The sequence below is a fragment of the Gymnodraco acuticeps genome, unplaced genomic scaffold, assembly GCF_902827175.1.
Source record: "Gymnodraco acuticeps unplaced genomic scaffold, fGymAcu1.1, whole genome shotgun sequence".
Taxonomy (NCBI): Eukaryota; Metazoa; Chordata; class Actinopteri; order Perciformes; family Bathydraconidae; genus Gymnodraco; species Gymnodraco acuticeps.
This window is the reverse complement of record NW_022989843.1, coordinates 717,163-787,191: the sequence shown is the minus strand read 5'-3', so window position 1 is coordinate 787,191 and position 70,029 is coordinate 717,163. Positions and strand designations below refer to the sequence as shown.

General features: G+C 40.2%; 1 protein-coding gene across 1 annotated transcript; it reads left to right on the top strand.

The window, feature by feature from the left end:
- Positions 1–9,456: 9,456 nt before the first annotated feature.
- Positions 9,457–64,361, top strand: aacs (acetoacetyl-CoA synthetase). Its single transcript, XM_034238185.1, has 18 exons — positions 9,457–9,780; positions 11,196–11,299; positions 12,105–12,225; positions 13,017–13,130; positions 37,610–37,707; positions 40,632–40,746; positions 40,928–41,009; positions 41,176–41,332; positions 45,050–45,130; positions 46,554–46,678; positions 52,983–53,047; positions 55,362–55,484; positions 60,825–60,938; positions 61,990–62,115; positions 62,254–62,323; positions 62,414–62,472; positions 62,787–62,989; positions 63,109–64,361. Exons 1-18 carry the CDS (start codon positions 9,642–9,644, stop codon positions 63,244–63,246), a joined length of 2,034 nt encoding a protein of 677 aa, XP_034094076.1. The 5' UTR covers positions 9,457–9,641; the 3' UTR covers positions 63,247–64,361.
- The last annotated feature ends 5,668 nt before the right edge of the window (positions 64,362–70,029 follow it).

The following is a 70,029-nucleotide window of genomic DNA, read 5'->3' as shown; positions in this document are numbered from 1 at the left end:
GAGCAGCATTGGGAAACGAACAAAATCACTGATAGCATGTTACAACATTTTAAATTTGGCTGGACCTTTTGAAATATGGCCTAATGTGGAGATGGAGCCAAAAAGATAAAACAGAAACTTATTTTGGAGATCAGCCAGGGTCTACTTAGGTCAATTTCATCTCAGAATCATTCAAATACAAAAAGGTTTGGCTCAGTGAGACTGGGTCATAGAGGATACAGTCATTATAAACTATATGTTATCTAAAAGCCCTAGTCACATACATTTACAATCAATTTATTTTATGAAAATATAACATCCAAAGCAATGTTTGCTTTTTGAAAACTATCATGTCTATGCACCGTTGAGCTCATTGAATCAAACATGTACAGCCACTTTTAAATACACCCATTACCTCAATGTACAGAGATAAAGTAAAAAATATGCGGTAGGGTTGTTTAAATAAACATCATGCATTAACCTTTTTTGGTAAGTCCAAAAAAAATAAAATACTAGTGGCTGAGCCAGCATTTGTGGCAAGCAGGGAACCCATCAGAAATATTTCCTTCAGTTTTTGAACAATAATTTAAGTGCCTCAGCCATGTCAGATTCACCTCTTTTTTATGTTTTTTGTTATTAAAGTTTTTATTTATGAACATACATGGTACATAGCTCATATGGTGTAGCATACAGAAAGAGGAAGGTCAGGCTACAAAACGTGTTAGTTAAGTGTTCCTGGTTAAAAAAAAACTGAAAAATGCAAAGGTGTAAGATTACCAATCAGACACTACAGTGATCATAAAATAAAATAATAACAACAAATGATGCTTGATTAGAATAATTGTACAAAGGCCCTTTTGTGAGAGTCCTACAGTCAGGCTATAGTTAGAGCTCAGGTATTCCACAAAGCGATCCCAACTTCCTAGAACCACAGGTCCTCTACCCCTCATTCTTGCCAACATAACCTCATATGATGCTGTTTCACTCATCAGAGCCTTCCATTCGTTAAGGGTTGGGATTGTGGGTGCTTTCCAGTGTCTCGATATAATTCTGGCAGCTGAGGTTATCCCAACCAGTAAAACTGAATGAGCACTTTTTGTCAGTTTTGGAATTTTAGTTTTATCGCCCAATAGGCATAACGGGGATAATGGCAAGGATATTCCTACCCATGCCTCTAAGAATTCCAACACTCTTTGCCAAAACGGGTTGACCATAGAACATTCCCTTATGAGATGTACAAATGTGCCTATCTAAATAAAGGGTTAACCCACACAAGGCTCCTGGACCTGATGGCATCCCTGGCCGTGTTCTCAGGGTGTGTGCAGTTCAGCTGGCAGAGGTGTTCACAGACATCTTCAACAGGTCCCTGCTGCAGTCTGTAGTCCCCACATGCTTCAAACACTCCACCATCGTTCCTATCCCCAAAAAGACAAAAATCGCCAGCCTCAATGACTACCGCCCAGTAGCACTCACTTCCATCATAATGAAGTGCTTTGAGCGGTTAGTCAAATCATTCATCACCTCCTCCCTCCCTGACTCTCTGGACACCCTGCAGTTTGCCTACAGAGCAAACAGGTTCACAGACGACGCCATAACCCACACCATCCACACTACCCTCTCACACCTGGACCAGAGGAACACTATGTGAGAATGCTGTTCATTGATTACAGTTCAGCATTCAATACCATTGTGCCCTCCAAGCTGGTCATCAAGCTCAGAGACCTCGGGCTCAACAGCACCCTCTGTGACTGGATCCTGAACTTCCTGACGGGCAGACCCCAGGCAGTGCGGGTGGGAAACATCACATCCTCCACCCTGATCCTCAACACCGGAGCCCCTCAAGGCTGCGTGCTCAGCCCTCTCCTCTACTCCCTGTTCACTCACGACTGCGTGGCCATACACAGCTCCAAAACCATCGTGAAGTTTGCTGACGACACGACCGTCATCGGCCGGATCACAGACGGCGACGAGACGGCGTACAGAGAGAAGGTCGAAAATAACCAGGATAACAACCTCCATCTCAACGTCAGCAAAACAAAGGAGCTGATTGTGGATTACAGGAAGCAGCAGGGAGAGGGACACGCCCCCATCGCCATCAATGGGACTACGGTGGAGAGAGTCAGCAGCTTCAGGTTCCTCGGGGTCCATATCACTGAGGACCTAACATGGACTTTTCACACCACCACCATCACCAAAAAAGATTGACAGCGGATCTTCTTCCTCCGCAGGTTGAGGAAGTTCAACATGGACTCCAGGATACTCTGCTACTTCTACAGGTGCAACATAGAGAGGATCCTGACTGGCTGCATCACGGCCTGGTACGGCAGCTGCACCGCCCTCAATCGTAAGGCTTTACAGAGGGTGGTGAAAACTACACAGAACATCACCAGGACGGAGCTGCCATCCATGGAGGACCTATACTCCCAGCGGCTCAGGAAGAAATCCCTCCGGATTATAAAAGACCCCCATCACCCCAGCCACAAACTGTTCAGTCTGCTGCCGTCTGGCAGGCATTACCGCAGCATCCGGACAAAAACCACCAGATTCAGAGACAGTTTCATCCCACAGGCAATAAGACTGTTAAACACCTGAACTGTTGTAACAACATCCATAACATTCATCTGCTACTTAGTAATTATTTATCTATTTATCTAATATATCATTCCAATAGCTTGCATATAGACTCTTATTGCACTATTTCACTATTTCACTTTTTTAAAACTATTTTTATTTTTGTATTTACTTGCACTATATTTTTCTGTTTTTCTGTATTATTGTGTTGCACTGTTGGAGAAGCCTGTGACCTAAGATTTTCATCGACATAATCGTATGCCAAATAAAGAACCTTGAACCTTGATCTCTTTCTTGCATTTCTAGCATGTGTTGGTATTTATTAGCCCTATTTTGAAAAGCCTAGATGGTGTCCAGTAGGCTTTAGTACCGGTGTAGAGAATTTTATACTGAATGAATTTACCTCTAGTTTCTTTAATATATTTACCATTATCAGTTTAACAGAATAACTTCCCCCATTTTCCTATTTTTTTTTTTGTTTTTTTAAGGAGTGGATCAAAATTGAGTGTGGTCTGTTCCGTCTGATAAATGCTAAAGACCTGGAAGACATTATTCAACATCTGAAATCCTCCTCCTGTAGCCTCGATATTATTCCGACAGGATTTTTCAAAACAGTTTTTCCCTGTATGGCCTCAGATATACTACACATAGTAAACAACTCTCTTCAATCAGGTATATTTCCACAGGCCCTGAAAACTGCAGTAATTAAACCGCTCCTAAAAAAGCATAACTTGGACACAACCGTAATGAATAATTACAGGCCAATATCAAACCTTCCTTTTTTAAGCAAATTGATTGAAAAAGTTGTTTTTCAACAGTTGAGTCATTTCATGTTTTTAAATGACGGTTTTGATGTGTTTCAGTCAGGCTTTAGACCTAACCACAGCACTGAAACTGCTCTTGTTAAGGTCTTAAATGACATTCATTTAAACACAGACATATCAGTTTTAGTATTATTAGATCTCAGCGCTGCCTTTGACACTGTTGACCACAACATATTGCTAGACCGTCTAGAAAACTGGGTGGGAGTTTCAGGAACAGCTCTAAATTGGTTTAGCCTACTTAAAGGACAGAAAAAACGTTGTCTCAATAGGCAACTACACATCAACTTTGACAAATATGTCATGCAGGGTTCCTCAAGGCTCCATCTTAGGACCTTTGCTTTTTAATATTTATATGCTACCTCTGGCTGAAATTATTAAAAAGAGCAATCTAAGTTATCACATCAACGCAGACGACACCCAGATTTATTTTAAAATCACACCAGGAGACTGTTCTCCGATTAGAACACTGAGAACGTGCATTGAGCACATCACTGACTGGATGACTCAGAACTTTCTCCAACTGAACAAACAAAAAACTGAGAACATTGTTTTTGGAGCAAAGAAGGACCGATTAAAAGTAATCGCAGAGCTTCAGTCAGCAAACCACAAAACCACTAATAAAGCCAGAAATCTAGGTGTAGTGATGGACTCAGACCTGAATTTCAACAGCCACATTACAACAGTCATTAGGTCTGCTTATTATCACCTGTGCCCAAGAGTTCAAAGCTTTTAATCTCAATCAGATCCGATCAGATTTTGAAATCCCATTTTTTGTGATCCAGGATCAGACAAATCGGCCAGATTTTGTCCCTGGAGTTCAAAGCAATTCAGTATAGGATCAGCCTGATCCAGATTACGATTTTTCAAGATGACTAGATCCTGAATATCAGTGCTTTAATCCTACTGAGCGCCATCTAGTGGACATGAAAAATAATACAAGGAAGACAAGAGACCACGTTGCAGACATCTATTGTCCGCAATTACTTTTGAAAGGTGATGACAGATGATGGACTTTTTTTTTGTTGAAGATATTTTTTCTTTAATCTAAATTACATTTGTGATTGACAATCTTTGTTGTGATACTTTCATGAGCATAAACATTTATGTCAACATTTGGTTGAAAACAAAATAGGCCACCACAAACGTGAGCAAAAAATGAAAAATAAAATTGATTTGCCATGAAGGCTAAAAATGGTGTATTATTTCAGTTAACAAACTTTGCCATCTTATTTATATTGAAACATATTTTTAAATAAATGGTACAGTACATTTTGCTCTGGTAATCCACTGGAAATCCACCCCTCTGGTCGGATCAGGATAATCCAGTTTTTTCGGATCAAATTGATCCCAATCCTGTGTTGTCGGTTTGAACTACCCGTTTTGAAGATTTGATCCAGATTAAAGTTTGGATTGGATTTCCTGATTTGATCGGATATCAAAGTGATCCTAATCCTGTTTTTTGGTTTTGAACTCCCCAAAATCCAAATCTGATTTGATCAGATAGGGATTAAAAGTGTTGAACTCCTGGGCCGACTTTCCGGACAGCCAATAGCTACTTTCCTTACTATGGAGTTGGCAACACTGATTGGAGATATTGAAGCTGTTATAACCGACCCGTGTTACAACTGTCCCTGGTCTCCCCTACTTTAAAATCAATTATTTGGCCGACTGGAAGCCAAAGTAGAGATTTCAGAACCGTACTGATGTGATCCACTCTTTTAGTGTTAGTGAGGACACGTGCAGCAGCGTTCTGGATCAGCTGCAGTTTTCTGATGGATTTTTTTGTCAGCCCTGTGAATACACTATTGCAGTAGTCGAGTCTACTGTAAATAAAAGCATGGACAAGCTTTTCTAAATCCTCTTGTGACATTAGTTTTTTAATCCTCGATATTTTAAGGGCCCAGGGGCCAAGAGTTCAACACTTTTAATCCCTATCTGATCAGCAAAAGTGTGTTTCTGAGGTAAATTATTAACTACAATTATATGATGTATTTTTTGGATACTGTCTTGAGTTCAAATGTCTAGGAATCCAAACTAGTATTATTAGAATCACTGTTTTGTAAGCAACAAATATAACTAGCTAAATATGGGTCAAGCTAGCAATCAGGCAGGTTCACAGGGGGTGGAAGCAAGACTGGTGGTCCTGGGACGGTTGTAACGGGACGGTTGTAACATGGCACATTTACAATGATGGCTCATTTGCTTGAATGATCAATTGTTCATTCAAGCATACAGTTGTATTGTTGATTGGTGTGCATTGTCCCTGTAAAAATAAACTGAATATAATACTGTGCAGTAGGCAGGGTTGGGAGGGTTACTTTGTAAATGTAATCAGTTACTGATTACTGAATACATGGCTCTGAAAGTAATCCGAATACAGTTACGTGTCTTAAAAAAGTAACGTAATCAGATTACTTTTGGATTACTTTCTTTTTCCATTACAGATGGGTATGTTTTGGTGAACAGGAGACACAAAAAGCAAAAGGAAACTGAACGTGTTTTTACTGTTTTAATGGTTTATCAAGAGCACAACTGAAACATAACATCTGAAACGATGCAACAACATAATACACTTTTTGGGGATGCAGCTTGGGATGTGAGGAGTGAGGGGCTTAGAACGGGCGTGTCGCATTCTGTCCTGCCAGTGTTGGCAGGACATTAATTACAATGTCGAACTCGGACTTCATTTTAAGGACATGTCGGCCAGGGGTGTAGAGCTATATTTGTTTAAGCACCGGATCGGCAAAACAGGAGACTCACCAGTCTGCCTTGATCTATGAATTCATGTCCGTGACACTCACAGCAGCTCTGCTGCCCACAGCTGTTTTATAGAAGGAACACCTCCTTCACTTCATGAAATCTCTGCAGCACCATGAAGCAGCGGGAGGGTTAACTCAGAAGACGAGCGTGCAGTGCCTTTCACGCACCGCCTTCGCTGTGTTTACCTTCAGAATCATAAGGCTAAAGAGCGACCGCAGGCTGATGTGTTTTAACCACACACACGACTTAAACACAGACTTTTGTTCCTCCATGTTTCGTTGTTATTGTTTCACTGAGCGGCCCCGCCCCTTTTTTTCCGCTCCCTTTTTTGGTCCATCTGCGGCGGTAAAAGTGTTTGTGCGCTGTGATGATTCGGCTGTACCTTTAATAATGAATATTAAATGTTGTGAGGAAATATTTCCATCAATAATTCCAATAAGTAATCCAAAATGTATTCACTTCAGGTTTACGAAAGTAACTGTAATCAGATTACTCGTTTTTCAAATGTAACGCGAGCTGAATACAGTTACTTGATTTTTGTATTCTGATTACGTAACGCCGTTACATGTATTCCGTTACAACCCAACCCTGGCAGTAGGCCTAAAGTGTGTGTGTGTGTTTACAGTATGCCAAATGTCAGAAAGAGGAAGACAGACAGGGGAGTGCCACTTGCTCTGCTGCAGAGGGCCTCAGATGAAGTTGAGAAGGGCAAATCATTCAGGGAAGTGGCAAAGTCCCTGGATATATGCCATGTCACCCTGTACCGGTTCCATAAAAAGAGGCTGAGGTTGGAGAGTCAGGGATCACAAACACCCCCAAGAGTAGGCTACTGCACACCAAAGAAGGTGTTCTCAACAGAGCAGGAGATGCTTTTGAGAGACTACCTGATGGAGGCAGCTGATTTATATTATGGTCTCAGCTCAAAGGAGGTAGGTCTACATAATTAAGGTAGAAGCACCTCTCAGAGAACAGTTTAATCCTTCACAGAGGATGATGCTGTGTGTGTTATCTGTTATCCTGTTCATTGTTTGTTGGAGGATGTGTGAAACCCCATTCAAATCTTGTTGCCTTAGAATTTGACAGCTTTCCCTATTTGTTGTCATGTACAGTAGTGTGAAAAAGGTAACCTACTATTGCTAGTTTTTAAATCATTACATGGTTTAGGACCAAAGTATATTGTTGAACTCCTGCATAATTACGAGCCATCAAGGTGCCTCAGGTCTTCTGGGACGGGTCTGCTATCGGCTCCGAGAGTAAAAACAAAACATGGAGAGGCAGCATTTAGCTATTATGCCCCGACACTCTGGAACAAACTACCCAAATCATGCACGTCCGCAGAAACGCTTACTATTTTTAAATCGAGACTAAAAACATATCTCTTTGCCGCTGCTTTTAATTGAGATAACTACAGTATGCCTTTTAAACATGTATTGTTTACCTGTGGTGTTTATTTTTTATTATTTTATTATCTTTGCTTTGTAATGTCTGTTGTAAAATTGTATAATGTGTTTTTAATGTATTTATTCCTAAAAAGTATTTTAATTTGTTTTGTAAAGAAACTTTGAATTGTCGCGTACAGAAAAGTGCTATATAAATAAACTTGAGATACAAGACCTCCATATTGGCAATTTGGACTCTAGGTCCTTGGAAACTTTTAAGGACACAGATACCACATTACAACATGTAATCACACAAGTTACAGCATTCAGGTTAGCTTAGTCATTCTCTTCCCTGTGAGCCATCACAAAGTCAGCACTGCACTAAGACTAAAGACAAAGCTTTGTTCACAGCAAATACATGCCCATCCAATGCAGTTCATTTTGGAGGGAATCGGATGTATTGGCAACCTTCTCTTTAAGTTGTTCTTTGTGAAACCCCACACTTTTGCAGGTGGTTTTAAGGAAATCTGTAATGTTGATTTCAATCAATCAATCAATGTTTATTTATATAGCCCAATATCACAAATGTTACATTTGTCTCAGTGGACTTTACAGTTTGTACAAAATATCAGTATGACAATACGACACCCTCTGTCCTTAGACCCTCACATCATACAAGGAAAAACTTCCGAAGAAAACCCACAGTTTAAAGGGAAAAATGGGAGAAACCTCAGGGAGAGCAACAGAGGAGGGATCTCTCTCCCAGGACGGACAGACGTGCAATAGATGCCGTGTGTAAATTGAAAAGATAATACATTTGCAACATAGGTAGGATAGGATTTCAATGTGTACTTGATGACTGTTAAAAGTTCAAGGGCAATGTGATTGGCAATGGGCTCTGGTTTAAAAGAACATCTAGGCCTACATCCAAGTTGAGATGGTGCCATCAAAAAGTTAGGACGGTGGTTCTTTACGCTCACTGATTGGGCACACCTCTAAAACGTTCATACCTCCTACTCTCTGATTGGCTCATGAAGACCCAATGCCAGCTTGCCATTGATCAAACAACACGCCAGTCGAACGTCTTTGGTACGCCTCCTGCATAGACCGATCAGTCGGCTGATGTGGAACCAGAGTCCTGAGAACCAATCAAAGACCTTGGTTTCGACAGGCAAGCTTCCCGCGTGCACAACAGACAAGTCTATTCAATTTGAATGCACGTTCACGTGTGGGATATGTTCAAGACTTCTACTGGATAAAGCGTCCGTTTTAGATGTATACACATACAATAAAGTTAAGCAAATTAGAAGAAAAATAACAATTGCCCTGAAATGTAGGCACACGTAATTGTAATAATTCACAATACCTACATTTCCCCCCTAAATCTTTTCATATTTTGATTGATACTGTGGAAATGTGAAGCTGAAGTTCAACAATTTATCAGTATACTTTGGTTGGATACACATTGTTTTATATTAAACATCTGGATACATACAAGTATAGTTAGCTTTCAAGTGACACTTTTCATATGCTGGGTATCTTATAGGCTTCTTGAAATAGTCGACATGTGGAAATATAAATACAAAATATATATAATATATAAGGAAATTATGATAATGAATTGGTTTTCGCAAGCTTTTAATTGACCAAACTCATCTTTTCAGTTTAGCATTTTTTTATTTAAAAATGGTCAATAGTAAAGGTGGATATATATCTTTCTGGAACATACTTACATTAATGTGCTCGGAACCCTCTTAAAGCTCCATTAAACACTATTTTTTCCCCTGTTTCAGAATATGAGCTTTTCAGAACACTGTTGTACAGACATTTGTTTTTTCCATATGTACATAATGAACGTTTTGAACACTGCTTTCTTGAACGCAGCTCGTTCTCCTACGTCATGACGCAGGGGCGTGGTCTGTTGGGTTTCCTCGGCCGCCTCACGCTTGCCTTTGACAGAGAGCCCTGCTAGCTGTCGCGCACGGTAATTCCCCAGCATTTCAAACTAAGCAGCTAGCCGGTGATCTTATTTAACACAAGCGCTCTCCTCAGGGACAGTTTAGCTTCAGCAAGGAGCTCGCACCTACCAGTGGTTCTCATCTGACAAAGGGACGTGACAAAGTAAAAGATGTCTCAAGACACGGAAGGGAAGAGCGAGAAGATTATGGACATGGAGAGCAAGGTGCTGTGGTACCCGGAATCCAAGAAGAACACACAGATGGACACATTTAGGATACAGGTCAACAAGGACTACGGGCTTAATCTGGGTGAGTAGAGAGGAGGGGAGGAGGCAGACAACGACCCAGACAGACAGAGAGACACAGTGTGTTATACATGTCGGCTCGTATTGAGCGTCTGAAGCTGGATATCTGAGTCAAATATAAAATTAGAAACAGTGTCCTCCTCCTGCTATCTAATAACCTTACCTACAATTGGCTTACAATACCTCTAAATTGCCACTGTCTAAAGCGGATTTACAGTGCTTTTTCAAGCTAGCTTTGGTTTGCAACCATGTAAAGGGGGTGCTCAGTTGTAGAGATATTGCACCGGTATACACACTCTGCAGGTGTAATGGTATTATTAATAATTATGTGACTCAGCATTCCCTTTTTGATCAAACCAGCTGTTAAAATACGCACAGCAGCTCACTCCAAGTTCCTGATGAAAGAGATCAGCATTTTTAATTTGCTACTTTGAAGCGTGTTAATTTAGGTGGAATTCTGAAGGAATTATAAATAACCTGCTCTGCTGGGTACTGAAAAGAGAGGGAGAGACATATTTAGATACTTTTTTTGAAGTAAACCTTATTTGCCACTCTGTCTTTGCACAGTGTACAAAAACACAATACGTCACATAAAAAAGCACTTCCCCCAAATGAGTTACGTAAGAACCTTTCCCCATTATTAGTGTTGTTCTCTGAAGAGCAGAGCACTTCCTCGAAACCCCAGACCTGCTGGAATGTGTCCAGATCTCCAGTACTTTTATAAAAAAATAAAAATCAACCATCAATCTGAACTTCATCATGTTAATACTGACAGTGACAGGTTCAAAGTCAACACTTTCTTCCACCATCTTGGCCTGCGCTAAAACAAAGCTGTCACTTGTGTTTTTGTATATTTTAAACCCAGGATAAAAACCTGCTTGATAAAAACCTCTCTACATTTTGTAAAACAGCTTTAAGAAACAGAAACAAGAGATAGTAAACTGCAGGCGTAAACACTAATGCTATTATTAATATGTATAGCATGTGAGTCAGCCCTCCCTTATTCATGAAAGAGCTGTTACAATACACACAGCCGCTCACTCTCAGTTCCTGATGAAAGAGATTGGCATAATTAATTTGCATCTTTGAAACGTGTACATGTCAAATAGGTGGACATTTTGAAGGAATACAGAAGAGGCCGGCCTCTGCTGGGTACTGAAGGCATTCAGCATCAAGGCTATTAGTAGAGTTTGTATTTGGGTTAGTAATCAAAGCCGATAGAAGCTGATAGAGGGAACTACTTTTCCTTTAAATCAGTGAATTACAATCTGGTACTCTGCCTTTTTGGCCTTGTACTAACTTGTTCTTATATCTGATTTGAAAACTGTACAAACTTCACGTTTGAGAGGATGGTCATACCTGTGTATTAATATATTTGTGTTATGAATCTGTAGTAATTGCTGTTTTTCTGTCCATTAGCCAACTACAATGACCTGTACCAGTGGTCTGTGGACAGCTACCCAGATTTCTGGTCAGAAGTGTGGCGCTTCTGTGGGGTAGTGAGCTCCAAACCTTATGAAGAGGTGAGTCCAACCTCTGCTGGAGCATTGGATGAGAGAGGGGTCTCAGCCATACATCCAACAGCCACTTTCAGTATTACATGAAGAACTCAAATCTAAAAATACAATTAAAATAAATTATCATAATTTCCAGTAGTTTTCAAAAAATATATATTTTTGAATCAAGGGCTGCTAGAAAAATAAATATATAGAAATATAATGGCATTTGTTCCCATTAGCATTGCACCTACCTTATCAAGGCTACATGAAAAGTCTGTTTGGTAAAGTAGGTTTCACTGACTATTTTTAAATGACCTTATCTTTATCAAATATTATCTTTAAATTATTTCATTTACTGTCTAGCCTCCTTATGCTGTTTAGAAACAGGATAAAGCCACTCTGGTGGGCGTGTTATGTAATAAAGGTTGACACCTCATTTGCACACATGGATAATTCCACGTCACATATTCTTTTTTTTCAAGCATTCATTTTGTCAGCCACTTAACCCTTTGTTAGGTTTGCTGTCCCAGCAGATAAGTGATCTGCTTGTTTTTAACATGAATGCACAGTGGGCTGGGCTATTCAATTCCATGATGAATTGTCATATCGCTTACTGATTTTGTCCAGTAAAAAGATCAGCTGTTGCAATGACTTGATACTTGTGTAGAGTAGTTAGTTTATGATTTGAGTGCTTTTATCTCACAATCCCATTTGTTTACTCAAATTCTGTGATAGCAAGGTCACCAACGCTTAACATACATGGCCTTGATTGACTACAGTGCTGATTCTCTCCTGTGTGTGTGTGTGTTTGTTTATGTGTGTGTACAAGGTGGTGGATGTATCCAAACGGGTCTCAGATGTGCCAGAGTGGTTTAAAGGAGCTCGGCTCAACTACGCTGAGAACTTGCTCAAACATGCAGACCAGGACAAAGTAGCTCTCTATGCTGCAAGTAAGTATTGAAAGAAATTGATGCAGATTCAAATGAATCTTATACAGTGCTGCATGCTGACTTTATTGATCAGTGTTAATTCCATGCATCAAAAAAACATTTCACACAACACAGCGCTCATTTTTTGTTATTTTCCTGCAAAAAACACATTCACACATTCAAATCATACAGGGAGAGATGACGTTTCTACTTTGTCATCTTTACAATTAGTATTTGCAAATAAAATCAACAGAAAGAAGTCAAGAACATATAACAGAATTGAGCATTTGAGCACAGAATCTAAATGGCACAAGGCTGCATATGTCACTTTGTCAATATATGAACCACTGCTCCCTCTATCTCTCAGGGCTGTCACAGATTATAATGGACAGGCTCTTCTTTATTGCCCTATCTGTGTGTATATACACATGCACACAACCTTCTGCAGGAGCCGTAATGTAATTATGGGATGGCTCATTTGTATCAATGCTGTGGAGCCTCGGTGAATGTCAGGAAACTATTACTTAGAGAGACAAGGAGGACTGCGCCTGTCTCTGTCCTGGCACACTATCAATCTCTATTACTGTCTCCATCTCGGTCTACCTGTTTTTATTTGTCAGTGTTTTGGATTTGAGTTTTAACTGTATTATTAGAATTTAAATCAAATGTTACACAGATCCTAATACATCTAAACCAATCAGAATATATATATATATATAAAAGTCTCCTCCGCTTCCACAATCATTTTTAGAAATGTATATGTTTGTATCTGTTCCTGTGCATTTGTCTCACTTACTCCTTGTTTCTACCAGCGGAGGCAAATGATGAGATTGTGAAGGTGACGTATGGTGAGATGAGGCGCGATGTGGCGTTGTTTGCTGCAGCCATGAGGAAGATGGGGATCCAGACTGGAGACCGGGTCGTAGGTGAGTCTCAGATGAATAAATAATAACGATAATAATACATTTGATTTGTAAAGCACCTTTCTTTGCTAAAAGCAATCCCAAAGTGCTACAATGGGCATACAATGCTTACTTAAAAACACAAGTTTAATAAAAGGCTTTTTTAAAGAGAAAGGTTTTTACGCCCTTCTTAAAGTTATTCTAAATTGCTCTCTGACGTAACGGAGGGAAACGAGAGAGTATGGAGGAATAGCATCAGCCATTTCTACATCACTTTTTCTATTAGCCAAGTGATAGTTAATAACCAACAGAATTAGCAGAAAGAGAGGTTAAGGGCTCTCCTTTGTTCTCCTTTGTATCAAATCTTTTTTTAATCTTCTCCTTCCTTTTTGCCTCTTTATTTGAAACGTGTTGCAACACGACCTAAACTTTGGCTCTTTCGGGTTTGAATCTGTGTGTCTTGGCACATGCCGCTGCTCTTTCTCAAAGTCTCCATTTATTTTTTCAAAGTCTATATTTGTACAAGGAGGAATGGCTGAGGATGCATGTTTGTCTGCAACACCCCAATGTACAGTACATTCATCCTAAGCTACACATACCTGCAAACTAAACAGTATAAACTGCCATGGAGCAGCACTACGCAGCAACTGGAGCTTATGCAAGTTATTGAAATGTGTAAGTTTTGAAGAGCTTATCTCTTTCACTTTCGTAGTATTTTGCCATATCGCCGGGTGTGGAAATGCATAATGAGCTGTTCGAACTGCCCAGCGATCTAGAGTTAAGTTACTAAAAGATGGCCAACATACTGTGGTCAAAATAATGCCTGTCAGAAGCATCAACAGCTAGCTAGTTTGGTAAATAAGCTCAATTCAAGTTTAGATCTAACTTTTTATGAATGTATACTGCACCTATCTAAGAGTGAATGTGGCTGCGAGGGAGTGTGTTCTTCTTTCAACAAGAAGGTTGTGGGTTTGATCCCAGCCCTTGCAGTTAACATGTCGATCCTTGGGAAATATACTTAACCCTGAGTTGCTCCTGATGGCATGGCCAAAAGTGTGAATGTTAGCTTCCCTAGAGCAAGTGGTACTGCTTGAATGAGGTGTGAAAGGGTGAATTACTTGTAGTAAGCGCTTTGAGGGGTTGAAAAGACCTGATAAAGCGCTATATAAGTACACTCCATTTACCATCTATTCCACTTGTAGTACTGCCAACAATATTTATTTTGATAGTAGTCATTTACAAGAACCAAATTATTATATTGTAACAACAATGTCTCCCACACGCTTAACATTTAAAAAGGTTAGCAGTTTGTCACAAGAAAGTATTAAACGCATTAAAGTAGTCTTCAGCTATTCATTTGTACATTGTCTGTATGAAGCCAGTATGAATGTCTAACTTCACCGAGTCCTATCGATCACTGTCTCGTTTTCATTTTTTGTCCTGTGACGCATTTCCAGCCAAGACAACTCGCTGTGTATCGAGCTGTTTGTGCTGTGTCAGTATCTGGGGCCTTCAGTATCACTGAGGTTGTCAAATAGTAGCATCTAAGATGTCTGAACCTTTCTATCTTTGAAGCAACTTTTGTTTTTGCTCAAGTTGAATTGACCCTGTCCTATATCAAGCCTTTGTTACAAACAGTTTGTGTGGATGAAGATGACCGAACAGGCTCAATAGTTCAGAGGTTATCTTACGGGTAAAAATGCTGGGCTGGAGAAAATGTAAGAGTTAAAGGAAATGGGAAATGTCAACTACTACACCTGGGATGACTATGTGATTATTAATTTATTTTCATAAAAGGGGTAGTTGAAGCCCAAATTTAGGGCTGAACAATTAATAGAAATGTTATAGACATCACTATGTATGGACTAGTGCAATATCCAAATCCCTGGAGGCTCCATATTTGTAAAATATGTGTCAAAATAGCATTCTGAATTAAGTATTGTGGTCATGCAGAAATGTCAAAGCCTACAAATCGTATTATGCAAACTTAAGACACAATCTTTGTTTGGAAAATATCCTTAATTTTCAATGAGAAAGAGGATAGTGATGCAAAAGTGAACATACCCTCCAATAGCGTGAGTCGTATCAAAACATGAAATAGCAGTTAAAAAATAAAGATGTTTTCCTCTCTTTCCTAAATTCCCAGGGCCTTACATGTTCTTGCTTTTACATTGAAGCAGCAAAGTCACGAAAGTATATGGTTGCGGTTCAATAGCTCATATTGCCTTACAGTGCCCAGAAACAACGTGTGTGTGTGTGTGTGTGTGTGTGTGTGTGTGTGTGTGTGTTGGATATTGCGGAAGGGAAATCCATTAGCTAAATGACTCAAGCTCTGTGGGAATCTCATTAGAAAGATTGAAGGGAGCGAGGGAGGGTCAAAAGGAAAAGATAGACAGAGAGAAAGGTACTTCATGCCTCCTTCCCCCCCATCTCCCCTCCAATCTGTGTGTGTTTTGAATGTGTTTGTGCGTACTAGTGTGTGTTATAGACACACACACACACACACACACACACACACACACACACACACACACACACACACACACACACACACACACACACACACACACACACACACACACACACACACCAACACGTTCTCACTCCCATCCCGTCACATATTGACGGATGGTCAGGGCCCCTCCCCGTCGCTATATTACGTACAGGGTACCCCTTGACCGTCAGGCTTCTACGGGCAGGGCGTCCCATAGACCTTCATTGCGGACAGCGGACCCCTTGACCGTCAGGCTTCTACGGGCAGGGCGTCCCATAGACCTTCATAGACCACGTGATCAACAACAATGGCCGACCTTCGTGTTATTCTCGGTGGAAAAGGCCTATTTTAAGGTTCATTTGGCCATTAAAATGCGTTTTGATGTCATTTTATGCGATTAATATGAGTTGTTATTTCTGATTATTTGTGCAGTAGATGTACATGATGTTTAGTTTGCTAGTTATGACGAAGATTACTTCATGAATGTGTACACATTCATGGTTGCTAAGGTGGTTGCTATGGACGCTGCAACAGCTCCCAGACCACGTGATCAACAACAATGGCCGACCTTCGTGTTATTCTCGGTGGAAAATGCCTATTTTAAGGTTCATTTGGCCATTAAAATGCGTTTTGATGTCATTTTATGCGAGTAATGAGTTTTTATTTCTGATTATTTGTGCTGTACATGTAGTTTAGTTTGCTAGTTATGACGAAGATTACTTCATGAATGTGTACACATTCATGGTTGCTAACGTTTTTTTTGGTGGAAATGTGTTTTTTCACAGCAAAGTCACCCTCTGTACTTGGACTTATTGGGAGAATCTAAAGGCAAGAACATCCCAAATATTCATTTAGATCTTTATTTTAGACCTTTAGTGTTGCCGTCTGTGAGGAAAATAAATGGGGCTCAGAGCCTCGTATTTTTAAAATCTTTTTTTCCTTCTAATTTGTTATTCTTTTCAAAATAGCACACTGTTATTTACTCACCAATAACACACAATTATCCTTGCTTTTATTTATTGGTTTAATTCCATAATCTCGGGCTTTTTTGGCGTCCGTCAGGAACTGAATTTCAAAATAAAAATAACCGGAAACAGACGTAGGCCTATAAGGGACATTTCGAGCATCATTGCGATTGTCAACATTTTTGAGTTTAGGATGACCGAAGACACTACACTACCCATAATCCCCAGCTATCGTTTAGGACTACAGTCCCCGTGATTAATCTTCAAGGTCTGGGATTGGATGTTGGAGTGGCAGTGCGCCAAGGTTACGCAGAGCGTCAAACAGCTGTTTGAAATGGAACGAAACCACGGCAGACTATCTAAAACTGGAATCGAACGCCCCCCCAGAACTACACACTACACTATTGTGTTTCGCAAAATGTTCTATGGGACGTCTCTAATGAACGTTTTCGTTTTTCCCACAATTAGAAGTTGCCAGTATTAAACACATTGGTGTTATCAAATGTAAAACATATAATTAATAAATGGGTGAAAATCGCTTGTGTCCATAATGCGCAGCATTAATACCCACATGACAGCTCATTGTTACTTTGTAATTATACTCCACTACAATTCAGAGGTTAACCTGGTATTTTTACTCCACTACACTTATTTGAGTTACTTTGCAGATTCTGATTAATGATGTGAAATATAAACAACCCTTAAATCAGACTTTAGTTACACCTGAGTAAAATTCAGGTAAGGTGATTGTCAAGTGCCAACAATCAGGAGAGATATTTGATAGTTGGTGCTTGAGAAGACTAAACATGTATCTGCAATTGACATGAATGGAAACGAGTAATAAAGTATATTCATTACTCGTTATTCTCTACTAATAGTTAATTAAAGACTGTATATTATGGCTATTTTGCACATCCCTTTCAAGATTTCAAGATTTTCAAAGGTGTATTGACATATCATATACACAACTACAGTGTAGTTATGCAATGAATGAAAAACTTGGGTCACAGGTTCCTCAACAGTGCATTACAAGATATCTATCAATATGTGTGTACCTCCACCATTAAACTGTCATATTCTGCACATTTCTTATTCTATCTACATACATAAGATTATAATTCATATGTATAATATCAGTTAAAATAAGTGCTTCAACATAGTTAACATTGCAGGAAAGCAATATATTAGACGTTAAGTACTTTGTCAGGCTTAATATTTATCTGTAGATAGATACCCCCAAAGTTTTTTTCTTATTTAAAAGAAGACCTTAATCTGTTATTTAATGTTTAAATAAAGGTTAATTCGTTTTTCTGTTTTGCACCTCCTCCTATTAATATCTTTGTACATCCTGCACTAAATTGTTTTATTGTAGAGATCACTTATAGTATCTTCTTGCTTTTTTATATTCTATATTTCTATCACAGACCTTCTACTTTCCCTCTATGAAAGTATGTACTCTTAATATTTTTTGAATCAAATATAACACATAAAAACAATAATTCAATAACGTGCTTTAACCACTAGGCCAGGGGTGGCCAACCCTGCGGCTCTCGAGCCGCATGCGGCTCTTTGCCCAGTCTCATGCGGCTCCTCAGTTCATATCGAATTTTAATTGTGTTTTGTTTTTTTTGCTCATATGTATCCCAGTTCACAAAGGGTTAACAACACACAAGTTCCAGCCCAATCGTTACACAGAGTTTTCAACAAAGAAGTGCTTTAGCCACTCAAAATGCAGATCCTGCAGTACTGAGGCGGGCTTTACTGCACTCGCGATGTGACAGTGAAGGGAGAGATCTGCTTCCGATTGGTAGAAATATAACTCAGATAAAACCGTAATAACTCAATATAATGTTGTCAAATCAAAACGGTAACAATTTGCAGTTGTGTATGTGAGAAGGCCTGCTCCCGGAAAGCTGGCTACTGGCACAGAAGGGCTCCCGAATTTGGTGATTCGCGGTAAAGAAATAAACAAGAGAGAAAGTGCATCTCTGTCAGCAGAGCTTCTGTCAGTCAGAGGGTTAGGTAAAAGTTGAGATGTCATGTGAGGAGAGTTAACAAAAATACACTTTCTTTATTTTCATTTATTTTTAAATAACTGTCATGAATCTGTGTGTGAGATACAGACAGGGAGAAAAAAGTCGCAAAGATCGCAAATGTGCCCTTTCATGCATTTGAGCCCCTTCCACATCCTCTGCACATTTCAAGAAGCAACATGCATAGTAAGATAACTACTTTTTTTCAAATGTTTTTAACTGAGAGTTTGTGTGTGAGACACAATATTAATGGTTGACTATAACTGGCCTCTGGTCTTAATACTGGTAGGAGAGGTTTAAGTCAATTTCTGTCAATATCATGGACTGTGACATTTATAGGAAATCTGGCTGAGCGGAGGTATGTGTTTCTGTATGTGAGTGTGTGTGTGTGTCAATTATTGTTCATTTTTAGATTTTCATTTTGTATGTGTGAGAGATAGAGAGGGGCACATAGAGGAAGAGAGTGAGGGAGCACACAGAAAGGCTGAGAGCAAAAGAGAGAAGGAGAGAGAGGTCGGGGGACATACACCCAGCATGTGTGCCTGTGTGTACTGTATGATGTGGCTCTTTGCAGTAACACAGGACAATTATTGGCTCTTTACCTCTGATTGGTTGGCCATCCCTGCACTAGGCGGTGCACACAAGGTACACACAGCCATAATAACTTTGTATTATTAGTGTAGGACACTTGTATGTACAACATCTGAAGATGCGTAGTTTTATTCATGCTTTCACATAATTTTACAGCATATTGCTATACTATTTCAGACTCAGTATTTACATTCTTACATTCAAAATTCAATCTAATTCAAATCAGTAATATCTTTAAAAACTACAAGTCCTTTTATATCAGCTGTGCACCGTTATGGTGTAAATATAACCTATCTATGAATTATATCAAATGTAAAAGTCAGCCGAATTAGTGTTGATACTGCAAGGAGACGTATTGTGTGAAGAGAAATTGAAGATGTTGTTTAATTGTTGATATATTTATGTTCCACGTCAAGTATTCAGTTTCGGCGGCATTTCTTCAGTTTTTCCAAAGGTCTTCTCATCAGGGCTCTATAAATAAAGAACTACGGCAGATCTGTAATATTTAATGCAGCCGAACCGTGTATTACAATGCCGTTATGTGATGACTTTCAAGAGAAAAGCTAAGAGCACTCGGAATTAAGTATTATTTTATTCTTTTAAAATGTTTTCCGGATTTCCTTATAATATAAAACACTCTTTTCCCTGGCGACATCAACCAGCTCTGACTGGGGGATCCCAAGGCGCTCCCAGGCCAGCGAAGAGATATAATCCCTCCACCTGGTCCTAGGTCTACCCCTTGGTCTCTTCCCAGCTGGACGTGCCTGGAACACCTCCCTAGGGAGGCGCCCAGGTGGCATCCTAACTAGGTGCCCGAACCACCTCAACTGGCTCCTTTCGACGCGAAGGAGGAGCGGCTCAACTCCGAGTCCCTCCCTGATGACCGAACTTCTCACCTTATCCCTAAGGGAGACACCAGCCACCCTGCGGAGAAAACCCATCTCGGCCGCTTGTATCCTCGTTTTCCGGATTTCATATAATATAAACACCAAATCCCAGCATGCATTGCGGCTAAAACATCCAATCAGCGTAGCTGAGGATCTTGGGTAATCGCTCGAAATGCCTACGTCTGTTTCCGGTTATTTTTATTTTGAAATTCAGTTCCTGACGAACGCCCAAAAAAGCCCGAGATTATGGAATTAAACCAATAAATAAAAGCAAGGATAATTGTGTGTTATTGGTGAGTAAATAACAGTGTGTTATTTTGAAAAGAATAACACATTTACGGTGGCCCTGAAGTGCAAGACACTACAGCATTTCAGAAAACACCACAGCATTTCAGAAAACACCACAGCATTTCACATTGGACGGAAAGGGTATTCCTTTAGGGCAGGGGTCTTCAACTAAAATTCAACGAGGTCCAGTTAGAGAAAATCTCCCCATGCAAAGGTCCGGAACATCAAAATGCCTAACTTGCTTTATGAATTAGTGTGATATATATATTGAAGTGACCTGTAGCTTTATCAATGTCTGCATGTAATCGACAACAACTGACTGCCAATCAAATAAAGAAAGTACAATTCAAAAACAACAATATTTATTGTCAATTAACATTACTTAAATACTGTGGATATGTGTAATGATCCTCTCGGGCTGCATTTACAAATAAAATAGAGAAAATAAATAAAATAGCTTTTGAAAATATGTGCATCTTAAAAGTGCTTAATTTTAGATAAATAAAATAAAGTGCAGCAGCAGCTTGAGAGTCCCTTTTTCTTTGTTAACCGTTTCACATCATGACTTAACAGTTTCAGACGATTATAGAACAACATCAGTCTTTACACATCATAACAATTGAACAGTTTTAAAGTTCCTCTTTCTTTCCCTCTTATATTGCAGTCCCTCTCTCACTTTTTTAAAATTCAGTGTGAGAATTGAGCTCGAGCTTGTCCTGCCAGGAGTTTGTAAATCTGGGCTGAAATTGTGTCAGGGCCATTCTCATACACATGCAGGTGCTCATTGGTTACAGTGATGCAAACACAGGTATGGTGAAAAAAGAGAGAACTATTCGAAGCAGAAAAAAAACTGCGTAATATACCATCTGACAAAGGCCTGTGCTATAATGCTTCAATTAACTGCTATTCTTTAATATACTCAGAGATCAATAGGAGACAGAGATGTTAAGTTATACATCAAGGGTTTTTATTATTATTTACAGCAGGGGTGGGGACCTTTTTCCTTTCAATTTTTACAACATCCTCCGAGGGTCGTACAAATTATTGAACTCAACCTTTGCTTAAAAAAACTAAAATCACAGCCCATTCATTTCGCCTTTCTTTCATGCTGTGCAAAGAAAAAGCAACCAATCCAGATATCTCACCATGACTCACGTATGCATGCATGTGCACGGTTGTGGCATGACCACCAAAACAGAAAGATATGGACACAAGATGTGTGCAAATGTATTTAGTATGTGAACATGATTTAAGTGGGGGGGGACCTAACCTCCTCTAGGGGGGTCCGGGGGCATGCTCCCCCGGGAAGATTATTTTAAATATTGAAGTTAAAAGCATCAATCTGGTGCACTTTGAGAGCAACATGAAGAGATCTATGGATACATCTCTCAACACCCATATGAAACATATGAAGCATATTTTTCTTTTTGGATATTTTACAAATCACTCCCCTTTTAAACTCTATTCTTGTTATTTTTAACAACTTTTTTGTTACTGTCATATAGTATTTTATACCTGTTTTTCATTTAGTCTCATTAATAACTATAATGATCATATCAAGGTGTACCTTAACCTCACTGAGCTGAGGTTATTTGAGCCTCTCAGAAGAGAGCTCTCTTCCACCTGGTTGTAGAAAAGCTCTTTAAATTCGTTAGCATAGCTAGCTAACCAGATGCTAATAACAACAGATCGCCACTGTGCTTACAACTAAAGACACAGCCACGCAAACACTGCGGCATGTGTACGGCTCCCTATGGGTATTGCAATATTTTAAGGGCTTGAGCGGCGTTCCGGTGCTCAGCACTCCTTTCAGACGAGACATATACCACGTGAAGACACGTTACGCTCGTGTTGTGTTCAAGGAACCTGTCCTTGGCCAGGAAAAACAGGTACTTGCTTGTTTAATTATTTTTGCAGTCTAGATTTCTTCTTCTTTTTTGAAGTGAGAAGTTGTCCGTCAGTCGGACTGACGGACGGACTCCCTCCCCCCCACCCCAAAACGAAATCTCTTCGGTTCTCCACGAATTACCCAAGTCACCCAAATCAGCGTTAAAAAAGCGGGAGGCGCCGAAAAATCCCCTAATAATGTATTGATTATAGCTCCGGGTCCGTATAGGTCGGCGTCTGGGTCCGGATCCGGACCGCGGTCCGCCTGTTGCCGACCCCTGCTTTAGGGAGAACACTTCTTGTTTGTGATTGGACAGAGCCAGCCAGAGAAGCACTGCTGTGATTGGTTGTTTTTGCTGCCAGTCAAGAAATGACGCTTCGTGATTGGTCAACACCCGACAGCGAAATATGTCCCAACACATCAGCCGTTAGCACACACTCAGAGCTCACAGCTACTCATATCTGTTCAGAAACTGGACAAAAGTTAAACATGTACAAACCAGGGTTTCCTTTAGCCGGTAATTACCGGTTTTTAGCTGGTAACATTTATTAAAAACCGGTAAATTCAAAACCTGCCGGTCAAAATGTCTGGTAATAATTAGGGAGGCTCCGATAGATCGGCCGCCGGTCATTATCGGCCGATATTCACTCTTAATAGTTTGATCGGTGCTCTCTATAAAGGCCGATCAGGAGAGCTGGATCTGATCGATATGGACATAAACGCGAGTGAAGTATAACCGGACACGCGAGAGAGATCAGATCAGCTGCTGAGTCAGACCGAGACACGCAGCTCTGCATGATCACCTGAAGCCCCGCCTCTGTTTAGCGAGCTGCAGGAGCTGCATGAGAAACTGACGGGCTGTCAGGAGAGAGAGGGAGGCAGAGGGGAAAAGAGAGCATCCGTTTCTCCCGTGTTATTATTCAAAGTTAATGTAAACTTTTGAATAATGTACGTTATCTACTACAAGTAGTTTGTTTGAATGTAATAATTATGTTGTTTGTTGTTTGTGGAATAATTTATTGAAAAATGAATCTGAATTTTTCGATCTGTTACGATTATAAACTGAAGCAATATAAAAATGAGCCCCGTGAACTGAGTTTTAAACTGAAGCATATCTGCTCATAGTCCGGTAATTACCTGCTAACGGAAACTGCTACACAACTCTTATTATTATTATTGAAATATGACCGGTAATTTTCAAATGTGTCCGGTAAAATAAATTCTGCCCGGACATTTGACCGGCGAGAAAAAATCCTAGCGGAAACCCTGGTACAAACCACAGACTGTCTGTGTCATGGCGAATACAGTCGCTGCTTTATTTATGTCTGTATGACGTTGTTGTGAGTGTGGATGGAGCAGCTACAGGTTAGTTTAGCCTGATGGATCCGATTCCATTCAGAAAACACGCATTTTAAAAGCTTTTCGCCTGCCGTCTTATCTGCAGACTTGTCAAAGCGTTAATTCATCTTTTTTACTAACCGTTATCAGTATGTAGTTACTTCGGCATCACTTTGAAACGTGTATTACAATTAAATCACGGTCAAATATGTTCATTTTGTTGTAGTTGGTATCTCCCATAGTATTTACATGGAGATACGCCCCGCCCCCTCTCAGCGCCTCTTGTTTGAATGACAGGAGCAAACACAGCTGACAGCCGCGGTGAAACTCGAGCGATTAGAGCGATGCAAATATTGGGTGGTCTACCATAGTATTTACATGGAGATAAGCCCCTTAAAAACCATGAATTAATAAAGCATTAATTCTGTGTTTACTCCTGTCATTCAAACAAGACGCTGGAGAGGGGGCAGGCCGTATCTCCATGTAAATCCTATCGGAATCGGATCGATCAGGCTAAACTAACCTGTAGCTGCTCCGTCCACACTCACAACAACGTCATCCAGACATAAATAAAGCAGCAACTGTATTCGCCATGACATAGACAGTCTGTGTTTTGTATATGTTGAACTTTTGTCCAGTTTCTGAACAGATATGAGGAGCTGTGAGCTCTGAGTGTGTGCTAACAGCTAACGGCTGATGTGTTGGGCCAATCACGAAGCGTCATTTCTTGACTGGCAGCAAAAACAACCAATCACAGCAGTGCTTCTATGGCTGGCTCTGTCCAATCACAAACAAGAAGTGTTCTCCCTAAGGAATACCCTTTCCGTCCAATGTGAAATGCTGTGGTGTTTTGTGAAATGCTGTGGTGTTTTGTGAAATACTGCGGCGTTGTTTGAAATGCTGTTGTGTTTTGTGAAATACTGCGGCGTTTTGTGAAATGCTGTGGCGTTTTGTGAAATGCTGTGGTGTTTTGTGAAATGCTGTGGTGTCTTGCACTTCAGGGCCACCGTACGAATTAGAAGGAAAAAAAGATTTTAAAAATACGAGGCTCTGAGCCCCATTTATTTTCCTCACAGACGGCAACACTAAAGGTCTAAAATAAAGATCTAAATGAATATTTGGGATGTTCTTGCCTTTAGATTCTCCCAATAAGTCCAAGTACAGAGGGTGACTTTGCTGTGAAAAAACACATTTCTACCAAAAAAACGTTAGCAACCATGAATGTGTACACATTCATGAAGTATTCTTCGTCATAACTAGCAAACTAAACTACATGTACTGCACAAATAATCAGAAATAAAAACTCATTACTCGCATAAAATGACATCAAAACGCATTTTAATGGCCAAATGAACCTTAAAATAGGCATTTTCCACCGAGAATAACACGAAGGTCGGCCATTGTTGTTGATCACGTGGTCTGGGAGCTGTTGCAGCGTCCATAGCAACCACCTTAGCAACCATGAATGTGTACACATTCATGAAGTAATCTTCGTCATAACTAGCAAACTAAACATTATGTACATCTACTGCACAAATAATCAGAAATAACAACTCATATTAATCGCATAAAATGACATCAAAATGCATTTTAATGGCCAAATGAACCTTAAAATAGGCCTTTTCCACCGAGAATAACACGAAGGTCGGCCATTGGTCTATGAAGGTCTATGGGACGCCCTGCCCGTAGAAGCCTGACGGTCAAGGGGTCCGCTGTCCGCAATGAAGGTCTATGGGACGCCCTGCCCGTAGAAGCCTGACGGTCAAGGGGTACCCTGTACGTAATATAGCGACGGGGAGGGGCCCTGACCGTCCGTCAATATGTGACGGGATGGGAGTGAGAACGTGTGTGTGTGTGTGTGTGTGTGTGTGTGTGTGTGTGTGTGTGTGTGTGTGTGTGTGTGTGTGTGTGTGTGTGTGTGTGTGTGTGTGTGTGTGTGTGTGTGTGTGTGTGTGTGTGTGTGTGTGTGTGTGTGTGTGTGTGTGTGTGTGTGTGTGTGTGTGTGTGTGTGTGTGTGTGTGTGTGTGTGTGTGTGTGTGTGTGTGTGTGTGTGTGTGTGTGTGTGTGTGTGTGTGTGTGTGTGTGTGTGTGTGTGTGTGTGTGTGTGTGTGTGTGTGTGTGTGTGTGTGTGTGTGTGTGTGTGTGTGTGTGGTTAATTTTCAGTTACGTGTGTGTGAGGTACATTTTTAGTAGTATGTGTGTGAGGTTTAATCTTCAGTTGTTTCTGTATGAGGTGTTCAGTAGTGAATGTGAGAGTATTTCAGTAGTGTTTGTGCAAGGCCAGATGTGTTCAGTAGTGTGTGTGCGAGGTGAGTTTGAATTAAGGCCTACACGGCCCTTCATAGACATCTATAACACACACTAGTACGCACAAACACATTCAAAACACACACAGATTGGAGGGGAGATGGGGGGGAAGGAGGCATGAAGTACCTTTCTCTCTGTCTATCTTTTCCTTTTGACCCTCCCTCGCTCCCTTCAATCTTTCTAATGAGATTCCCACAGAGCTTGAGTCATTTAGCTAATGGATTTCCCTTCCGCAATATCCAACACACACACACACACACACACACACACACACACACACACACACACACACACACACACACACACACACACACACACACACACACACACACACACACACACACACACACACACACACACACACACACACACACACACACGTTGTTTCTGGGCACTGTAAGGCAATATGAGCTATTGAACCGCAACCATAGACTTTCGTGACTTTGCTGCTTCAATGTAAAAGCAAGAACATGTAAGGCCCTGGGAATTTAGGAAAGAGGGGAAAACATCTTTATTTTTTAACTGCTATTTCATGTGAGAACGTGTTGCACGCACACACACACACACACACACACACACACACACACACACACACACACACACACACACACACACACACACACACACACACACACACACACACACACTTGAAATCCTTTCACATTCACTACTGAACACCTAACACACACACAACTGAAAATGAACCACACGCACACACACACACACACACACACACACACACACACACACACACACACACACACACACACACACACACACACACACACACACACACACACATTGAAATCCTCTCACATACACTACTGAACACCTCAAAAAAATATTCAAAAAAATAATATTTGAAAACATTACAAAAAAACATTTTTTTTAAAATATAATTTTTTATATTTTGTTGTTACATTTTTCACTAGTTTTACCAAAATAACTTGATTTAATTGTATTTAAAATAACATTTCCAAAGAAATAAATCCTTCGAATCTGCCTGTTCAGTTTCTGTTGGAATGTGAAGGGTTAAATGCCGTCTCTGCGAGTTATCTGAAGACGGGAGAGATTGTTGGTCCCTCTCTACATTCACAGAGGGCCAGCTATAGTAACTCAACGAGAGAGTAATGTCAAATGACAGTACAATTGACCAATCATATCTTCCCTCTAAATGGGTGGGCTTTATTTTCAGCGGACTTTATGACAAGTTCCGCCCGCTGTGAGGTTTATGCAAGTGGTGCAGTCATAGATATATATAAACAGGGGTGCACATAACTTGTTTGCCCTGGTTCTCAAAGGAGCACCTGGAGATGTTGCTTGGTGCTCATCCTTAAAATGAAATAAACCGTAACTTTTGAGGGGGTCTTGACTTTATTTGCCAGACACACGGCACTGAACACACATGCAGAGGTGAACACAGAACACACATGCAGAGGTGAACACAAGACAACATTAGCATGACCAGTAATCCTACAAGCTGTCATCACTACCCTCCTGACTGTTCTCCTCACTGTCTTCCTCTCTGTCAGACATGGTAGCTGATGATGTAGGCCTACTTCTTTCTCTCTGGTTGAGTCTGCGATTAGATGCTTGCATCCACAAGTCAACAGCTGGTTTTGGGTCGAAAGTCTCTGTTGTCATCTTAGACAAGTGGATGTAATCAAATAAGTATGTGAACATAACCAATAACCTATAGCCAATAACAAATTAATGTAACTTATTTTATTTATGTTGTTCATTCATATCTTATTTTACCTTAACATTTATTTATTTATGCATATTTTTTTATCTCTCCAGTTTTAAAGGATATGTTTGGTTACTGTCTTATAGTATACATTGGAATGATTTCAAACTTGTTTATCCCAATAATTATAAAGGAGTGCCTTGGAAATATGTGTTTACATAAATTGTGACCAAACCGTTTGAACTTAGACTAAAGTGAACTATCTAAACACTCAGAGTCCTTACCTCACTGAGCTGTAGTATCAGCCTCTCAGTCTGACTGGAGAGGACTCTCCCTCCACATTATTGTAGAAACATCTTCTTCTTCCGTTAGAGCAGCTAGCACCAGATTCTAATAACAACAGCGCCGGTACCGGTGCACCCACCCTCTCTCCCACGCTCACTTGCACTTTGGCTGTGAGCTGCGTGCGCCAGATAAGCCAACATCCCCGATTTTCATCACTTACAGCGGCCCATCGTACAGGGCAAATGAAACGTGTAACCGGGGTGAAAAGGGTGTTACATTTACTTAATTGTAAATATTGTTACATCAAGGCCGAAAATTAGGATGAGCCCCAACGGTCAAAAATGTTTTTTTCCCTCCCAGAGCTGCCAGCGCAGCGCCTCCACAGATCTGGCGCCCTAGGCGGACATATATTACGCCAGTGCTACGGGCCGGCCCTGAGTTCATATCATAGGTTCATATGCAACTCGCAAATATATTTCTCTCTCTCTTCTCTTTTCTCTTTTCTCTCTTCTCTCTCCTCTCTTCTCTCTTCTCCCTTCTCTCTTCTCTCTCTCTCCTCTCTTCTCTCTCTCTCTCTCTCTTCTCTCTTCTCTCTCTCCTCTCTTCTCTTCTCCTTCTCTCTCTCTCTCTCTCATCTCCTCTCTCTCTCTCTCTCTCTCTCTCTCTCTCTCTCTCTCTCTCTCTCTCTCTCTCCTCTCTCTCTCTCTCTCTCTCAATATTGGTACGCAAATGCGCCTTTTTTCAAATGACACGGTGCTCTTTTTTTGGCGGAGTGCGCATGCGCACCTGCGCACCAGTTATGTGCAGCCCTGTATATAAACACTAGATGACTCACCCGCGCTGCTGGCCAATGGAGACCGACGTTGCCACTTGGCCGCCATCTTGTTACAGGCAGTGCTCTCATTCATAACATTATGGTTTACTATTTAAATAACCATAGCTTGCTCAATTTTCAACCAATTTTCAAACGGTTTGGTTTTTTATAAACATCAAAGATGTAGTTATGATACTGCATACTTATAATCATGGACTTTCATATGAAAATAACATTAATCAGATAAAGCAATAGCTATACACACACACACAAGGTATTTATATTAAATATTTGCCAGTGTGTATATTTCCATTTATTTTATTATATTGTTAATATTTAAAATAAATTATAAATAAATTATAAAATTAAAATACATTTATATTTTATATATAAAAATCGGTCTCATGTTACCACTCTGTAAGCCAAGAGTTGTTAATTTAGCAATGCCTTAGCTTTAAGAACAGGGACACAACTAATGACAATAGCATATGTTTGTATATTATTTAGATATTCACACCTTTATCAGAAGAACCAAACCAATATAAAATGTGCTCACAGACAGGCCAGTTCTGTCTAATTTATCACAATTATTTTTGACATGAGATCTTCATATTACTATACTAGTTTTGTATTTAGTTTCTAGATTTGTAAACAAATCCAGAACCTTTGAAATATGTTATTGAAAAACGACCAAGAATAATATAAACTGTACCATGTGTCCTTTTGTGTCCTTCTGTAGTCCATTTGTGGTTTGTCTCATCTCACCCCGGCTGATATATCACAAAATCCACTGTTTAAATTGTTCCCTATATTGGCCCTATGCCCCTGTAAGGTGTACTTTGGTGTTATGAAAGGCGGCCCCCCAACATAAATGTATTATTATTATTATTATTAAGAAGAACAACTTGGTGTGGTGTGGAGGGGATGTAGGAAGCAGGAGCAGGTGGGGAAAGATGGGGCTTCAAGGTTCAAGGTTATTTGTTTTAAATGTGTCTTGGAGATAAGGACCAGCTGCACACAATAAAATACAGTATAACACAAAACCAATAAGACACACGGTGACACATGGCACACCAACAATCAATCATCGTCCAGCCTCAGCTTTGTTATTCTTTCACAACCATGTTATGGGTTTATTAGACTGAGCAAACATAAACATATGTGGTGATCCCACGGGTTCTTGTTTGCAGACAGCGGCGATTGGAGCATCCGTAGGCTGCACAAAAGTCCTGGCATAGTCAGGTACTTCTGTAAACACAAAGCCAGCAAATTCCTGTATCATAATGCAAGATGTTTTTAACAAGCCAAACCACTTGGAAGAAATCATGTGTAACTTAAGTTATGTTGAAAAGGAAGAGCAGTTCTGCCTCTCCCACTGGTGTAAAGTTGCTGGGTGAACTTTGTAATACTAGGTCTCACTCACAGCCTCTTGTTATTAGCCAGCTAATAAATACAACCACATACACAAAGAAAAGCTGCAATTTCAAAATGTCCAAGCATCCTGTATCATAGCCATGTGAATAATGTTTATAATAAACCAAACCGTTTGTAAATCAGTCAAGATTTCAGCGAGTTAAGAGTATTTTTGTGCAGATCACTCACCTTACAACAGCTACCATAACGTGAATCAGAGTAACTGTTGACTGTAGCAAGATGGCGGCCGGTCAGCTACGCTGGAAAATCTCCCATGAGCCATGTAGTGTTTATATATATCTATGGATGCAGTGACGCGTCCTAAAACCCGGAAATAAGCTGCGCTCGGATTCCCTCGACAGAAAACCAATGGGATTTCTCCATAGGATTTTGGAAAATAGCTGGAAATAAGGTCTGTGGAAAACGAACCTGTTAGATAAATGCAAGTTTTTTTCAGCCTGATAATATCCACATGTCTACCGTACTTTTATTATTTTCAAATCATAAATCTAATCGATAGATTTATGATCGTTAGATTTATGATTAGCATAAGTTCGTTCATGATGGCTCACTTCAGTGATAGGGATGACATCGTTGCGAAATTATTAACTGAGTAATTTTAAAGATTGAGTTACAATGATAAACTGGAGTGGCAAAGGATCAGCTGAATGATCCGCAAGTGCTTCATCCAAAAGGACAGGAGGATGGACTTTGTGTTTAAGTGATTTGATCATCAAAGGTAGGCCTAAGTCATTTTCCGTGCCGACTTAATTCATTTGTAATTGTTACTTGGCTGTGGGTGCCCTGTCATGATAGATGTTTATATAAATGGTGTTGTTTTGTGTGGTAAAGGGTCGCTGTCATTGATTCGTTTTGCACCCCGGGCCGCTGTTTTGATATATTGATATTATTTTTTTCGAGGGAAGGGGGGGGGGGGGGGGGTCAGAGGGCCTATAAAAGTCACGGCTCGCCACTGATATACAGTGGGGCAAAAAAGTATTTAGTCAGCCACCAATTGTGCAAGTTCTCCCACTTAAAAAGATGAGAGAGGCCTGTAATTTTCATCCTAGGTACACTTCAACTATGAGAGACAGAATGGGGGGAAAGAATCCAGGAAATCACATTGTAGGATTTTTAATGAATGAATTTGTAAATTCCTCGGTAAAATAAGTATTTGGTCATCTACAAACAAACAAGATTTCTGGCTCTCACAGACCTGTAACTTCTTCTTTAAGAGCCTCCTCTGTCCTCCACTTGTTAACTGTATTAATGGCACCTGTTTGAACTCGTTATCAGTATAAAAGACACCTGTCCACAACCTCAAACAGTCACACTCCAAACTCCACTATGGCCAAGACCAAAGAGCTGTCAAAGGACACCAGAAACAAAATTGTAGACCTGCACCAGGCTGGGAAGACTGAATCTGCAATAGGTAAGCAGCTTGGTGTGAAGAAATCAACCGTGGGAGCAATTATTAGAAAATGACCACTGATAATCTCCCTCGATCTGGGGCTCCACGCAAGATCTCACCCCGTAGGGTCAAAAATGATCACAAGAACGGTGAGCAAAAATCCCAGAACCACACGGGGGAACCTAGACGTGTTTGGAGGAGAAAGAATGCTGAGTTGCCTCCAAAGAACACCATACCTACTGTGAAACATGGGGGTGGAAACATCATGCTTTGGGGCTGTTTTTCTGCAAAGGGACCAGGACGACTGATCCGTGTAAAGGAAAGAATGAATGGGGCCATGTATCGTGAGATTTTGAGTGACAACCTCCTTCCATCAGCACGGGCATTGAAGATGAAACGTGGCTGGGTCTTTCAGCATGCCAATGATCCCAAACACACCGCCCGGGCAACGAAGGAGTGGCTTCGTAAGAAGCATTTCAAGGTCCTGGGCTGCTTCTCAGGTCGATTAAATGAAATCCTTGCTTCCCTCACTTGAGTCGTTTCCCTGCGTTTAGTCCCTCCCACCAGGGAAGCATGGAGGGACGCAAGGAAACCACGAGAAGCAGGGAAATGAGTTTTAATAGCAATGGGACGTCCTTTCCTCCGGAGCGTCACGTGAAGCGACGTCCGTTTGTGATGACGCTGCACAGCTGTTCGTCTGGCAGCAGCCAGCTCTGTACCCGTTATTTCCACAAACACCCCCGCCTCTGTTAGTGCACATTTACTGACATAAACATTAGTATCATCTGTTGTAGATCCCAATACATGAAATAAAATAAGAAGTCATTCTCAAAAAAGATAAACGCCATTCTTAAAATGTATAAACGAACAATAGTTTGATTAATATTGATTAGAGTGCACAATAGGAATACAATTATTCAGAGAACAAAAACAGATATGTTATCTCAAAACCCAGTTAGATTAACATTCATTGGACTGCACACTTTGTTTGTTTGTGTGGAGCAAATTAATATTTTAAATAGTACTTAATGAATGACTGAATGGAAATGACAATAAATGAAAATGTAAAACGAAAAAAGCGATCATGAAAATGTTTCCAATAAATGAATAAAATGATTTTTGACCACTTTGTTGTTCAGACATATCTCATATTTGTAACTAAATGATACATTAATTGAAACAAAACACGGTATAAACTGAGGAGTGAGTCCCATGAGGTTCATGTATTTTCTTCACTCCGCTGGGGTATTGCTCTCATGTCAAGAAGCATCAGATCAGTGCATGCACTGCCTCGTCCAATCAGTGAGCGATACACAGTAAGGGGGCGGGGTGAGTATCTGAGGATTTCATCGGAGGATGGTCTGGTGGTTCCTCGGTTATCGCTCCCCCATGATCGCTCCTCGCTCCTCGATCCTCGGTCCTCCGGCAGAAATAAGAGCCATGGGACGGTACTCAAGATGGCGCAGGCAAATCAACTTCCGGTGAGACCGAGGAGCGAGGAAATGAAAATAGTCGACCTGAGAAGCAGCCTTGGAGTGGCCTAGCCAGTCTCCAGATCTTAACCCCATAGAAAATCTTTGGAGGGAGTTGAAAGTCCGTGTTGCCCAGCGACAGCCCCAAAACATCACTGCTCTAGAGGAGATCTGCATGGAGGAATGGGCCAAAATACCAGCAACAGTGTCTGAAAACCTTGTGAAGACTTACAGAAAATGTTTGACCTCTGTCATTGCCAACAAAGGGTATATAACAAAGTATTGAGATGAACTTTTGTTATTGACCAAATACTTATTTTCCACCATAATTTGCAAATAAATTCTTTAAAAATCAGACAATGTGATTTTCTGGATTTTTTTTTTTTCTTTTTCTCATTTTGTCTCTCATAGTTGAGGTATAATAGGATGAAAATTACAGGCCTCTCTCATCTTTTTAAGTGGGAGAACTTGCACAATTGGTGGCTGACTAAATACTTTTTTGCCCCACTGTATATATATGGAATTAAAAAAAAAAAATAAACTAGCAAAGATTACCCTTTTAACCCCATATTAACACAAACAAGGTCAAAGTATTATTACCTACCTATACAACTTCAAAACTGACATACCTAAATGTCATATAACCTTATATTACCACAAAAGAGTCAATAAGTCATATTTACCGCACTATTAAAGAACATTACCTTATAAGAGGGCATTACAACCACAACAGGTGACCGAAACAAGTCATACTATAATCATTGACTATAATGGCTTACTACGGGGATACTACAACAGGTGTCACATCAAAGGGGCAATAGTCTTATCACCCCCTATTAAGCAACATCCTTTATGAGGAGGGCAATAAAACAATAAACAGCTAAACAAGTCATACTATCATCATTGACTATAATGGTTTCATCGTTGACTATAATTACCTACTAAGGACACTATAACAGGTTTCACATCAAAGGGGCGATAAAGTCTTATCACCCCACTATTGAGCAACATCCTTTATGAGGGGGCAATAAAACAATAAACAAACAAGTCATCAGAGATGTCAGAGTGACAGGTGCCACATCAAAGGGATTTGGAGGTGGGACTAAGGTTTATGGGGGTCATACATCACTCTCTTATCAGGTACTTAATCTCATTTTGACCAAAACAGTGGTCTTTCAACTAATGTCAATGTTTGTAGTTGACAAGACTTCTCAGATTGCCCGTATCTATGCAGAGGTTAACTGATAAAAGCTACAGTTTGTGTGGCTTATTTTGATGGAAATCTTATTGAGAGATTGTTTGGCAATGTGTGTTTAAGGAAAAGCACAATACACTTTAGATAAGAATTGGACATAATCACTGTGAAGTCAGTGGATTGCAGAATAAGCCTTGAGTTTGGCATTTGGACTATTGACATGTAGTTTTTTTGGAAGCAGATATGACACGAGAGGCTGAAGCTAAGTATAACCCAACACTGAAACAAGACATTTTACAATACACCTTAATTAACTAAATAAAACACTGTAAAAGGGATATGCTTAAGCTTAATCAACCATATTTAACTGGCCATTGTCCTCTCAGCCTGAAATATCAATCACTTCAATAAATGGTAAAACAAAAAAAGAAAAGGTTCCGGCTCAATTTCAGTTTAGTTAGCTTATTGCAGCTGTGCATGTTGCTAGCGGGTTGCTAGGCCACCTCACGAGCTGCGCCAGGTGATGTAAACAAGAACACCTCCATAGACCAGACCGTCTCAGTTTGTAAACTGCTCGGTCCAGGCTCCAGCCTACGGCTGCGGTGCTGTTTCTCTATAAATCCATGCTGAATTGGACCTTCCGTTTCATTCTTTTTCTTTAATGGCGACTTCCAAACAGAGTAGACGAGACTTATCGCCACCTACTGTATCACTGCAGCATTGTTCTTTGTTACTTCCGTTTCATTACAATGACTTCCGTTACAGCAAGAATCCCCCTCACACACATAGGTGAAACACATGCACATTCCCTACTGAGAATCTTTCAGTAAAATGTTTTGCGGAGTGTGTGTGTGAGGTTAATTTTCAGTTGTGTGTGTGTGAGGTGTTCAGTAGTGAATGTGAGAGTATTTCAGTAGTGTGTGTGCAAAGCCAGATGTTTTCAGTAGTGTGTGTGAGGTGTTCAGTAGTGAATGTGAGAGGATTTCAATAGTGTGTGTCTGAGGTTAATTTTCAGTTGCGTGTGTATGAGGTTCATTTTTAGTAGTATGTGTGTGAGGTTTACTTTTCAGTTGTTTCTGTATGAGGTGTTTAGTAGTGAATGTGAGAGTATTTCAGTAGTGTGTGTGCAAGGCCAGATGTTATCAGTAGTGTGTGCGCGAGGTTGGTTTGGCCTACACGGCCCCTCATAGATGTCCTTGTCCCCACGTGGTAACTAAAATCTCTTGTCAGTGTTCGCAATCCAGGAGATATATTAGCACTTAGCTGATGAAGCCGACCAAGCTGTATAGCAGGAAAAGAGCCCACACACACACATGCACACACACGCGCACACATACATACACACACTTCTCCTTGGTCCTATCAGCTACAACATTCAGTCTGTTTCCAAGCTTGTAGCTAGCCATAGCCTTGTATCTATTTAGTAATACTAAACAAAACTGTAACAGCATTAGCACGTAATATGTAACAAACTAATTATAGTTAAGCTGTAGAAATTACCCACTGGAATAGAAAAACAAAATGGAGTATATGTTTAAATTAAAGGAGCTAAAATGAAAGATTGTAAGCTAGCAGGACACATTTTGCTGTAGTGTGACACCATGTGACACATGTTGGTTGTTAAGCAGGTCAGTGTGTTGTTCCAAATGTGATCATGCAAACACTAAAGCATGTAATTCAGATTTGTTTTGTTTTGCATTTATAACAACAAGCTCAGCAGCAGGACATGATACTCTTCACTCACTCTTAAAAGACAAACCTCACACAGTCCTCAGAATGTTGACCAACTAGCTGGCGGTAATGTCTCAACAAACATAAGGGGAGTGCTGATTAAAACAGCTATGAAGTAAAACATATCACGATTCCTAATTCAAAAATATTGCTCAATACATTATAAAGAAAATTGGACAGAAATGGACCAGAAGAATTTCCGTCACTTGTTATTCTCAGCAGATTTAAAACCTTTATTTGTAAATCAGGGTTTTCTAACCGTTATTAAATGAATGGAAGAAGACAACAAAGTCATTTTCTGTTTTCTTTTTATGGGTGCTTGAAATTATATTGTGCTTCATAAACAGCCAGATGTTAGAACAATAGCTAAGATAGGTTGCATGCATTTTATAATACACATGAATGTCTTGAAGGGCAAGTTGATAATTTATTCAGTGGTTATCAACAAAACAAAAAGGTTTATTTTATTGCATGCTTAATCAAATAGCAGTGTGTTGTATTGACATGTAAGCAGGGTTGTTGCATTGTAGAAAGACAGAGATCGGAAGAGAAGCAGAAGCGACAGAGGTAGTCAAACAGGATTATAATAATGAGAGTGTCTGTAGATCTGGATCATCAGGATGGTGATCTGCCAGCCTGAGACGTCATCTTACCAGGATGAGCTTCCTGGTTACGGCAGGAGTCAACAAGAATTTCCTTCGGGATTAATACAATTCTATCTAATCTAATCTAGCAACCAATAAATCATTTATTAGTCATATCCATATGAAGCGACTGTTGCCTTTGTTCACAGTCAGTGGCTGTGTTATGGTTTTATCTTGTTAGATTAGAAGGTTTTATAGCATGAGTTTGTATAATATGGGAGCTCCTGTGTTGAGCCTCTTCTATCCACCGTTTTCCTCTACTTACCGAGTGCATTTAGGTCCTTTGAACTTGTGCCATGATTGAATGGTTGCAGTTACATCAATGAATCTATTGGTTGTCTAAAATATCTCAGAAAAAGTTTTTTTTACTCGAAGCGATTATTCACATATGAAATTATTTTGCAATTATTGTATTACTTGAAAACAAATAACTTCCCCTTTAAACATAGTTTATAGTAGGCTTTAAGTGGCTGAATTGAAAGCTTCTCTCTCTCTCCCTTCACCCCTGTGATTTTCTATGTCTGTCCAGTGAAAAGATGTGTAGTGTCCTTGGGCACCGTTTCCTGTATTGATCATGGAGTAAATCACAGCGAGACAGCAGTTATGATCTCAGCCCTGCTTGTTAAGAATGAAATAGTGTCACGGCCCTAACCCCTCTCTCTCTCTCTCTCTCCCCCGCTCTTTTCACATTCTCATTTTCTCTCTCCTCATTTTCTCGACATGACTTTTCCTCCATATCTGCCTCTTCTTCTTCCAACCTCTATCTTCCACTGTTCTCTCAGTGAGGTTTCCTACTGTGTGATACTGCAAGACACACAATACATATAACAAGTCACATTTCTTTATTTTACTTTAGATATGATATAACCTGACTTAAAATACAACAATAGAATACGTCCTGGTATTTCTGACTTTCCTTTAAGGATGTACTTTATTTCTGTACATGCTGAATAATCTGCATTTTGTTCATGTCACATATGATGTTGGGTCTGAGAAACAACCTTACATATCTAGTTTAATGGAATTGAACCCATTCCGTGCTGTTCTCTCTGCCCCTTAGGCTACCTGCCCAATGGTATCCATGCAGTGGAGGGCATGTTAGCAGCAGCCAGCATTGGAGCCATCTGGAGCTCCACGTCTGTGGACTTTGGAGTCAACGTAAGGACTGTCATTCTGTTTGTGGCTTTTCTTTTTAATATTTACATGTATTTGAGTTTTTTAATCCATTGTATTATCAACTCTTTATTTGTGCACTATATGTTCTAAGAGAAACTGTTTCTATAAACATGTGGAATCAGCTGGTTTAGGCATGGCATGTGGACTCTGAGGCTGCAGCCACACGAGGACAAAAACGGCCGTTTGCGTTACCGTTTAGTGTCATATAGACCATTCGGCCACACGAGGACGACCGCATACGGCACTAAACGACTGAGGAAACGATAACGGGTCCCAAGGTGGATAGAACGGCATACGCAACGCTCTGGGGGGTCAAACAGCTCCGTGTGTGCGCCCTACACGATCATTTTCTGATAATGATTGCGCAATAGCCCCGCCTCTCCCCACCTCTGCTGCTCACCTCCGCGTACCCCGCGCCATTGCTGATGTGTTCCGCCACCAACAACAACAACAATGGCGGATCGCAGAGTTGCTATCGTGCTCCGGACGCTACTGACCATGCTACAGTTCTTTGTGCAACATCTACAGCAGACTTACACATCCGGGGGGGATCTTACTCGCTGCTTTTGTGGATATGTACTGCAGCTTCAGCGATCATTTTCTGATAATGATTGCGCAATAGCCCCGCCTCTCCCCACCTCTGCTGCTCACCCCCGCGTCAAAGTAAACTGCACACTGAATTCAGATTATTTATCTTTCTCTCGATATGGACATAAACGCGAGAGAAGTCTAATCTGACAGGACGGAGACACCTCTCAAACTACCTAAACTAGTTATAAATATGTTTATTTTTACTGTCGGCCGGGTCACTCATTACTGGATCAGCTGCTGCATGAAACAGACACTGGCGCTGTCCAAAGAGAGGGAGGAAAAAGAGAGGCTCCGTGTATTTTATTATTATAATATATAGAGTCGTTATTCATTTGTTTTAAAGCTCAATAAATAACAAAGAAGACCTTTGACCGGCACTTTTATAATTTTGTCGGAAGGTTTAAACTTTAATACACGTTGACTGGCGAAAAACTCTGCCCGGTTCCCTCGGCTCCCACCGCGGAGAATAAACAGAAGGGCAACCATGACAACCATGCTTCTTCGCTGCTTTTGTGGAGGAAGTTACAGCGCCACGTACAGGCTCCTGCATATGTACTGTAGCTTCTCCAGCGGTTGGAGCTAAACGGAGCGGTCTCGTGTGGGCAGACACTATCCGGATAACTATTGCGTGTGGACGGAAGCTTGTTTGCGTTTGCGTTTGCGTTAATCCTATGCGTTTAGCCGTTTTCGTCCTCGTGTGGCCGGGGTCTGAAGCACATCTTGAGCACTACAGACAACAGTGTTATCTCTTAATCCTAACAACACTCATAGCTCCAGCTACAGTACTGAGCCATACTGGGTCAATGGTCTTTTATCAATCCACCCACATATGCAAACTGACATAAAGCATCAGTTCGTGTGTGATCCCAGAGAAACGCTTTCATCTTTTGCTCCTTTGTCTCCCTCATCTATGCTTATTGTTTCTTGTGTGCTATTGCCTCGTCTGGCAGATCAGAGAACTACACTTACAATAAAAACATGTCTTCATCCTGAGAGGCAGATAGATCTGCCTCTCAATTCTAATGTCAACTAATTACAGTCGTTGATGAACTGCTTGACCGAGATCAAATCCTGGCTGAGCCAAAATGTCCTCAACTTCAACGAGAGCAAGACCAAGGTCATCTTTTTTGGACCCCAACCAACAGCCTCCCCGGTTGATATTCTGGGCTCCCTCAATAAAAATACCCTCCCCTCTGTCATGAACCTTGGAGTGACCTTCAATAGCGCTTTTAAATTTGATAAGCAGGTCAGCACCATAGTCAAGACCTGCTTTTTTAAAATACGACTATTGGCTAAGACCAAGTCGTATTTATCTTTTAAAGACTTAGAAAGGGTTATTAACGTCTTCGTAACCTCAAGACTGGATTACTGCAACGCTCTATACGTGGGTATGGACCAGGCCTCAATTAGACGCCTGCAGCTAGTCCAGAACGCAGCTGCACGTCTTCTGACTGGCCACAAAAAACGTGACCACATCACCCCAATTCTGGCCTCATTACACTGGCTTCCAATTCGGTTCCGTATTGATTTTAAACTTCTTTTATTTGTTTTTAAAGCCCTAAATGGGCTGGCTCCGGCTTATATAGCCAAACTCCTCCATCGCTACACCCCAGCCAGAGCATTAAGGTCTGCTGACCTGATCGTGCCCAAGACCAGGCTCAAAACCCGAGGGCATCGAGCTTTCGCAGCGGCGGGCCCTAGGCTCTGAACACTCTGCCCCTCCATGTGAGGTCGGCCCAGACCCTAGGGGGTTTTAAATCAACACTAAAGACTCACTCCCCTGGCCTTCTAGTCAGAGCGGAACACGACTCCTGACATTTCCCTGTGTGTGATTTTTATATTTGCTGTTGTAATTTATTGTCTTCTGTTTGTGATTGTAGTAATGTGTTATTTATTATTTGCACTTTGGCTCGACCAAAAATCGTTTTTATAATGTGCTATATAAATAAAACCTGATTTGATTTTATTCACCTTTAGTTAGAAGTTATTCACTGCATGTTACGCTCAATGTTGCTAGTTATGTGAGGATGAACAATATAGAGGTCATTTAGGGGCAATTATACTTTACATTCCTCATGCATTTTGTCTTGAGCTTATGTCCACCATCTGAATCACGTTGTTCTCTTCCATTGCTCCCTTCATTCTCTGCTTGAATATGCTTCTGTTTTGTAACAAACAATGTTGTCTTGTCTTATGTTAAAAGCAAGATCAAGTATTTCCTTTTAATTCTTACATGAACTGCCCTTATTCCTGTGTTCTTACTCAGTGTTCTGATTTTTAAGATGTAACCCTCTCTCTCTCCTTTTTTGTGTCAGGGTGTCCTTGACAGGTTTTCTCAAATCCAGCCCAAGCTGATCTTCTCTGTTGCCGCTGTGGTTTACAACGGAAAAACACACGACCACATGGAGAAGCTGACCAGTGTTGTCAAAGGTTAGCACCAACACTATGTGACCGACCATACATTTGTACATTTTATATCTAATTTTTAACATTTATAATAGTAGAGGAACTTCATTTTACTCTACTGGTCTTATGGCTCCTTCTACATTTAAGCATGTTTTAGTTGACCAAAGTATCTTGAATATATCTAAAAATCTGAATCTCTCTGTAGGTCTGCCTGACCTGAAGAAAGTGGTGGTGGTTCCCTATGCTCGCTCCAAACATGAGATCGACCTCTCCAAGATCCCCAACAGGTGTGTGTCTTTCAATACAGCTTCGCTCAAGTAATAAAACTGAGAAGCTAAAACTGTTTTTTTAATTATTATGACGAGAGCAGAGATACACTTTGTTTCATATATCATATTGATCGTTTTCTTTCATTTCCTCCCTGACTCTTTTTTAAATTTGTTATCTTCACAGTGTATTTATAGATGATTTCTTGGCTTCTGGGCGCGGTGGTGAGGCCGAGCACTTTCCTCAGCTGGAGTTTGAGCAGCTTCCGTTCAATCACCCCTTGTTCATCATGTACTCGTCTGGCACCACAGGAGCTCCTAAATGTATGGTGCACTCTGCTGGGGTAAGGAAAACAGTGGCTTCCTTTTAATCATTAATATGGTTCACTTACCCTCCTTTTGGGTCTCATGCAATAAGCAATATACAAACACATTTCCTCTCAGTATCAACCATTCATTCTTTTTTGTTGGTGCCAATGCCAGGAAACTTATTTTTCTTTATTTTAAAATGTAAAGAAACGCATAACTATATATCGCAATGAGATTTTAAGAATATAAAATCTCTATGAGGATATTGGGTGGATTCAGTTTCTGAATGGCGTACATTCGGCTCTTTAATGCTTATTGATTTTCCTATTAAGTCACTATTGGATCTCCCAAAAATACATCTTTATTAACATTTGGAATAAGGAACATGTTAACATTTCAAAACAAAGAGACACCTTTGGCTTGGCATTTTTGTTAATTTGTTGTTGCTGTTCCACACGGGTTAAATGGACCACAGCTGTCTCAAACACACGCGCACACACACACACACACACACACACACACACACACACACACACACACACACACACACACACACACACACACACACACACACACACACGCACGCACACACACACTGGTCACCTCTCCTGGGTTGGCCCACATGTACAGTTTGCTATTCACTGCACACCATTTATATTAATACACATGAACAGTCAGATAGAAGGGGATGTTCTCAATAAACCTAGCGTGTACAAGAAGAAGACACGGAGGATATCTGTACAAATTGACAAGTAATGTTGAGATAATCAAATTTATTGGCATTTCTGCAGATAGCAGACAGTTTGCTCAGTACTTCATGCATTATAGATCGTCAAGTATTTATTTCTAAACAGAGATATGTTTAATGAGACATGTTTATTTCTAAACATGTCATTATTTTTGACTTCAGAGTGAAAAGTTCTTGACCTTGGAAAAAAGGGTTGAAAGAAAACTTCACCAAAATGTCTATTAGTAGCTTTTCTGGAGCTTTATTTCATGAGAATATGATTCCTAAATTGCTCATGGAAGCTTAAACTATTTCAATATTATAGCTGTCGCATGATACCATCGCTTGACACATTAGGAGCGTAACCATTGTTTACTGATGAGAATATATAATACTTACATTTTAACTGTATTTTTTTTATTTTTTTAAGAAAATGTATCTTTTAAATCAAACTATAAAACATGTAACACTCTCTTGGCCAGCTTAATGTGTGTGTGTATATATACATATATACATATATATATATACTCTAAATTTCTTTTAAAAAACATGTTTTTTGTAATAACTACTCCCAATGTTGACATGTCACCACAAGATGGCAGCAGACCTCCATCAGCAGATCTTTGAAAGGTTATCCTCTCTCAGGAGAGTGCACAACTGACAATTTTCTTTCCTGTTACATATCACATCTGAGTGAGGGAGACAGCCAGATGAAAGTGTGATTTTAAAAGGACCATTGCACTTTGAAAGCTGAAACACTCAACGTTGAAAAACGGGTTAACACTCAAACAAATTCATTCACACATTCTCACAAAACGTCTTCCTCTTTTTTTTTGACACACCTGAAATGTTTTTCACCGTTTCAGATTTGCTATCCTTAGTTTTCATGCATTTCCATAGTCCCTCATAATGTTTTTTCCCCTTGCTTTAGCTCTCTTTCCATTAGGGCTGTGCAATTAATCGTATTTTAATCGCAATTACGATTTTGGCCTGCCACAATTACGAAATCAACATAATCGATTATTTTGCTTTGCTAGGTTGTGACAGTGCACTGCAACATATTTGATCTAATTTATTTTAGTCTAATTTATTTTTATTTATCATATTTATATATGTTTAGTAGCTTGTGGAAGTGCGCTCCAAAATATTTGTTGATTTAGTTTATTGGTATTTATTATTTTTGATATTATTTATTTAAATGTAGATATACATATATCATGTATTTTATTTATTTTTGTATTGGTTTTTCAGTTGAATTATACGTTCAGGGTAATCAACAGTTAAAAAGATACTGTTCAAATTATTATTTGTATTTGTTTTAAAGTACAATAAATTGATGTTTTCAAAGTCAATGAATAATCTTATTCAATAATTGTGATATCAATTATTGACCAAAATAATCGTGATTATGATTTTTGCATTAATCAAGCAGCCCTACTTTCCATCACTGTCTTCCTTTCCGTCTCTTTATTTTCTGCCCCCTCGTTCTCCCCATGCTGCCGATAATTGGAATAATGCGTTGGTGAAAACATGTCGTAGTGCGAGGCTGGCTCCACCAATTACAGTAGCTCGGGCACTGTTGCGCTTTCTGCTTTGTTATGGCTCTGTTAACATGCTGTCAGTAGCAAGATGGCACACTCCAAAGAATGGGAAAAGGCAGATGAGTCCTGCCAAAGATCACACACACACACACACACACACACACACACACACACACACACACACACACACACACACACACACACACACACACACACACACACACACACACACACACACACACACACACACACACACACACACACAGAGCACCTGTTAATGCAGACAGGATAGTACACATCAAGGCTCCAAACTAAAACACACACAGCCACACACACGCTCCCACAGTTTATGCTCAACACCAGCAATAATAACCTATCCAACTGTGACAGGTTCGTGACTGCGGGGCATTTCACACAAATTGCCCTTTTGTCAAAAGAAGTGCTACTGTGTGCTGTGTGTTAAATCTTGGTCCGACAGAGGCATCTTTCATGTCATGAATGAAATTATTAACAATAACCTTAAACAGTCAATACAATTGTTATTATTTTCATTTTGGATTACTTTGCACATTATTTTTTTTGATTACTTTAATATTTGCTTTATGAAAAAACTGCCAGAAAATGTAGTTTAAGGTGATATTTTTTGTTGTCAGTCCAAAACTTAAAGATATTCAGTGATATAGGATACACAAGATTCAAAGGTTTTACTGTCATGTGCACATAACATACATACATATATATGTCCATTTTAATTCATTTATAATTTTATAGTTATTTTATCATTTGTTTTTTTATCTTTGATTTTATCCTTAATTTTATGAATCCGTGTGAATCTCTGCTGTCCTTTTTTTCATCCTTACCCTGTTGCTGTTAAACTACTGAATTTCCCCACGGGGATTAATAACAGTGTAGAAATGGCAATGAACATTACATGGCACTTGTTAGACGCTTTTATCCAAAGCGACTTACATACTCAGTACTGTGGACAATCCCCACAGGAGCAATTTGGGGTGAAGTGCCCCCAGAATATCTTCTGACCCGAGCTCCTCCAACAATTCAAAATATATAATAGAATACAAAACTACAAATAAAAAATAGTGCAAGAAGTCTATATACATTTAAATAGAATATAATATGTACAAGAACAGAATATTAACACAAAATTAAATATGGTTTATTGCGGTGATAACTATTTTATATATATATATATATATATATATATAAGTAGATTGCAAGATGACAAACAGATTCATGTTTATCGGGGCACTTAACAGAGCTCAGGTGTTTAGCAGTCTTATTGCAAGAGCAGAATTTCTCCATATTGGAGAGGCCCGAAAAAACATTTCATGACACTTTTACAGGAATAATTACTCCCATGATTACTAGATCATCTACAAAGTCAGTAAGTTATTATTTTCTATTGAATGACTAACGGACTAGTCAATTAAAAACGATTATTAATCTGTCTTTTTCTGTATTTGCAGGGAACACTCATCCAGCACTTGAAAGAACACATTCTCCATGGCAATATGACCAGCAGTGATGTCATCATTTACTACACCACGGTATGTACACAATGCCTTCTCTATTAAACTGAGGGAAAGTTAGGAAAATGTTACACACACACATAGACACACAAACCGATCTTGTCTAATGAGCAGCATTGAGTACAGAAGGTCAGAGCTGTGCATCATTTCTTGTTGTTACTCAAAGAATCTAGCTCCTTTTGATGATGCACTCTGAGAAACATCATTTAATGTTGATTAAAGCTGAAACAGTTGTTTGGGGTAGTGTTTGTCGGTTTTACACATGATCAGTGCACATTTTAAATTCATGGTGGTCATGTTTTTTTTTACACATCAATACATAAATGGGCAAACCTCACATTATCTTGACTAAGAAATTGATTCTGTCAAGTTTTAGGATTACTGCCGTATGTCTTAAAAAATAAAGTATGACCCATGTATGTCTGTTAAGTCGACCTGTGTCTAAATATCTGCTCAGCCAACATTATTGAAAAGTATTTTCTGCTGCAACTACGGATTATTTTCATCATATATTAATCGCTTGATTTCCATTTAACTGATTATTAGTTTATTCTACGATATACCAGTTTTGTTTTCAATATGAAATAACGTAGACTTATTTCTTGTCTTATGCGATCGTCAGTCAAATTATTTATTTATTTATAGAAATGATAGAAAAGCTGCAAATCGTGTCAAAAGCTTGACCCAGCACATTTTTGTTGATAAAAGACCAAAAATGATTTATTGCATTTATTTCAGTCAACTAATATATTAAATTACCTATTGTTTCACCACTAATTGTAACTTTATAATTACAATAATTGTATTATATAAAATAAAAAAATCTGAATTCAATTTGATCTCAACTGCACAATAGTAGAGTTTATTGCTTTTTATGGACACACACACACACACACACACACACACACACACACACACACACACACACACACACACACACACACACACACACACACACACCACACACACACACACCACACACACACACACACACACACACACACACACACACACACACACACACACACACACACACACACACACACACACACAACACACACACACACACACACACACACACACACACACACACACACACACACACACACACACACACACACACACACACACACACACGCACACAGAGATAGAAAAAGGTAGGAAACAATACCCACATGTTTGTAATTATGTGAATCACAGAAGCATGACCATAAACTGACCACTGGGTCACTGTGTGTGTGTGTGTGTGTGTGTGTGTGTGTGTGTGTGTGTGTGTGTGTGTGTGTGTGTGTGTGTGTGTGTGTGTGTGTGTGTGTGTGTGTGTGTGTGTGTGTGTGTGTGTGTGTGTGTGTGTGTGTGTGTGTGTGTGTGTGTGTGTGTGTGTGTGTGTGTGTGTGTGTGTGTGTGTGTGTGTGTGTGTGTGTGTGTGTGTTGTCCTTAGACTGGCTGGATGATGTGGAACTGGCTGATGTCTGCTCTGGCAGTGGGAGCCTCTGTGGTTTTATATGACGGTTCACCTCTAATACCCACACCCAATGTACTGTGGGACCTGACGGACCAGCTGGGGTGAGTTTAACACATAGACACACGCAAAAAAACCAATAACAGAATTGTTGTGCTGTTTATTGCTTTCTGTCGGTAGATGATTATTTTAAACACATAATGAAATAAAATCCCTTTGAAAACACATTTGTAATGAAGGGGTTTTGAATACAAATACAATTTATCTGTTTTTATCCAACAGTTTTCAACCGATAGATAGTGTAGCTTCTGTTAAGTGTAGCGTAGCCCAACCCATGTTTCATTGTCAACACAAATGGTGCACCTGACATTAGACCACTATATATTCCTTTAATCTAATACTTGGTTTAAATGAAGAGAAAAGAGACTCATAGAGAAAGAATGGAAAAACCCAGACAATGCAAAGGAGAAGGAGGGATTTGGACAGACTGACAGAGAGGGAAAGACAGCACAAGCAAAGGGTAAGGTTTTCCTTGGAGATTTTGTTTTCAACCACAGAATTGGTAATGTGTTTGCCTAATTAACAACTTGGACACACACGCATACAAGAGCCGACCTATGAATAAAGATTTCTGCCGGTTATTATTTGTATGGAGAACGGAGATCCACAGCAACTGATCATACAATAACCCTTCATTATTTACTTATTAATGTATCACTCCTTATTTAAATGAGAAGACAGAGGGGGAAAGGATGTCTTGGCCATTAAAGAGACACAAAGGAGAAAATGAATGAAAAAGGCAGGGAAATGGAAGATAAGAACGATTATTATTTTGGTGTATGGTTGGAAAATAGTAACAGACTTATTATAACTGGATGTGGAGTCACCAGGAAGAAGTTTTGAGAGTGTCTCTGCATTGAGAATTGGAGGAAACATAATCCTACATTAATTTCCACACGTTTAAAAACAAATCAAGCATACAAATACATTATTTATAACTTTTAATAAGCCCATATGAGCTGCCTGGCTGTTATTTTGAAAGAGCATTGATGTGCTGTATTTAGCTGAACAAGCTGCTTTAAGGCAGCAGGGTCAGCCATCCATTGAGCCTGTTGTTATTGAGATTGATAGTGAAACCCGGGTCAAACTACAAGACGGCTGAAACCTAAAGTTTACAATCTAGTCAGAGGCTGTTCACACAATAAAAGGCTCAATGGGGACTTTACAGATTCCATATTTGAGAAAAATGTTCCCTTTTCCTACGCAGAATCTACCGTATGTTGAGGTAACACAATTAAAAAGATACTTGTGATACTGAGTCCTGAGAAGTAGATGCTACTTTAAACCCACTACTGTACTGTTTAATACTATATATCCCCTTTCATTTTTAATGCAAGACATATTTTCAGACACTGTAGGTGTTCATCCCAACAGATTGGTATGTAAATGTCCTGAAATCCTCCCCCATCGCCAACATAAACAGCGGATTCTAAACCAAGTATTGATTTTCTATTGTCTTTAGAAAAGAGAGGAAACGGTCAAGGACAAAAGTGTGTGTGAGTGAATGTGTGCAGGCAGGCAATGAATTGGCTCAGATCTAATGTGTTCCATTGTTCAGGTCTATATACAGTACGTCTAAAAGCTGGATAGGTAAGTGTTAGTTCTCCCCAGAGAAGGCCATACGCTTTCTCTTTATCATTTGTTTTAAAGAAAGTCCTTGTGTCATATGGTATTCACAATTTGAATGCATTCACTCAGTCATTTATTTAGTATATGACTCCAGATAAAAGTGCACAGATTCAATGGAATGATACCGATACAGTTTGCCAGCACAGATTGATGCAAACCATTTACTTGTTTATATTTATATACATATGATTCATTTATAATTAAGTGCTACCAACATTGCTGGAATGAAGAACTGTGTGTCCTCTGCTAACCTTTTTGATATTTTCAACAAATTATCATTTAAAAAAGGGGTGGAAGAATTGCATGAGAAACTCTCTCCCCCTTAAACCCCACCGCCTTAAGCAACCTGAGAGCCATCTCAGTCAACCTGTAGTTCAATTATGACAAACCATTTGCACTGTGGTCAGCAAAAGTAATACCCTTTTTAAGGAAGTGGTACCATAGACAGTGCAGCAGGAGTGGCATATTGGAAGGGAAGGAAGGAAGGAAGGGAATAATGGGGATACAAATGTGACGCATATAAAGAGTAGTGGGAAATAAAGAGCAGAAGTACTTCTCCTGCAAAAACTCTGCTTGTAAATCCCAAATATAATGAGCTCCTTCCACAACTTTACTAGTCGATTTTAACATCAAATACAATATATTAGGAACCTCCATTGATTATTGGTATTAAAATAACTGGGATTGGGTAACATCAACATTTTTGATTGGTTTGTAGTAGCTGTTTAATCACTTACATGTCTAAAGCTTTTAACCTCTCTGCTTTGTTCCCTCAAATATTTTCAATTGGAAAATCAAGTGTGTTCAAGGTTAACATAGAAAAAGAAAATGAATCCTCACAGAGGAATTCAATGGAGGGCTGCCATGATGACTGATGAACAGACCAAACCATTTCAACTGTGAGATTTTTGAACCAATTAAGTGCTGATGTTGCCACCTCAGACACATTTTCCACATCCTAACGCTTTGTGGAAAGACCCTCTGGGGGAGGCTGACAAGAAATATTTTACACCCTCCTCTGAATTGGGGTTGGACATTTTAATTGGGGCTAAATCTGTCAGTCTTAAACTTACATTGAGGCTTCTCCTGTAGCCTTGACTTGGTTAGTTAGAATTGTAATAACTACTCCCAATGTTGAATTATTCTGCTCAGTCAAGCCTTAAAACTGACATTGCCAGATATAAATCTCTTTATAGATATGTTTTTGAAGATTGCTTTTACACAACAAGCCCCTTTTGCTAAAAAATTGATTATTGCAGACTTTCTGCTTTTGGAAAAAAAGTCAAAGGTGCTGGAAGCCTGCAAATTGGGAAAGTCTCAGGAGAGTTGTGTTTGTTTTTAATTCTCCAGTAGTTTTCTGTGCTTCACGACATATTAAGGATGCTTGAGAGAGACCAAGCCACTGAGGATGTTCTCTGTCCACAATGGTATTTCCAGAAAGACCCTTACTGTATACAGAGAACATAAGCCACAACATGTATTAACGTTTTACATATAACATGGATTTCAATGACTCTAAAATAAACTATATTCATGTAAAACACAAACATGTGTGAAATATCCGAGTGAAAAGCAAGCAAAAGGTTACAAAATGTATTCTGTGACAGGTTTATATGTTTGAATGAGACATCAGTATTCTCTGAGGAGCTTCTTGTCTCTTCCATCTTTTGTCCAATATATGTTGAGCTAAGATGTCAGAAAGAGCTTTCCTTTACCTTTTCAACGATAAAAGTGTTGCAAAATTCCCAGTTTGAAGGACATGACTGCAGATACAGTTGAGCAGATTGCATCTTACCAACCCTATTTCAGATATCCTCTTGTCTTCAAGCTCTACATTTTGTAAACTAGAGACTCAAGTCTTCATCAATTCTTTTACACAGAATTTGTATTCAGAAACCAAACAATAACATTCTTTTTTAAGTGCTTAGGTTTACTGTACATGTCTACATTCATTTTGAGCCATATTGTCTTCTGCTTTGCCTTTTTGGATTTTCTTGCACCGGGTTAGATTGTAGCACAAAATGAGAATATTTGATAAAACAAAACAGAAAAGGCCTCACAATTCTAGATGACAGAAAGAGTTGAGGGCTGATGGAAAAGTCATTCTTAACATGTCTGTCCTTTCAGAAACTCACGAGAGAGAACAATGACTTGGCAGGAGGGGGGCTTAGTATTAGAATCATGTTAGTGAGTGAAAGCAACAGGGTTCTTAGGAAATTGGTCTAACTTTAGAAACAAAAGCACTAACACCCTGCTATGGAGGCTGTCAATGATACTGAACAATCCCTCTTGTACATTTTCCCTATATTGATTCTCAAAATTGATGTCGAGCTTCAAACTTTTAATATTGCAAATAGGTAAACAATTACACCATCAGGCGTAGGTTTCAAACTGTTCCTCATCGCCCCTGATGTCTGAGAAGAAAGTAATGGTGCATATTTATATTACAATTCTTCCCGGAGTGGAGGATAAGTGCGAAAGTAGTTTAGAAAGCATGCACTGAGAAGAGGGACCTCAGTTTGTACTTCATGACACTCACAGAGACACATTAACGTTATAGCTGCTCCGAGGGGCTCTTGTGTCTGATTGGCTTTGAGTGTATCTTATTGGCCCGGTAGCTTCCACCAACATGTCTCCCTTGAAACAGACACACTGGTACATTTACAAGTGCAGACACACACTCACAAACAAGAGACACACAGCTACTATTCAAGCGTCCATCCTAAACATCCAATTATCAGCCACACCTGGCCACCTGCCTCCAATCAGAACACACTGACCCGATCAGTTGTCGCTAGCAACGAACAAAGACAGACGTGTAAGAGGGGGGCGGGATGATGGATAGGATGGAGAGTGACTTCATTACTCCCCAAGCCTGTTTATTGGCTGAGTTTAACAACACAGACATTCATTTCTGAGTAATCCACAGAGATTTGGAAGTAAATAAGATAAGAAGTAATATGACCTATTGAATGATTTCAACAACAATACTTTGGCTTAGGTTAATTGTTAACCAAAGGAGAGGCTTGCGAGACAGCATGGAAGATCTGTGTGTGTGTGTGTGTGTGTGTATTGGGCCAGTGCACGCATCATTCACACCACTCCTTTTGAGATGCTACTTCTTTGAACCTTTGCCCTCTCACCCTATCTAACCCCCCCACTGCTTCCCTCACCCTATTACCACTTATTGATTTGAACATCTGAGAGCAAATCACATCTTTCACTGCCAACCAATTCCTGGTTATTGACCAATCAAGCATCAGACAGTTGTTTTGTATCCCAGAGACGGATTCTTTTTTTGATCTTGTTTTGATTGACAGACATGGTTACCGTTGTGATAGGGTGCAATTTGATTGATTTGATGTCAACAAAAATAACTTGAAGACACAGACTGAGACACAAACACACCCATTCACCGAGGCAGACTTTAAAGGGCCCTTTGTTTTAGAATTAAAACTGCAGGGGAACACAGAAGTGACGTTTTGTCACTTCATGCTTTCCACATGTTGTCAGCTGTCAGGAGGACTTCCATTCACACAGAAGAAAGACACCTTCAAACATCATTTCATTACAGAGTTGCCGTGTGCAAACATCCTGTCAATACAGTTTCCACTCTGAACCATCTCCTTGTGGAACATTGCTTTGAGAAAAAAGATTATTAATTTACCCCTTTTAGAAGTGAAGATAAAGTCATTTCTTCTGGGAATGTCCTTTTCGAGCTTAAGAATAAAAGCCTTTTATCAGAATTCTTTTTTTCCCACATTGTTTTGTTGACAGGAAGAATATGAATTATGTTATCAACATGCTGCAAACAATAGTTTCATTTAGAACCATGACACAAAGCAAAGAAAAACATTTCATTCAACCTTATATGCTACACCTGGCCCCCATTTAAAGTTTGTGAATTTGAGTGAAAATAATAAAGTCCCTGAAAGCTTTTGAAAAGAATAACATAAAATGGCATGGGCCATTAAACATGGTCAATATAGGTTTTTGTCTAAGAAAAGAAATGCAAGTTATTTTGATATTATTTGTAACTTAACCTTAGTAGATAGGCTATGTCTGCATGCATGTCCCTCACAGTTGCGATGTTGTATCAGCGGTCACATGACTTGAGAAAGTGCAACAGAAATTATCCTTGATCCTTGTCTTAAACTTTACCATGATGGGTCCTTGAAATTGAAGGAGTTGTGCCTTGAATTTGATGTTTAAGAAGTTTTGGGAACCATGTATACTATAGTATTCGTCCCCATCCTAATGCAGTCAATTTATTTGTTGGAGTCGAGCTTTGCTACTTGTTTAATTTTGATTATTTTTTAGAATTCCCAGCATAAACAGTGATTACAAACAGATGTCACAAAGTTTGTTTGCCTTTCTGTTCATCCAATTAACTGTCCAATATTCTGGTCTTGAGCTAAATATTCCAAACCGGCCGGATTGCCATGGAATTTGGCAACAACATTCCTGCCATACAAAAGGATGAGTCATAATGTTTGCTCATTTTGTTCTGTTGTTAAAAGTTTATACTTGTCATAATACAGAATCTAGACCAAGTATGTAGGAGGGCTTTGGCAATGGCTGCCATTGTTCGCAACGATGACGCAAATTCCTTTTTTACCCCCAAAATAATGTATTTTTATTTGCATGTTTTGATAGAAATAGTGCTTTACTGATCCTTCATATTGATATTTGAAACTAAATTCTCTCTTTTTCCTTCAGTATCACTATCTTTGGTACCGGGGCCAAGTGGCTGTCAGTGCTGCAGGAGAGGAACCTGAAACCAGGTGAGCTGTGCACGCACGCACGCACGCACGCACGCACACGCACACACACACACACACACACACACACACACACACACACACACACACACACACACACACACACACACACACACACACACACACACACACACACACACACACACACACACACACACACACACACACACACACAAGCAAGCACACACACAACAGATGATAAGCAGAAACCCAGTCAGACATGCATGGGATGGTCACAATAATCATTATAATAGTGATGTTTAACTCCAAATGTCCCATATGCCATTTGCTGCAAAAATCCCTATTAGGCCTGTGTTTAGGTGTTTGACACTAAATCAAATGGATACAAAGGCTGTGATAATTCATAGGAGTCATGGACAGGGCCAACTAAGTGTCACGCCTCTCCAGAGAGGGAACCAGGTCTCTACATATAATTCTACGTATTAGATTTCCTGCTAACTTTCATACATGACACCCTACCCCTCACACCAGATACTGACTGGTTTTCGGACCCCCCCAATAAAGCAGAACTGCACCTTTCAGAGTGGCCTTTTATTGTGGCCAGCCTAAGGCACACCTGTGCAATCATCATGCTGTCTAATCAGCATCTTGATATGCCACACCTGGGAGGTGGGATGGATTATCTCGGCAAAGGAGAAGTGCTCACTATCACAGATTTTTTCAGATTTGTGAACAATATTTGAGAGAAATGGTTATTTTGTGTATTTAGAAAATGTTTTAGATCTTTGAGTTCATCTCATGAAAAATGGGAGAAAAAACAAAAGTGTTGCGTTTATATTTTTGTTCAGTGTATATATCAAAGCTTTCGCTCTTTATTGCTCAAATGTTTTGTATGTTCTCCTCCACATTCCCTTCTTGCCCTTTTCTTACTTTCTGTCCTCCTAAATTAAATAAGCTCTTGAATTGATGTGCATAGCATAACCAGTTTCTTTGCATCGCGATTCCCAGTGTGCTGTTCTAATCAACACAAATCCATATTCATATTGCCTGCTTTGTATTTCTCTCTGACTGTAACTTGTAAATTAGGTTCACGCATTAGCTCCCCTACTATGTGCCTAAACAGACACAACAAACAAAATGTATTTTTCTGCTCCACTCTCTTCAGTCAGCCAGCCACTTGTTCCGTTTGGCACAGTGTGTGTGTGTGTGTGTGTGTGTGTGTGTGTGTGTGTGTGTGTGTGTGTGTGTGTGTGTGTGTGTGTGTGTGTGTGTGTGTGTGTGTGTGTGTGTGTGTGTGTGTGTGTGTGTGTGTGTGTGTGTGTGGTGTGTGTGTGTGTGTGTGTGTGTGTGTGTGTGTGTGTGTGTGTGTGTGTGTGTGTGTGTGTGTGTGTGTGTGTGTGTGTGTGTGTGTGTGTGTGTGTGTGTGTGTGTGTGTGTGTGTGTGTGTGTGTGTGTGTGTGTGTATGTGTATGTGTGTGTGTGTTCTTATTAGAGAAAAGGGGCAGAGGGAGATGTTTGTGTCTCTTTGTTTGTTTGCATAATGTGTGTGTGAGCGTGTTTTTGTGCGGGCACACATGCCTCCAGTGAGCTGGGGCAGCGGGGGGAGCTTCTCCCCTCGCTGCCCCAGCGGATGGGCCCTTTTCCCTGGGCTGACATTTGGACCTGACACCTGGAGGCATGGTGGGGGGTAGCAAGAGTTCCCACTGTGTGCGTGGTAGTGCATGCAAGAGTGTATGTGGTGTGACATCAAGCTGGGAAAATACATTAACAAAACACGTAGGACAAATTGTCAGAAAACAAAACTCTCTCTTTCCTCCGTACCCAAATCTCTAAAAACGGGGGAACAATGGAGCTGATCCAGATTTGCTGCCGATATGACGTAATAAAAAAAAGCATTTGAGCTCCATACTGTTTCAGAAATAATCCTTAATGTGGTTTTGAACATGATATGGCGTTTAATCACGGCAGCATTTAGCTGTATCTGGGTAGAATTCTCCTGATCAGATACTCAGCTCCATGGGTTTTAAAGCTTTACACCCAGGATCAGCACTTCTCTAACAGGGCTGAAATAGAGGGGTATGAGGCATGGCTAGAATGGGTGATCTGTTTGGTATTTTTAGCAAAACACTTCATAGACAGATTTTCTATATCTGTATATATCCGAGTCCTATAATATATGCCTAAACATGGCATAATAGGAGCCCTTTAAAAAGCAACCCATCATTCAATGCCATTTGTTCCTATTGACGTCTAGGGGATATTCTTGCCAGTATTTCAAAACAGGCTAGACATTCTCAAATGTTCTACAGTCAACTAAACCATTTCTGATTCTGATTATTTGTCTCTCTCCCCCCAGCGGAAACACACAACCTCCAGTCTCTCCACACCATCCTGTCTACTGGATCTCCTCTCAAACCTCAAAGCTACGACTATGTGTACCGCTGCATCAAGAGCAACGTGCTGCTGGGCTCCATCTCAGGTGACGGATTCAGGCTGTTGACACATTTTTGTCATTTTTCCATCTGCAGGTACACATAGAAGCAGCTTTTCCAAACGATTTTGCTGTGCGCTACATAAACCCATCAGCTACACGCATACATGCAAATCAAAGCAACAAAGCATCTGCGATACAAAGGGACTGACGCACACAACGGAAAGTCAAAGCAAGAACAAATTGCATAGAACTGTACATTTTCCACACCACCCACAATGCCACCACACACACACACTCAGTCCCTCTCAGCCCATTGTTGCGTTGACAGGCATATAGAATGCTATCTGTCTCTCTGTGACGTTTAACATTTAGCACAGCCTGACACACACACACACACACACACACACACACACACACACACACACACACACACACACACACACACAATTACATACAGTTCGAGGGATTGGACACGCAAGCTGTGACTAAAATGTCACTTCGGAGAAAAAGAGTGGATGACTTATTAATTGACATCTATATATATTTGTCTTTAGGGTATTTATGCATCACTTTTCTTTTGAGCTGAGGCGCAGGAAAAGAAGGGTAAAAGTCCAGCAAAATCCCGAGCTCAAAACTAGTAGGATGAAAAGATGAAAAAGGGCAGAAGAAAATGTAAGATGAAAGGGAAGGACTCAACTTGACATTCTCTTTTTTGGTTTTCTACCATGGAAAGTAGATGTTTTTTTGTGTAAATACTTAAGAGCAGCAGGTCCTGCCCCATCACTTTCCTCCTTGTCGCCAAGGGCAACAGCAGGCTCCAACTCTATTGGCTGCCAACCGAACTAACCTTGACCCGCGATGTCAACACATTCACTCTGCGTGTGTGTGTGTGTGTGTGTTCTTAGGATTTATCACAGCATATGGGACTGACAGGTGGTCACGGTGACATATGTGATAGACCCCTTTGCCGATTTCACCGTGTGTGTGTGTGTGTGTGTGTGTGTGTGTGTGTGTGTGCGTATGTGTGTGTGTTATCCTTTCAGCAGGGATGTCAGACCCCCTCTGCTTCTCATTGGGGAATGTTAACACTTTCCTTCCTGGATTTCCTCCATCCTAATATACCTCCTTCTGACTGCCCATATGTCAGCCCTCTGCTCCTTTTTGCTTCTCCTCTTCCCTGCTGCTCCCTCGTCTTCTCTCCTCGTCTTCTCTTCTCTTCTCTCCTCTTCTTTCTCTCCTCTTCTTCTTTCTCTTCCTCTTCTTTCTCTTCTCTTCTTTCCTCTCCTCTTCTTCCTCTTCTTTCCTCTCCCTCTTCTTTCCTCTTCTTTCTCTCCTCTTCTTTCTCTCCTCGTCTTCTCTTCTCTTCTTCCTCTCCTCTTCTTTCTCTTCTCTTCTCTTCTCTCTCCTCTTCTTTCCTCTTCTCTCTCTTCTCTTCTTTCCTCTTCTTTCCTCTCCTCTTCTCTCCTCTCCTCTTCTTTCTCTCCTCTTCTTTCCTCTTCTTTCTCTTCTCTTCTTTCCTCTTCTTTCTCTCCTCTTCTTTCTCTCCTCTTCTTTCCTCTTCTCTTCTCTCCTCTTCTTTCTCTCCTCTTCTCTCTTTCTTCTCTTCTTTCTCTCCTCTTCTCTCCTCTTCTCTTCTTCCTCTCTTCTTCTCTCTCCTCTTCTCTCTCTCCTCTTCTTTCCTCTTCTCTTCTCTTTCTTTCTCTCCTCTTCTTTCTCTCCTCTTCTTTCTCTCCTCTTCTTTCCTCTCCTCTTCTCTCTTTCCTCTTCTTTCCTCTCCTCTTCTTTCTCTTCTCTTCTCTCTCTTCTTTCCTCTTCTCTCTTTCCTCTTCTTTCTCTTCTCTTCTTTCTCTTCCTCTTCTTTCCTCTTCTCTTTTCTTCTCTTCTTTCTCTCCTCTTCTCTTCTCTTCTCTTCTTTCTCTCCTCTTCTTTCCTCTTCTCTCCTCTTCTTTCTCTTCTCTTCTTTCCTCTTCTCTTCTCTTCTCTTCTTTCCTCTTCTTTCTTTCCTCTTCTCTCTCTTCTTTCTTTTCTTTTCTCTACTTTCCCTTTCTCGTCTCTTTTGTTCTTACTATGAAAAGTAAAAAGTTGAGTTGCTGTGTATGCTACATGAATGTCTGCACAAGTATTGAACTAGTGGCGGTGAAGTCCTGCTGTGACTTTTATTATGTGCATTCCTTTTATAAATCATGTTTGATTACATGCAGGCATGTGTAGGTTAGCTGGTTGTTTTTTCTGTCTCAGTCGGGGGCTTTGTCTGACCCCAAACTGCACCAGAGGTTGCTCAAAGTACCCTCACTACACAATGAAAGCACATGTGCACAAATATGAACATGTTGGGGAATATTTTCCAAGGCCCATAACTTTGACCCAGTGTATCAGTTCAAACTGTCCTGACTGAGCACACGCACCTCGTAACCTTGGCTGCTGTGCTCTCAGTGTTCTGTCTCCCTGTTCCTGCCTGTTGGCGTCAGCTGATAGAGGTGTTATCATTTTGTTATGCAGCATGTTGATGATGCTCTCGGAACTAGCTAAATACATGGGGCTGGGGTAGAGTTCTTCAGAATTGACGTGGCAACTCTACCGTGCAGTCAGATCGTGGCTGCTGTGACTTGTGATGTGAATTCTCCGGCCGTAACTCCAAATAAACCATCAGTGTTTTGACATCAAAGCTCCTGCTCTTCCCGTGTCTCTTTCCTGAGTCGGTGACTCCCACTGCGTAGCTGCTACACAGAAGTTTCCCCTACAGAACACACAATCTGTGGAGTTCAGAACAGAGTGGTGTTTGAAACATCAGATCAGTGTGACAAGTGTGTATACACACAATACACGTGCACACAGTCGCTGATGATGGAAGGCTGCTTGGCCACAAAATATCCTTGTGTTGTTTATGTACACACCTTTTTTAAATGAGTGCAATAATAAAATAATTGTGTGTCTTTGCACTATAAGTGTGTGTGTTTAATCAAAAGACGTATCCACTTCCTCCTGGGAGCCAATTATAGCTTGATAAAGAATCTGGCAGAGAGAAAACAAGTGTAAAGAACAGAATGAAAAGCAAGAGAGGAGGAAAGAGAGGTAGAAGAGCAGAGAGAGGAAGGGAACAAGATGGATGGAGCCTGCGATACAGAGAGGGAACGAAACAGGGATGCAGAGATGAAACAATGGGAAGGGAGATGAATGGAAAATGTCAGAAAAAGTAGATGATTGGAAGGTAGAAAGAGACAAATGTGTGTGTGTGTGTGTGTGTGTGTGTGTGTGTGTGTGTGTGTGTGTGTGTGTGTGTGTGTGTGTGTGTGTGTGTGTGTGTGTGTGTGTGTGTGTGTGTGTGTGTGTGTGTGTGTGTGTGTGTGTGTGTGTGTGTGTGTGTGTGTGTGTGTGTGTGTGTGTGTGTGTGTGTGTGTGTGTGTGTGTGTGTGATTTAAGAATGTGCCACAAAAGTATAGAAGTCTTATATAGGTCGATGAAGGTGTAGCAGGTTACTAACACTGCTAGTTTTTGTTGTCAAAATGCAGGATTGATACCTTTTTAATAGTTCAGTAATGTTTCATGTCGACAGTCAGTGTGATGCTTTACCACAGGGGTGGGGAACCTCCGGCCTCCGACCATTTGGTATGACCCTCGAGGTAATTTATAAACACACGCAAAAAAGAAAACAATTAAAGAAATCTAGACCGCAAAATAATTAAACAAGTGAGTGCCTGTTTTTCCTGACCAAGGTCAGGGTCCTTGAACACAACACAAGCCTAACGTGTCATCCATAGACTGTATAAAGGTGTCATCACATGGTATATGTCTCGTCTGACAGGAGTGCAGTTCTGACGGAGAGCACCAGAACGCCACTCCAGCACTTCAGAAATTGCAGTACCCATAAGGAGCCGTACACATGCTGCAGTTTTTGCGTGGCTGTGTCTTTAGTTGTAAGCCCAGTGGCGATCTGTTCATCTGTCATACTGATCATACAGTCAATAACTTTGTTGTTATTAGCATCTGGTTAGCTAGCTATGCTAACGAATATAAGAAGCTTTTTCTCCAACCAGTGAGGTAAAGGCACATCTTTATATGATCATTATAGTTATACAAAAATAAGAGAATAAAGTAAACAGGTATAAAATACTATATGATAGTAAAAAAAAGTTGTTATTAATAAACAAGAATAGAGTTTGAAAGGGGAGTGATTTGTAAAATATCCATAAATAAAAATAAATCTGCTTACAGTTCTGTTTCATCTGGGTGTTGAGAGATGTTTCCATAGATCTCTTAATGTTGCTCTCAAAGTGCACCAGATTGATGCTTTCAACTTCAACATTTAAAATGTACGTGCATGAATGCGCGAGTCATGGCAAGATATCTGGATTAAGAGGTTGCTTTTTCTTTGCACAGCATGAAAGAAAGGCCAAATGAATGGGCTGTGATTTTAGCAGAGGTCAATAATTTGTACGGCCCTCGGAGGATGTTGAAAAAATTGAAATGGCCCTTGAGAGGAAAAAGGTTCCCCACCCCTGCTTTACCACATTAGTATACAAATCTGTTTCCGTTTGAGACTGATTTCTTGAAATATATATAATATCAGCTTTATTCAACTTAAAGCTAAATTAATTGATTGTATTGCCACTAGGGTGAAGAACTGCCACACATGTTTTCACATTATTAGTACGTATGTGATTATTAACTTCCAAGTTTGTCGATGAATCATAGATATTCTTTCTAATTTGTATAATGTGACCTTGCTTTGCTCCAGCTTTTATGGTACATTTTAGTATTTTGTATATATTTAGAGTTTTGGAACAAACATGCAATTTGAGGTTGAATGTGCATTAAATGCAGGTTTGCATATTCATTCATTTATTTATTCATTTATTTATTTATTAATCCTGGTCATCTACATGACAATCCGAAGCTGTGTGCGCTACTTGCTGGGCGTAACTGTCAGACCTTTTAATCTGTGTTTTAATATGTCTGTTTTTAAAGCACTCGCTGGAGCAGTAACTATAAATCTTGTTGTATTCTGTACAATGACAATAAAAGCTTTTGAATTTGAATATACATACTGTTTACTTTAATAAATCTTTATGGATAATATGTCATCAAAGGTCCAGTAGACATGATGCAAGTTTATCATTCATTATCATGTCTTGTTATAATTCCAAAATGATGATTAGCTCTGTATTGGTCTTCTTCACCTACTGAGAATGCTGGGCATTGTAGTATTATCCGACTGGAACCCTTTTGAAAACAGCCTCTCCTGGACAAGTTGTTAATGATGGCGGTGTAATACACTACAACCACTTTAAAACAAAACACCTTTAAAGGTGGAGATGTTCCCTTTCATTTCAGACCATCATGCCACTAAATCTCTCCCTCTTTGTCTGCTTTTCTCCTCCTGCGCAGGCGGCACAGACATAGTGTCATGTTTCATGGGTCAGAACCCAACAGTTCCAGTGTACCGTGGCGAGATCCAGACCAGAAACCTTGGCATTGCTGTGGAAGCCTGGAGCCCTGATGGTAAGAGATGGTGTGTGTGTGTGTGTGTGTGTGTGTGTGTGTGTGTGTGTGTGTGTGTGTGTGTGTGTGTGTGTGTGTGTGTGTGTGTGTGTGTGTGTGTGTGTGTGTGTGTGTGTGTGTGTGTGTGTGTGTGTGTGTGTGTGTGTGTGTGTGTGTGTGTGTGTGTGTGTGTGTGTGTGTGTGTGTGTGTGTGTGTGTGTGTGTGTGTGTGTGTGTGTGTGTGTGTGTGTGTGTGTGTGTGTGTGTGCGTGTGTCCAGAGTGGCTGAAATTGCTCAGAAATGTAAAGCCATTGATTTTCTCTCTATTCAACCAAAGGTGTATCAAGAGGATTTTTGAATCTATATTTGCAACAGTCTATGGATCACATTGAGTTGTTGTAAAGTGGCTTTGCATCCTAGAAGGAATTAAAAAGAATATTAATGATGAAATGTAATCAGAAGCCATTCATAAAACTGCTGGGATGCCCTTGAGCAAACTTCCCATCTGCTTCTGGAACTGCTTCGAAGCTAACAGAATCAGACTGTAGTTATACTTGGTTGCATCCATATGTCAATGTACATACGAAATGGCATGAATTTGAAGCTATGCTGAAGTAAGTAATTAGTGAACCCTCCCTGTGTAAATATAGGTTAAAACTTTAAAGAAATACTTTTTTTTTCATTATGGCCCAATGCGAAAAAGGAGAGATTTTCATCTTGAAAGCCCTTTATGTTTTTCTCATTGATTTTGCTCCCGCTGCAGGCTGTACTGGCACGTCTCCACCACCTCAAAGGAGGGTGGATAGAGGGATAATTTAAAGGCAGTTTTGTAGGAAGAGTTTGGGATTATTTGAGTGGGCCTGTAAACCTATAACACCATCCTGAGGGAGGAGCTGTGGTCTGTGTGATCACTTTCTTTGAGTGGGGGATACATTACCGGCTGTTTCCTTTTCTTTGATCGGAGAATGATTTATGTGTGTGTTCATAGGTGTGTGTCCAAGTGTAGGTGTGTTTATCTGTAAGCCTCTAACTTTATTGTTTCTTCTTGTGAAATCTGTGTGTGTGTGGACAGGTAAGCCCGTGTGGGGGGAGAGTGGGGAGCTCGTCTGCTTGAAACCGATCCCCTGCCAGCCAACACACTTCTGGAATGACGAGAACAGGAGCAAATACCACAAAGCGTACTTTTCTACATATCCTGGTTAGTACAGAAACATCTTAATACAAAGGAAATGACAGTATTATACAAAGAACCCAGAAATGGAAACACTCATAGGATATAATGCATTAAACATTTAGTTTAATGTGTTTTTAATATCACCACTTTCTTTTTCCCTAGGGGTGTGGGCCCATGGAGACTACTGTAAAATCAACCCAAAGACAGGAGGCATTGTCATGCTGGGCAGAAGGTCAGCCATTAACCGTTTTACTCTGGGGAGAGCTACCAAACATTATTTATTTCTAGTCTTTTAGATGTTTAACTTGTGTTTTTTCTGTAGTGACGGTACATTAAACCCCAACGGAGTCCGATTTGGCAGCTCAGAAATCTACAACATTGGTGAGTCTTTAACAATATACAGTAGATGTAGGTGTAGGATATGGGTGTAAGAAAGGATGATATGATGAAAGGACACTGTTTTTGTGTTGGTGTAAAAAATAGTTTTCCCTCCCATCATCCCATTTTTTTAAGTATGTTCATCATTTGTTTGAGGGGAACATTTATTCATGCTGTGCTTAGTTTGGAAGTTGTTCTTGCCTCTGTCAAACTCACTTTTCTCCCTCACTCTCTTTACCTCTTACCTCCTCTCCTCGTCTCTCATCTTCTTCTCCTCGTCCTCTACTCTGCCCATTCCTTCCCTCTCCTCTCTGCAGTGGAGGTGTTCGAGGAGGTGACAGACAGTCTTTGCGTTCCTCAGTACAATAACGACGGAGAAGAGCGAGTTATTTTGTTCTTAAAGATGGCATCTGGTAAGCCCTTCTGCCCGGAGTTGGTGGGGAAGATTAAAGGAGCCATTAGAAAAGCTCTGTCTGCCCGACACGTCCCCGCTCTGATGCTGGAGACCAGAGACATTCCTGTAAGAGAAACATGAATATCACATCAGATACCAGAGAACCTGTCCAATTATCCTGTCACAACTGTAAAAGTCAGTTCCAGCTTGAATGACAGCCATTTTTTCTCTTCATCCCTCTGCAGTACACCATCAGCGGGAAGAAGGTGGAGGTGGCCGTGAAACAGGTGATCGCTGGCCGGGAGGTGGCGCAAAGAGGAGCTTTCTCCAACCCAGATTCACTGGATCTCTTCAAGAACCTTCCTGAACTGCAGAACTTTTAGAGATGTGGCTTCACTGAGCTGGAGAGCAGAAAATAAAACCACCTGACATTAGCTTTTAATTTAACTTAATTCATATTTACAGATGCAGGGAGATATGCAAGTGTTTGGAAAGGAAGCCACCTTGATCTTTGTACAGGGAATAACAAAAATATTACATATGTATGTCGGAAAATGTAAACTTGATACAAATATGTAAATAAGTCTGTGGTATCAGAAAGAAGAGTCGTAGTGCTCCATTGGCTAGATTTCAATCAAGTGATTCAGCAGCTGCTCTTAGTCTACCATGCTGTGCAGGAGAATGTTGGATGCCTGATGTAATATGATGTGCACAGCAGTACTTGGGAATAAGCTCATGCTCTAAAACCACCATAATGGAGAAGTGTAATTTAGATGCCATGAGCCAGTGAGGAGCCATATCTCCCTGTGTCACCTGCTATAACCCGAGTGTTGGTTCCTACACTTAAAATCCATAGAAGTGTGCAGATAAAGTCGCACACAAACACCTGGGATTAACATCATATCATTGTTTCGTGGTGTGTAGTACTTTATTGAATGTATATATATGGGTATTTTTCAGACTGTTAAATGATGTTATAACATTGTAATTATGCATTTTGAAGTTACTGTTAACCAAATGAGTCTCGGATGTAAAGGGTTCTAACATGTCAGGAGATTTTAGATTAAAATGAAAACCTACTGAACATTTCCAAGCCTAAATAAAACATGTTAAGATCCTTGAAAAATAATTTGACTTTGTAACCATTGTCTCTTTCATTCCGCTATCAAGGCAGGAAATGTGTGTTGTGAAAGTGAGCGAAGGTTAACTCCATAAAAAGCCTCTTATTGTTATTTCATTGTTGTTCATAACAAAAGAGAAATGTGTTCCCTGATTCAGAACAACCTGCTTTTGCTTTTTACATTGCAAAGCTAAGTGATGTATTTGGTTGTTTGTTTGTTTGTATTCGAAATTCAATTGTAAGATTCTGTGTTGTTTAACTCCCTAGGGATACAAACAAAAATGAAATATCCCAAACCTTTTGTAAAGTGTTTATTCAATAATTAATAGAAAATACAAACCACAATAATAAATCAGAATAACTGAATCATATACTGAAGGTGACTACCCTGGTTGAATTATTAAAATGGTCCTAATCCCGTAAGGCAATGCCTGAAGGCTAGTTAATTATATTAAAGTTGAGCTGCAGTGTTAAAGGTCACTTGTATCACTACTCAGCATTATCAGTGAACAATACAAAATGTCACTGGTTCCATTTCCTGTTGGAAAAAAACTTGGCGAGATAAATATTCCTGTCAATGTGTGATTAATGGTGTCACACTATTCCACTATTTGGCTGGGGGCATAAAAAGTACCAATGGTCCAGCAAGATGTAGGCGTGAAGAAGACAAGCTGCACACTGGCTAATGAAAACAATGCAGGTTTTAAGTCTTCTGATGCTGCCGTTTACAAGGCTTCCAGGATAAACATAAAGCTTTTTAGTAAGAAATACTAAAAAAATCCTGCACGGTACTGTCTTTTAAAAGTCTCAAAGATTTGTATGCTTTCTCTTGCAGAGACGGCTATCATAACTGTACACTTTGCACTTTAGTAATGTATACTCTACGTGACATAGTCTATAATGCAATCTGGTGAAATATGGCAGATCTACTCTTCCACTCTGCAGTATGTATGCAGGTTAGGTCTTCTAGGGTGTCACATAATATGTTGATTGTATTTTTGTGTATTTCTACGGTAGGTTTGTGTTGCTCTTTTACCTGACAACTTGATAATGGTCATTGTTTATGTCTAGTTTATGTAGGAAGTTGGTGGAGCCATGAATGGATGTGAACTCATCGCACCTTAGTGATGTTCCGTTTTCAGGGGTGTATTGCAAGAATTTTCAGTGGTGTACAAAGAGAGATTTTGTTGTCAGCAGGATATATTTTCTGGTTGACAACGGTCAGCTACCTAATAAAGTAGAGCCACCCTGAGAGCAAAAGCTCAAACAAACGTGTTTCAAAACTTCAGCCTGCAGATCTACACCATGCATCCACATTGTTTTTCCGGGATACACTGTGAGACCCTTTAGCCCATGCGTTCTGGACACAGCCCTCATCTCAGATATACTGGGTCAACATATGTCTTTTTAACAGATCTACTGATATATTAATGTTTGAGTTTTGACACAAAAACGACAAGCAATTCAAAAGAAGTTGCCAAAAGCTCACCAACCGTTTCTTTAAACAATAATGTAAGTCTATATTAATACCTTGCTTGTTTCTCTGTGGTGTATAGCTTCAATTTTAGGTTTCAATACCCTCAGCAGGCAGTAATATATACTATCACTAAATTAGCATTGTTGCAGCACGTAGCAGCTTGTGATGTCTTGACCAGCTTAGCATGTACACTTCTGCTTTAGGGTGAAGAATAAACAAATGACAGGCTGGGATAACAGAGCAGTGTGTTTGAGTATCTGCCTCTCTAAATGTGGTTGTGTGTGTGTTTGTGTCTGTGTGTGTGCGAGCCAGTCATTTTGACAGACATCTACTTCAGAAAATACACTTGGCAGATTTCAGACTCCCTGTAACCTTTATAAGTGTGAACACTCACACCTGCCAGTCAAACAAACTTGAAAATGTATCAGTGAGGAAATATTAAAATAGAAAAAGTGAGTCTTAGTAGGAGTCCAGTTCCTCCGTATAAAACGTTTCACACTCTAGTGTCCTAGTATTTATTCCTACCTTTCGTCATTCAAACAGAGGAAAAATAAGGGGAGGGTTGAATGTAGGAATGTTGTCAAAATTAAAGTGTTTACCAAATTCACAAATAATAACAATCAAATGAACATGAGTGGTAATTGCCTTGCAGTTCCCCAGAGAGACTTTCTTTTGTTATAGGATTCAAACTAGTAACTGAGCACTCAAAAGCTATAAAATGAATAATAGCGGCTCCATTGTACACTGAGTACTACAGGGGTTGACGATTAATTCACTCTCTGTGCATCCAATTTAAAATGTCAATTAAAATGAGCGGACCAATGTTTTTATAGTCAGTCCTTATTTTGAAAACGGACCTGTGTTAATGTTCTTCCATACTGACAATAAATGAACGTACTAAATGACTCCTGTCTCCTCACAGCTTATCTTATGTAAAACAAACTAGAATGTGCTATAACAGCGACTGCATGATGACATTTATCATAAACTGGGGGGGGGGGGGGGGGGGGGGTGATGTCAGTTGGATTATATTACCTTTTTTTTTTTACTATTCTTGCTTTTACTTGTTTCTTGTCTTTATGCTGAGCTAACTGGATGTTGGCATCAACTACATATTTATTGACACATTTCACGTCTCATCAAACTTTTCATATAACTCTGCAATGAAGCAATAGACTAAGCACATTTAATAAAATGTCTGATAATCACTTCAGTATTACTCATGAATTATTTGCCCTTTTAGAAGATGTTGCTAGGTTTACAAATCTTAAATATTCTCTCTGTCAGAGAATATTTTAATCCGATCTCTTTGTGTCTTGAATTTCTCAGCTATTCTGAGAAACTGTTAAATCACAAAGATATGCTTTTCGTTAAATCGCATATACTCCTGCCTGTAATGTGAGAAGGACACAGGTCAAGAGGTCCTCTGACTTCCTGTGGGTGAGGGGTTTGGCACATGTGGGTTTGTAATACAAGCGGGTCTTTGTTCCAATGTCTGGTAATGATTAAGATAGGAAAGGCGGGCTTTTTAGGTTCCTCCTTTAAGGATATAGAGCTATGTTTCCACTCTTTGTCTTTAGAGTGTTGCTAGGTGGCTCACATGAAAGTGTGATATACTTTGTGATCTCTCCGGCCATATTCTACTCTCAATAAATAACAGTGTTTGACTAAAGCCGCTCCAGCTTCCATCCTTTCCTGAGCCTTGGCTCTGCATTGCTGCAAAGAAGTTTCACTCACAAATTGGCGTTGTCGGCAGGATACCAAAAGATCTTCAGAACTGGTAAGTGTAATTTCAAATCTATATTTGGACATTGCCTTACCAGAATCTGTGATTGACGGTATCATAAAAAATTACCTGTGAAACTGAGCGGCTGCATTTTTTTGGTTTCTCTCTCTTTGCATTTGGGGGTTTTAATGATAACCTGGGGAATCGGTGTCTAAGGGGATTTTGTCCTGGCCGATTTTCCCTGTGATTGCTGCTGGGGCATGTGCCTTCAGAGCAAACACAGCTCATGTAAAAAACAATAAGAATATTTGGGGGTAATAATAACCTAGGAATATCGATTTTGACTGATTTCCTCTGTGTGTGTTTCTTGGAATTAAATTACCAGACAATTACACACAGCAAATATTCGGAGAGACCTTAAAGAGAGCATCAGTAAAGTGGACTTCTGCATTAGGAGCAATGTGATAGATTTGTATTGAAACAAATCGCCGAATTCTGGAGGTCTCAGCGGTCAACCGGTTAAATCAAAAGCAGGCATCGCCTCGGATCTGCCTACAGCTGCTGCAGGGAGTGTGTGTGATTCCACCCCCCCCTGCGGGGGTAGCAGGCGAAGAGGAAGAAAAGCACAGACTGTCATATATCTTTTCCGGGGTGCACACAAAATAATATAGGTTAATTGGTCATTAATGGGAAGGGTGGTACGCGAGAATGCGACATAGCGCTGTGTTTCATCGTTGTAATGAACTGATGGGTTGTTAAATTTGGCTGTTGTTGGAGAAGAAAGGATACTGGATAAATAAAAAGTCTCTGCTCTCCGGATCGGGGGGGGGAAAAGCACCACTAAATTGGCATAGTGGTTGTTGATTGAGAATAAATTAGTTATTGCTCTTCAACAGATTCCGTTCTTAGCACTTGTACAAGTATATATGAGTAAGAAGGCACTCATATTAAACAGATATTTCCCTACCCCCTCTGAGACCTCTCTATATTCGGATTAAATTAAGTTGGATGAGCTTTGCTGTCACGCTGATGTTTGTTGCGAGTTCATGTTTGTTTGTCTAATTGCAGTGTTTGTTTTATTGTACTAACCGTTAAACATGGGTAATACTGTCTCCACAAACGATTCAGTTGGTAAGAGGAAAACGAATTCACGCACCAAGACACCTTCTGAAAATCCAATTACAGATAGCCACTACACTCATATGTTTTCCCCTAATATGCCGTCTGGAATTGTCGGAAGAAGCTTGGATTGGTCTAAAGTTATGCCGTTTACCTCGTTACTTTGTGAACACTCACAACAGAATAATCAGAAAGGGAAGATTCAATTTGTTTATTGTTGGTTATTTCCAGATTTCAACATGATTTCTGTTTTCTCCACAACAGGGATTCAGAAAATTGCTAGCATTTCCACTGTGTGTGCTTCCTTAATGTCTCTTATGCGGCCTGTGTTGAATTGTCACTGCACAGCTGCTTTTAACCCATCAGATGACTATGCGCTATCAGTAAGAGGTTTTTGCAACAGCTCAGATCAGTTGGAATGCGAGCAGTTTTTGTTTTTAGGACCCCACAGCAGGCTTTTCTAGCTGGAGAAACTATCCCTCACGTCACACTAGCTGTCACTCCAGGCAGTAGTCCTAAGGAGGTGGGGGCTATGGCAACCCACTGCCATGCTCGGCTGGGAGCTGCAACAGCTTCTCTCCCTCACACACACACACCTAATCTAATTAACCTCGGGGAGGAACACTACATGCTGCGTCTCCCGGAGCCCATTTCTCTCCCCCAAAGCACATTTCTTCACTTACAACCACCTGTTCTCACAGAATATGGACCCCCTTCGGACTTCTCTGAGGTTCCAGCCACATTATGGGCCAAGCACAAGAATCATGTGGGATTTGTTAGTTCAGCCCCTCCACACAGAGTGACACTTAAAGCCAATGCCAGATTGCCAGCTATCAGACAATACAATTTACCCCATAGAGCCATTTTGGGAATTGAAGGAGTCATCCAATCTCTGCTCGATCAGGGCATATTAATCTACACGACCAGTCCGTGTAATACTCCAATTCTACCCATACCTAAGCACAATCGCCCTGATGAGTGGCGTTTTGTCCAAGATTTGCAAGCTATTGACGCTATTGTCATTCCGACAGCTCCTATAGTGCCTGACACTAATTCGATCCTTGCTTCTCTGCCCCCAGACTCTAAGTACTACACAGTGATTGACTTATGTTCAGCGTTTTTCTCTGTTCCTCTGCATCCAGACAGCCAGTATCTGTTTGCATTTACTTTTAAAGGTAAACAAATCACATACACGCGCCTCCCACAGGGGTTTGTTGAATCGCCTACTGTGTACGCAGCAGCTGTTAAGAGAGATCTGGACACTTTGGTCCTTACAGGAGGTAGTACCTTGCTTTGGTACGCAGATGACCTGTTGTTAGCTTCTCCCAACATGGACGCCTGTCGCATCGACTCCATTCTGCTCATGAAAAGACTTTCTGAATGCGGGCACAGAGCATCCCTGGCCAAGTTGCAGTACTGCCAGACTGAGGTCACGTATCTGGGTCACATTCTGAGGGATGGACACCGCCTCCTCTCGCCAGCAAGGATTTGCCTTTTGAACAAAGTACCACCACCTCGCACAAAGAAGGACATGCTTTCCTTCTTGGGCATGGCAAACTACTGCAGACATTGGATATACGAGTACGCTGCCATGGACTCCGTCCTGCGTGCTGCCACTCTGCAGGCCGCCCCTAACATTGTTCAATGGTCTGAGGACATGCACACAGCTTTTCAGGACTTAAAGCAGGCCCTCACATCGGCTCCTGCCCTGGGGCTCCCTGATT

Bases quoted from the DNA above. Each gene is read 5' to 3' on its own strand.
- aacs (XM_034238185.1), top strand. From the start codon at position 9,642: ATGTCTCAAGACACGGAAGGGAAGAGCGAGAAGATTATGGACATGGAG. The intron at 9,781-11,195 runs GTGAGTAGAGAG...TCTGTCCATTAG, and splicing joins GGACTACGGGCTTAATCTGG to CCAACTACAATGACCTGTAC. The intron at 60,939-61,989 runs GTAAGAGATGGT...GTGTGTGGACAG, and splicing joins GGAAGCCTGGAGCCCTGATG to GTAAGCCCGTGTGGGGGGAG.